This window comes from Manacus vitellinus, unplaced genomic scaffold, assembly GCF_001715985.3.
Source record: "Manacus vitellinus isolate BGI_N305 unplaced genomic scaffold, ASM171598v3 ctg7180002429988_pilon, whole genome shotgun sequence".
In the NCBI taxonomy this organism is placed as follows: domain Eukaryota; kingdom Metazoa; phylum Chordata; class Aves; order Passeriformes; family Pipridae; genus Manacus; species Manacus vitellinus.
In genome coordinates this window covers 40,480-102,250 of record NW_021938247.1, presented here as the reverse complement: position 1 = coordinate 102,250, position 61,771 = coordinate 40,480, and the positions used below count along the sequence as shown (strand labels likewise).

Below are 61,771 nucleotides of genomic sequence, written 5' to 3'. Positions count from 1 at the left end.
ATATATTTCTATATTTCTAATAATATTTCTATATTATTGTAACTATCATCTACTTAGATAAATCATTCACTCATGTTTGAGAAGGCGTGTCGAAAACAAGGATGCCTTTGCTAATAAACGCAGTGCTAGTCTTCCGTTCTGCTTGAGCCAGGGCCATAATCCAACGCCATCATTGCCAGAGTGCCCTGAATGCTTGTCTGACGTGAATCTCTGGGGCATGGAAACCCTCCTCTTCTTCTCTGAAGGGTGGTAGTCTGTGTACTGCACAAACCGGCTGTGGCAATCATAGCCCCGCCATGTTGATCTTCTCTGCTCTCTCTGCCTCTGTCGGGTTTGCTCCCGAGCAGCCTGGAGCAGGAGAGCCTGCTTGGAGCTGGCTTTGGAGGGCCCTGGAACTGCAGTATTCACTAAGACTTGGTCACAACGTGGAGGACTTGTTCTCTCCCTCTTTCTCTTCCTCAGTGAGCGGTCATAGTCTGTGTCCTGCACAAAACGGCTGCAAAGGTTGTAAGTTCCCCGCACAGATCTGCTTGGCTCCCTCTGCCTCAGCAAGGTTTGCTCCTGAGCAGCCCTGGGAGCGGGAGCCCACCGGCAGATCCTCTTGGAAGGCCTTGCAGCTGTGCTATCCCTAGGACCACGGTCACGACTTGGAGGACCAGTTCTTCTCTCTGAAGAGTCATCATAGTCTGTGGTGTCCACAGACCAGCTGCGCAGATCCCTGCCCCACAGAGGGGATCTGCTCCGGCACCGCTTCCGGCCAGTGTACTTCATGCCCTGCAAAGAGAGCTGTGGAGAGTTCCTGCCCTTTTCTCCTGAAAGGATCAGAGCAGTGGGGAACCCCTACAAGTTCTGGGACAGGACAGTTTGGGGCCTCCAAAAGGCTCTTTTGGAGGGCTACTAAGACCAAAAGGCCAGAGGCGCACCAAAGGGATGGATCCAGGTGGGATGCTTGGAGAGGGAGCAGCGTTGTGGCTGTGAAGAAAGGTGTGGTGTGTGAGGGGCAAAAGAGAAATGCTGAGATCCCAGAAAGAAATCCACTATTCCTCTGATGCCCTGACCCATGACCCCAAAGTTACCTTAGTCCTACCAGTCAGACCCTGTGGTCCAACAGAGCCCGCCTGCTTGCTGCTGGCCACACACTGACTGAGGAAGGAAGGGGCATGTGATGGTGCCAGGGAGGAAGAAGCCCTTTCTCCAATTCTCAGATCAGAGCATCTGGAGAAAAACAAAAGAGTGATCTCAGTTTAGAGCTGTTGTTGCAACCTCCTCTGGGGTTCAGTCATTTTCTCAGAGAGGTTTCTATGACAGAGAGAAGACTTAACCAAGGACACTAATGGGAAACTCAGCTAGGGTCTTCCCACCAAGTTTGCCTCTGTCCCAACAAAAACCTCATCTCTATACCTCCCACAGCCTCCATTTCATAAATTCACAGATTTGTTTGGGTTGCAAGGGACCTTTAACTTTATCTTGTTCCACCCCACTGTGGTGGGCAGGAACACCCTCCACTATTCCAAGGTTTCTCCAAGCCCTGTCCAACCTGGCCTTGAACACTTCCAGGGGTGGGGCACCCACAGATGCTGTGGCAACCTGTGCCAGTGTCTCAGCACCCTTACAGCAAAGAATTCCTTCCCAATATCTAATGTAAACCTGCCCTCTGTTAGCTGAAAACTGATAGCCTTCATCCTGTCACTACATTCCCTGACAAATGGTGCCTCCCCATCTTTCCTGGAGGTCCTCTTTAAGTCCTCTTATCTACAAGAGTCAACATCAGAGACCAGGCAAGTAGCAGATTACATCCGGGCCGCAGCCTGAAGCCCAGTAAAGGACAGACACGGAGTAGTTCAGATTTGACAGCACTGAATGATGCAGGTAGTAATTTCATTTGATGAGAAAAACACTCAGGAAGGTGAGAAGCACAACTGCAAATGAGGAAAAGGAAATGTATTCTGAACATATTTGAATCCTGGTTATTACCTGGCATAGAACAGCAGGTAGGCTTGCTGCCTGAGAACTGTGTCAATGGAACGCAGCTCCACAGATTCATCGTCCATCCGGTACCACAATCCATTGCTGGCCTGTAAAAAAAAGGCAAGGATCTCTCCATGGTTTCTCTCCAAAAACACAGGTAGAAAACTGCCAAACTGAGAGCATGTCAAAACAAATGCAGTCCAGCCACTAAGGAGGCCTTCTGCCCCAAAACTTTGACTGTCAGTAACACTGACAGGAAAGTTTATCTTCCCCAGCACACATTTTTCCCCATTGGGAAGGAAGTTGCTCTTTTACCTTTGTGTAGCAGAAATAGTGTCCTCCATGACAGCTGACACCACTGTGCACCAGGACAGCATATAAGGAGTAGAGGAGGGGTTCTCCATCTGCCTGAGACATGTATGGGCGAAGATCCAAGTACTCCGGATACTCTACAACCTATGGAGAGACCAAGAGGGCTCAGAAATGACCCTGGTCTGTGACATGAAATAGCCTACCAAGTGCGGGGGCCAGTCCAGGTGTATCAATACATCTCTGGGGCTCATGAGCACTTGGTTTTTCATAAAGCAACATATAATCGTTTGGGTGGCAGGAAACCGTTCTCAGTCAAAGCAGCCCTATCAGAGCACAGTGCTTGCCTGTCTTCCCACAGGAACTTTCCACTCCCCAGAAGGGACCACAAAAAACCCAACACAAGCAGCTTGTGACAAGCATCCTGCTTTAGGAAATCTGCTTCTTGAAGAGAAAGCTGCACACCAATAGTGTACAAACCTTGCTGATCTTCCCACCAGTGAAGCAGTCAAACCTCTTCAGACACACAGTGAGAACCTTGGGTGCACAGTGGACAGTGAACCTCTTAGTGGCGGCAACATTCTTCTCACACCTTGAAACCAAGCACAGAGCACAGCGCTGAAATGCACCCTATCTTCCACCAAGGCAGTCAGACAACCTTTCTTGTCTCGTGCATCCTTATGCTATTTTAAGGCAATTTGGTGCCATATTTAAAACAAACAAACAAACAAACAAACAAAGGAAAAACCCCAACCCCCCCCCCAAAAAAAACCCAGACAAACAAAACTGTGTCTCATCAGTGTGCAGTAAACTTCCACGAGAAGATGACTTCTGCTCAATGACTTGTAGCCCCCTCACACAGAGCCTAGTGTTAATATGTTGATAGTAATCATCTTACTTGCTACATTTAAAGCAGTTTTCACCATCCAGGCGCTCAGGTCTTACAAAGTCCTCCAGAGCTGCAGTGAGGGATGAGGCTGCCTGGAGAATTGAGAAACCGGTGCACTGAGCTACAGGAAATGCCCTCGCCCAAACATTTTCCAGGAGCTGACAAGAAAACCCCTGTAGCTGATGCTGAGGAGACCCGCCATGAATCTGCAAGCTGTATCCAGAAGGAGCCAGAAAGAGAGTGTGGTGCTGAACATTTCCCCTGTCCCAGAGGTTCTCAGGGGCAATCAAGAGCTCCCTCTCTGTACCACCTCCCATTGAGCTACTGATGTTATGTAGGGTCACCAGCAGCGAAAACAATCCAACCCATCAGCCTGGAAGCCAGACAGGTGTTGAAGGAGGGCAAAGGGAAGAAGGATGAGGATATGTCAAGGGTGCAGAGCGCATAATGGGTGCTTGTCCAGCTTCAAGCCAGCACCTACAGAGAGACCAGTGCCATGGCCTCTGCAGGAGGACAACATCCGTTCCCCTTCCCATCCACGACCAAGACCTCTGGTGTTCGCAGTATATGCTTTCGGGGCAAATGTGTTGACTCTGAAAAGCCTTGCGATGTCTTGAAGCACAACGGCAAAACCTCTTACTTTGATATCCAAAGGGACATCCAGGAAGGCCTCATAGGAATCAGAAATGGCTTTGCAGCTGAAGCAGATGACTGGAAGGAAAAATCAAAATGCCGAGCAATGGTGAGTTGAACGATGGTACTGCTCTGTGTTCATTGCACCTGTCCTGCTAGTCCCAGGACCAGCTGTTGGGCACAGGCAGACAGAAGGGCACAGGCAGTGCCAAGGAGAGCAGTAGTTGTAGAAACATACCTCTGGATCTCAGAAAGCCTCCAAATATTTGATGGACAATGGTAGTAGATTGAGATGATATGTCCAAGCTGGAAACAAGTAGTAAGACAGAGCATTACTTCCTCCAAGCCCCGGCTGTAGGTTTTCCTTGATGAGGCCACATCAAGGAGTCCAAAGGGCTCAGAACTTTGTAAAGGTAACTTGCTTGTGCTTACTCGTTGCTTGCACTCAGACAAGCTCTCTGCATGGCATTGACAGTACAGCATAAGAAGTCATGGGCATCTTCCTCCCTGCCAAGCTGAAAATGTTCTCCTATGACTAAGAAACAGGAAGTTAGTAGTTGTCTCATACAGGAAGGGAAGAAAACCTGTCAAAGAACCTGAAATCACATACATCTGAAACCCCGGAGAACAGCCAAAGGCAGGATGGCACTGACTGAGGAATGCAGGACCTTGTTAACATGCGCTTCCATGATGCACATCATGCAGAAGCCTTGTTGGCGACCTGAGGAGGGAGGGAGAGAAGGTCCTCTGGTGAGCAAAATATCCCTATGGTGGAATACTCCTCTTCTTCCACTCCCACTCCAGTGCAATATGCCACTCCTCCCAGTGTTTCAACAAGCACGGGACGTTTTAGTGCATAGAAAATGTTCTTCAGAGGAATGCTAAACTGAGGTTTTAACTTGCAGGAATAGAGACCCAGAACTAGAAAGATGTGCCTTCATGAAGAATAAGACAGCTGGATAGGACAGGTGGCTCCAGAGTGTACAAAGAACACAAGTTCTGGGGCTGGCAAAGGGCTGCTTTTCTCCTAAATCAAATTTCAGGTTCTGGGAATCCTTGGGATTTGATTAACAGATTTACAAGGAGATGTCCCTAAGAGTACTCACAGGCCTGGCTGTGCTCCCGGGAGAGCAGATAGTTGGCCAGCGGCGGGGTGTATGTCAGGCATTGCAGGACAGCATTAAGGAAGCATGTGTTGCCCACATTGCGGAGTCCTGCTCCAGCACTCTGTCTTTGCTGCCAGACCATGCAAATCTTCTCTGGGGGAAAGAGGATCCTTTGTGGCGGAGTCATTCCCTCGGCAATGACTGCAGGGAAATTCCATTTGAAAAGAGATGAAATGAGGCACAAAGGCATATTTAAACAGTGAGGTCTCTACAGGAGCACTCAGGACCATCTGCTTTAACTGCCAACCCAACAACATCGGGGGAAGCTTAAACTGTGCCATTTAAATTTACTGTTTTGGAAAAATCCATTCCCCTGTTTACGTTGCTGAGAGTCCAACAAACCCGCAATCTGATTTCTGGGCCACAGGCTACCTTCCTTTCTCAGTAGAGTTCTAGCCTGGATTATCAGTGAAGCCATCCCTTTTCCTGACTGTAACTTGTTGAAAACAAGTAAATACTGAGCACGGAAGGTAACCCAAAGGATGGCAGACCTCTCTACGAGCAATGGCAGCTTTCAAAGTCTTGTACCTAGTGTCAGAGGAGTGACAAAAGGTGTTTTCCTGGGTCTAATTGTAAACACGGGGGTCAGTTTGACTGCTCTCAGGAAACCTCCCAGAGATCACTCTAGGTTGTGAGCACATCATTCTGGGATTTGACCACCAGCCATGTCACTTGTCTGTGGCAGTTCACAAAGTCCAAACCTGCTGGTGAAGCTATTACTCACAGGAGTCGTTCCCTGCTGTGGCCATTGCCTCTCTCAGGAAGAGAGTGCAATGCTTTAGATGACCAAGGATGTCTTTCTCTCCAGAAAGAGAACAGCACCAATCCCGTCACCTAATTGCAAAGAAATTACTGTAGCTCACCGAAAGTATAAAAACTCTAAATAAACGCAGAACGGCATCCACCACCAAGTCTTTCAGTGGTGCCTGTAACTGCTGCTGAGCTGCAGCTCACGCCCTTATGATCAGTCGCGGGGCACCAACTCACAGCAGGTTCAAAGGCCCTTTTGAAATGCTCCAATGTATGTTACCTTCTCTGAAGAGGCCCTGCTGCTCTCCTGACACTGCTTCAGCAGCAGAGCCCTCTGGCTTTCCCACCTCCTAGGAGTGACCATCTTTCAGCCACTACTTTAACTGTATTGGTCACATAATCTGACCAGTGGATGTTTAGGATCGTACGGAGGCAGCGCTGATGGAAGCGTTCTAGGAGTCGCAGGTGGTGGCGGTAGATGACCCTTGATTCAGATACATATAAGAGAGTAGTCAGCACTATGGCTCTGTAAACACTGATCTTGGTACTTTTCTTCAAGTGTTTATTTTGCCAAACTCTTTTATGGAGTTTTCCAAAAGCACTGTATGCCTTTGCTAACCTATTGTCTATCTCCCTGTCAATCTTATCATCCAAGGAGATGAGGCTGCCCAGGTAATTAAACTGCTGGACTGATTTGAGCTCTGATTAGCCAATGGTGATATGGGGATGATGGAAGACTTCCTGAGTTGCCGGTTGATAGAGAACTTCTGTCTTCTTTAAGCTGACTTCCAGCCCAAAGAGCTCAGCAGTGTCTGCAAAGCAGGATGTTAAATGCTGCAGGGCTGCTTCTGTGTGGGCAGCAAGGGCGGCGTCATCAGCATAAAGCAGCTCCCGGACAAGATGGTTTAAGGTCTTGGTGTGGGCCTTCATTCACCTTAGGTTGAAAAGGCTTCCATCAATACGGTATCAAATGTAGATACCATCCTGATCCTCGAGGTCTGCCATGGCCCTTTGGAGCATCCTGTTGAAAAAGACTGTGAATAGGGTTGGTGTGAGAACGCAGCCTTGTTTCACACCGTTCTTTATTAGAAAGGGCTCAGAAAGTGCATTGCCATATCTGACTTTGTGCTGATCCTCATGGAGTGAGATAATCATTTTAAGGAACTTGGGGGGACAACCTAAATGTTCCAAAATCTGCCATAGGCCTTTTCTGCTCACAGTATCGAAAGCCTTGTTGAGGTCAACAAAGGTTACATAGAGACCTTTGTTCTGTTCCCTACACTTCTTTTGTGTTCTCTGAGAACAAACACCATGTCTGTGGTACTCCTATTGGCTCTGAAACCACACCGACTTTCAGGTAGAATTCCTTCTGTTATAGCGGGTATTAGTCTGTTCAAGAGTATTCTTACCAGGATTTTGCCAGCAATGAAGAGCAGAATAATACCATGGTAATTTGAGAAATCTAGTTCACCTAGTTCCCAACGGCATACCACAAATTCGTGAAATTTGGCATGGAGTGCAAGGCCCCCATGTTTCCAGACTTCAGGTGGAATTCCATCAACCCCAGCTGCCTTGCCGATTTTTGCCTGGTGTATGGCCTTGAGGGTTTCTCTTAAAGTGGGGGCAGTATCCAATTCGTATTTCACCGCTTGCTGTATGATGGACTGAATTGCTGAGTCTTGGACTACACGGTTGGTACTGAAAAGAGTCTGAAAGTGTTCAGAACATCGATTCAAAATGGAGGTTTTATCACTTAGAAGTGTTTCAGCATCAGCACTGAGTAGCGGGCTTTGGACCTGGTATGCAGGCCCATATGCTGTTTTCAAGGCCTCATAGAATCCTTTGTGATAACCCGTATCTGCGTATAATTGAATTTTTTCAGCTAGATCAATCCACCACTTGTTCTGGATGTCACGGAGTTTCTGCTGGAGCTTGCTGCATGCAAGACGAAAGGCTGATTTTCTTGCGTGAGAGGATGGCAGTGCAAGGTGTGCTTGGAGGGCGGTTCTCTTCAGAGAACAGAGCATAGCTGTTTACGTCCTAAAATGTCCCCATACGAGCAGGAGGCAGGAGCAGAGGCACTGTTCACGAGTGCCATTGTTGATTGTCTTCATCAGAGAGCTCCTGAAGTGCTGCTGGGAGGACGGTAATACAGGACCTAGACATCAGGTTAGGGCAGGGGCATAAAATGTCACCTGAGAGGTGTAATGCAGGAGTAAATGCAGATACTTTGTCTGGGTAAGGGATACAAGGAGCCTCCCCAAGGATGACAGGGATAAAACCAGCGGCTGCAAGACGTGATGAAAAAAGCCATCCAAGCAAAGTCATGCCCTAGCTGGATGCCCCAAGTAGAAAAGAAGAAACACCTCGGAGTGCAGCAGGAGCCATATGAACTGTGCTGAGCTGGGCAGGAGTAAAACCACCTGTCCTGAGAAGAACTGAGTAAAACTGGATGCCCCATTCCAGGCAGGGGCCAAACCAGCCAGTTCAAGTGGTGTTAAATAACAACCAGCTGCATCCTTGGAGCATGAGAAACACTATCTGCCTGCTGAGCAGAGGTTACACCAGGTGTCCAGAGGACTGCCTGTTGCTAAACACCTCTGAAACTGTCAGGATAAATAGGACCCTCTAACAAATTGGCTTTTTAGTGTTAGAAAGCAAGTGATTACTTTTATTTGCAGCCCTGGGTGTGCATGTGGCTGACAAAAATCCTGCCTCCATACTGACAGCAAGACACTGCTTTTCACCTATTTATACAGATTTGGCAAACAAAGAAATTAATGTTCATTGCTTCCAAATTACATCACTCACTCCCTTTCATTAATTAGTATTCTATGTGGTATTGGTTATTAATTTCTCACTTTCTACTGTAATAACTTCATATCTTTAATCTTTTTTGTATATTTTCCCTCCCCTAGGCATTTTCTGACACAAATGCTGAGCCTTTGTTAGTCTTCTTCTTTATCTGCTGGCTTCTGCAGAAGGTCCTTGTAGTCCATAAATCTTGTGTTCCAGATCTCCTCCTTCAACAGGACATCTTTCTCTGGCAGGCTTTCTCCACTGAAGCATAACAGGGTTAACTTCAACAAAACTTACAGTTTTAGTACTTTTCCCAGGCTGTGTTCTCACAAAGAAGCTTATGACAATTTTTACTCCATGCTGGCTAAAGTTGATTTAAGGCTGAACGCACCGCCTATGATGTGTGTTAAAAACAACTAATCAAAAAGTTAATCAGGAACACTAAAAAAATTAGAAAAGTTTTATGATTTCCAACAAGCCCAAAACAACATAGGCCAAGTGCAGCACGGACAAAACTGTCTCTATCCATTGATGCCAGGAAAAGGCAACAGCAGTAAAACTCAATAGCCACAGGTGCTATTAAGCTGGTATTTGTTTATTTCGGCGCCGGACATGCGGGGGATAGCTCCGCCTAACACGCGCGTGCCCTCGCCCATCATAGCTTCCGTTTTATACAATTAGGTCATACAGATTCATTGCACATTTTTACATCTTCATGAACTACCCGAGAGTGGACAGTGTTCTATGTAAATCTCGGGACACGCCTCCTGGAGCCTGCGCGCTTCTCTCTGGTGGTTGTCTCGGGTGGTCGTAAGGGATGAAGGCTCAAAGTCTTCCTCTCTCTGAACTTCTCACCTCACTCAGTCCCTCAGCATCTTCCCCTGGCAACGGTTCCTCATGGGCTGCCCGTCCACTCGGTGTCCCATTGGTTGTCTACGGGTTACCCTTTGCTACACTGCACACTTTCCCACTGGCTGCCCCTTCGCACCATCACACAGCTTTCCCATTGGCTGCCTCTGGGTAACTCCCCATTGGCTGCTCACCAGCACATGGCTGCTGTCTTAGCGACAGCACACGAACCTTAAAATTTCACTTATTGGACTGTGCAGCTTAAAATTTTCCCTTATCAATAGCAGCGTAACATTTTCTCAATAGCAACTTAACATTTTCCCTTATCACCATCCAGAGTGGGAGTCTGGCTAAAGTTGCGGCTGATCAAAACCTAACCAACCTGAGCGGCAGGAGTAAATGTGAAGCTGCTGAAAAGCCATCCAGGAACGTTTTCAGAGCTTGAGGACAAGACAGCAGCTGGGCGGGGGCCAGCAGCCAGCCAAGGTCCTCCCAGCGCAGCCTCTGAAGGGTTCCTTTGGCAGTCCCAGTTCAGGGTCAGCCCATGGTTGTACCCTGGGGGCAGATGAAATTAATTGGAAAGGAACCCATAAGAGTCCAGGTGCTTTGCTAAGAGCCTCACCGATAGAAGTGGCAGTGAAACCCTCAGCGTCTTGGGGGCCAGAAAAGCTGTGACCTGGCTCAGTTACAGCCCTGAGCAGGCTTTTACTCCTCAGGCCGTGTGGCTCAGGGAAGGTGTGGGAGCTCTGTCAGAGGATGACTAGCCCTTTGCCACCAGCACGGGGGGAGGTCCAGTGGCTTCCACCTGGCGGACGTGCCATGTGGGTTCCTGTGCCCAAGAACCATGTGGTTCCATGGGGTTCCATGTGGTTCCATGTGACCCCATGTCACAAAGGGGCAGAGATGTGGCACCCATCCGGTATCCTGAGGAGCGCGCCAACGAAAATCAGTTGGACAGAGTTGGCCTTCGGGATAACTCAGCTCCTTCCTTTGCTACTTGTGTGCCTGCCTTTTTTGGATGGTTTATTGTTTACTGACCATTTCTCCTCAACTTTCCTCCTCTTTCAAAGGTAATGCTTTGACTTTTGGCACAGATCCTAGAGCAGGGTATAGGGGATAAAAGTATAGGCTGATTTATACCTTCCGAGCTGTAGGCTGAGCTGTTACAACTTTTAGAGGCTGGCCAGGTATGACCTAGGCTAGAATTCCAGTTTGCTGATTCTTGGGTTTTTTTCCATAGCCTAGGATAGGTAAGCAGGGAGGTGACTGTAGTCTGAGGGGATGGGCTCAGCCCACCTTGATTGCTGTGGGAGGGAGGGAGGCAGAAAAAGGAGAGCAGCAAAGGCAGCAGTTAAAGTAGTGGCTGAAAGACGGTCACTCCTAGGAGGTGGGAAAGCCAGAGGGCTCTGTTGCTGAAGCAGTGTCAGGAGAGCAGCAGGGCCTCTTCAGAGAAGGTACCGTACATTGGAGCATTTCAAAAGGGCCTTTGAACCCGCTGTGAGTTGGTGCCCCGCGCCTGATCATAAGGGCGTGAGCTGCAGCTCAGCAGCAGTTACGAGCACCACTGAAAGACTTGGTGGGGGATGCCGTTCTGCGTTTCTTTAGAGTTTTGATACTTTCGGTGAGCTACAGTAATTTCTTTGCAACTAGGTGACGGGATTGGTGCTGTTCTCTTTCTGGAGAGAAAGACATCCTTGGTCATCTAAAGCATTGCACTCTCCTCCTGAGAGAGGCAATGGCCACAGCAGGGAACGACTCCTGTGAGTAATAGCTTCACCAGCAGGTTTGGACTTTGTGAACTGCCACAGGCAACTGACATGGCTGGTGGTCAAATCCCAGAATGATGTGCTCACAACCGAGAGTGATCTCTGGGATGTTTCCTGAGAGCAGTCCAACTGACCCCCGTGTTTACAATTAGACCCAGGAAAACACCTTTTGTCGCTCCTCTGACACTAGGTACAAGACTTTGAAAGCTGCCATTGCTCGTAGAGAGGTCTGCCATCCTTTGGGTTACCTTCCGTGCTCAGTATTTACTTGTTTTCAACAAGTTACAATCAGGAAAAGGGATGGCTTCACTGATAATCCAGTCTAGAACTCTACTGAGAAAGGAAGGTAGCCTGCGGCCCAGAAATCAGACGGTGGGTTTGTTGGACTCTCAGCAACGTAAACAGGGGAATGGATTTTTCCAAAACAGTAAATTTAAATGGCACTGTTTAAGCTTCCCCTGATGTTGTTGGGTTGGCAGTTGAAGCAGATGGTCCTGAGCGCTCCTGTAGAGACCTCACTGTTTAAATATGCCTTTGTGCCTCGTTTCATCTCTTTCCAAATGGAATTTCCCTGCAGTCATTGCCGAGGGAATGACTCCGCCACAAAGGATCCTCTTTCCCCCCGAGAAGATTTGCATGGTCTGGCAGCAAAGACAGAGTGCTGGAGCAGGACTCCGCAATGTGGGCAACACATGCTTCCTTAATGCTGTCCTGCAATGCCTGACATACACCCCGCCGCTGGCCAACTATCTGCTCTCCCGGCAGCACAGCCAGGCCTGTGAGTACTCTTAGGGACATCTCCCTGTGAATCTGTTAATCAAATCCCAAGGATTCCCAGAACCTGAAATTTGATTTAGGAGAAAAGCAGCCCTTTGTCAGACCCAGAACTTGTGTTCTTTGTACACTCAGGAGCCACCTGTCCTGTCCAGCTGTCTTATTCTTCATGAAGGCACATCTTTCTAGCTCTGGGTCTCTCTTCCTGCAAGTTAAAACCTCAGTTTAGCATTCCTCTGAAGAACATTTTCTATGCACTAAAACGTCCCGTGCTTGTTGAAACACTGGGAGGAGTGGCATATTGCACTGGAGTGGGAGTGGAAGAAGAGGAGTATTCCACCACTAGGGATATTTTGCTAACCAGAGGACCTTCTCTCCCTCCCTCCTCAGGTCGCCAACAAGGCTTCTGCATGATGTGCATCATGGAAGCGCATGTTAACAAGGTCCTGCATTCAGTCAGTGCCATCCTGCCTTTGGCTGTTCTCAGGGCTTTCAGATGTATGTGATTTCAGGTTCTTTGACAGGTTTTCTTCCCTTCCTGTAGGAGACAACTACTAACTTCCTGTTTCTTAGTCATAGGAGAACATTTTCAGCTTGGCAGGGAGGAAGATGCCCATGACTTCTTATGCTGTACTGTCAATGCCATGCAGAGAGCTTGTCTGAGTGCAAGCAACGAGTAAGCACAAGCAAGTTACCTTTACAAAGTTCTGAGCCCTTTGGACTCCTTGATGTGGCCTCATCAAGGAAAACCTCCAGCCGGGGCTTGGAGGAAGTAATGCTCTGTCTTACTACTTGTTTCCAGCTTGGACATATCATCTCAATCTACTACCATTGTCCATCAAATATTTGGAGGCTTTCTGAGATCCAGAGGTATGTTTCTACAACAGCTGCTCTCCTTGGCACTGCCTGTGCCCTTCTGTCTGCCTGTGCCCAACAGCTGGCCCTGGGACTAGCAGGACAGGTACAATGAGCACAAAGCAGGACCATCGTTCAGCTCACCATTGCTCGGCATTTTGATTTTTCCTTCCAGTCATCTGCTTCAGCTGCAAAGCCATTTCTGATTCCTATGAGGCCTTCCTGGATGTCCCCTTGGATATCAAAGTAAGAGGTTTTGCAGTTGTGCTTCAAGACATGGCAAGGCTTTTCAGAGTCAACACATTTGTCCTGAAAGCATAGACTGTGAACACCAGAGGTCTTGGTCGTGGATGGGAAGGGGAACGGATGTTGTCCTCCTGCAGAGGCCATGGCACTGGTCTCTCTGTAGGTGCTGGCTTGAAGCTGGACAAGCACCCATTATGCGCTCTGCACCCTTGACATATCCTCATCCTTCTTTCCTTTGCCCTCCTTCAACACCTGTCTGGCTTCCAGGCTGATGGGTTGGATTGTTTTCACTACTGATGACCCTACATAATAACAGCAGTAGCTCAATGGCAGGTGATAGAGAGAGGGAGCTCTTGATTGCCCCTGAGAACCTCTGGGACAGGGGAAATGTTCAGCACCACACTCTCTTTCTGGCTCCTTCTGGATACAGCTTGCAGATTCATGGCGGGTCTCCTCAGCATCAGCTACAGGGGTTTTCTTGTCAGCTCCTGGAAAATGTTTGGGCCAGGGCATTTGCTGTAGCTCAGTGCACCGATTTCTCAATTCTCCAGGCAGCCTCATCCCTCCCTGCAGCTCTGGAGGACTTTGTAACACCTGAGCACCTGGATGGTGAAAACTGCTTTCAATGTAGCAAGTAAGATGATTCCTAACAACATATTAACACTAGACTCTGTGGGAGGGGGCTACAAGTCATTGAGCAGAAGTCATCTTCTCGTGGAAGTTTACTGCACACTGATGAGACACAGTTTTGTTTGTCTGTTTTTTTGGGGGAGGGGGGTTGGGGTTTTTTCTTTGTTTGTTTGTTTGTTTGTTTGTTTGTTTGTTTGTTTTAAATATGGCAGCGAATTGCCTTAAAATAGCATAAGGATGCACGAGACAAGAAAGGTTGTCTGACTGCCTTGGTGGAAGATAGGGTGCATTTCAGCGCTGTGCTCTGTGCTTGGTTTCAAGGTGTGAGAAGAATGTTGCCGCCACTAAGAGGTTCACTGTCCACTGTGCACCCAAGGTTCTCACTGTGTGTCTGAAGAGGTTTGACTGCTTCACTGCTGGGAAGATCAGCAAGGTGTGTACACTATTGGTGTGCAGCTTTCTCTTCAAGAAGCAGATTTCCTAAAGCAGGATGCTTGTCACAAGCTGCTTGTGTTGGGTTTTTTGTGGTCCCTTCTGGGGAGTGGAAAGTTCCTGTGGGAAGACAGGCAAGCACTGTGCTCTGATAGGGCTGCTTTGACTGAGAAGGGTTTCCTGCCACCCAAACGATTTTATGTTGCTTTATGGAAAACCAAGTGCTCATGAGCCCCTGAGATGTATTGATACACCTGGACTGGCCCCTGCACTTGGTAGGCTATTTCATGTCACAGACCAGGGTCATTTCTGAGCCCTCTTGGTCTCTCCATAGGTTGTAGAGTATCCGGAGTACTTGGATCTTCGCCCATACATGTCTCAGGCAGATGGAGAACCACTCCTCTACTCCTTATATGCTGTCCTGGTGCACAGTGGTGTCAGCTGTCATGGAGGACACTATTTCTGCTACACAAAGGTAAAAGAGCAACTTCCTTCCCAATGGGGAAAAATGTGTGCTGGGGAAGATAAACTTTCCTGTCAGTGTTACTGACAGGCAAAGTTTTGGGGCAGAAGGCCTCCTTAGTGGCTGGACTGCATTTGTTTTGACATGCTCTCGGTTTGGCAGTTTCCTACCCGTGTTTTTGGAGAGAAACCATGGAGAGATCCTTGCCTTTTTTTTACAGGCCAGCAATGGATTGTGGTACCGGATGGACGATGAATCTGTGCAGCTGCGTTCCATTGACACAGTTCTCAGGCAGCAAGCCTACCTGCTGTTCTATGCCAGGTAATAACCAGGATTCAAATATGTTCAGAATACATTTCCTTTTCCTCATTTGCACTTGTGCTTCTCACCTTCCTGAGTGTTTTTCTCATCAAATGAAATTACTACCTGCATCATTCAGTGCTGTCAAATCTGAACTACTCCGTGTCTGTCCTTTACTGGGCTTCAGGCTGCGGCCCGGATGGAATCTGCTACTTGCCTGGTCTCTGATGTTGACTCTTGTAGATAAGAGGACTTAAAGAGGACCTCCAGGAAAGATGGGGAGGCACCATTTGTCAGGGAATGTAGTGACAGGATGAAGGCTATCAGTTTCCAGCTAACAGAGGGCAGGTTTACACTAGATATTGGGAAGGAATTCTTTGCTGTAAGGGTGCTGAGACACTGGCACAGGTTGCCACAGCATTCTTTGCTGTAAGGGTGCTGAGACACTGGCACAGGTTGCCACAGCATCTGTGGGTGCCCCACCCCTGGAAGTGTTCAAGGCCAGGTTGGACAGGGCTTGGAGAAACCTTGGAATAGTGGAGGGTGTTCCTGCCCACCACAGCGGGGTGGAACAAGATAAAGTTAAAGGTCCCTTGCAACCCAAACAAGTCTGTGAATTTATGAAATGGAGGCTGTGGGAGGTATAGAGATGAGGTTTTTGTTGGGACAGAGGCAAACTTGGTGGGAAGACCCTAGCTGAGTTTCCCATTAGTGTCCTTGGTTAAGTCTTCTCTCTGTCATAGAAACCTCTCTGAGAAAATGACTGAACCCCAGAGGAGGTTGCAACAACAGCTCTAAACTGAGATCACTCTTTTGTTTTTCTCCAGATGCTCTGATCTGAGAATTGGAGAAAGGACTTCTTCCTCACTGGCACCATCACATGCCCCTTCCTTCCTCAGTCAGTGTGTGGCCAGCAGCAAGCAGGCGGGCTCTGTTGGACCACAGGGTCTGACTGGTAGGACTAAGGTAACTTTGGGGTCGTGGGTCAGGGCATCAGAGGAATAGTGGATTTCTTTCTGGGATCTCAGCATTTCTCTTTTGTCCCTCACACACCGCACCTTTCTTCACAGCCACAACGCTGCTCCCTCTCAAAGCATCCCACCTGGATCCATCCCTTTTGTGCGCCTCTGGCCTTTTGGTCTTAGTAGCCCTCCAAAAGAGCCTTTTGGAGGCCCCAAACTGTCCTGTCCCAGAACTTGTAGGGGTTCCCCACTGCTCTGATCCTTTCAGGAGAAAAGGGCAGGAACTCTCCACAGCTCTCTTTGCAGGGCATGAAGTACACTGGCCGGAAGCGGTGCCGGAGCAGATCCCCTCTGTGGGGCAGGGATCTGCGCAGCTGGTCTGTGGACACCACAGACTATGATGACTCTTCAGAGAGAAGAACTGGTCCTCCAAGTCGTGACCGTGGTCCTAGGGATAGCACAGCTGCAAGGCCTTCCAAGAGGATCTGCCGGTGGGCTCCCGCTCCCAGGGCTGCTCAGGAGCAAACCTTGCTGAGGCAGAGGGAGCCAAGCAGATCTGTGCGGGGAACTTACAACCTTCGCAGCCGGTTTGTGCAGGACACAGACTATGACCGCTCACTGAGGAAGAGAAAGAGGGAGAGAACAAGTCCTCCACGTTGTGACCAAGTCTTAGTGAATACTGCAGTTCCAGGGCCCTCCAAAGCCAGCTCCAAGCAGGCTCTCATGCTCCAGGCTGCTCGGGAGCAAACCCGACAGAGGCAGAGAGAGCAGAGAAGATCAACATGGCGGGGCTATGATTGCCACAGCCAGGTTTGTGCAGTACACAGACTACCACCCTTCAGAGAAGAAGAGGAGGGTTTCCATGCCCCAGAGATTCACGTCAGACAAGCATTCAGGGCACTCTGGCAATGATGGCGTTGGATTATGGCCCTGGCTCAAGCAGAACGGAAGACTAGCACTGCGTTTATTAGCAAAGGCATCCTTGTTTTCGACACGCCTTCTCAAACATGAGTGAATGATTTATCTAAGTAGATGATAGTTACAATAATATAGAAATATTATTAGAAATATAGAAATATATATAGAAATATAGAATATAGAGAGAGAGAAATATGGAAATATATATAGAAATATACAGAGAAATATAGAAATATATAGAGAAATATAATATAGAAATATATAGAGAAGTAATATTTTTTAATACATTATTACATGTTTTATATATTCAGCAATAGATAGTAATGTTATAATAAATATTATTAAAATAATAAAATAGTAAATACTAAAATAGTTTAATCAGAGTTATCTATTCCACGTTGTAGATAATTATAGCTAGAAACATAGTGCAGTATTTGGAAGCAGTGTTGAAGCAATTATATTAAAGCTAACAAAACAAATATTAAGTAGAGATTGTGCAGTACACAGACTACCGCCCTTCAGAGAAGAAGAGGAGGGTTTCCATGCCCCAGAGATTCACGTCAGACAAGCATTCAGGGCACTCTGGCAATGATGGCGTTGGATTATGGCCCTGGCTCAAGCAGAACGGAAGACTAGCACTGCGTTTATTAGCAAAGGCATCCTTGTTTTCGACACGCCTTCTCAGACCTGAGTGAATGATTTATCTTAGATGATAGTTATAATAGTATAGAAATATTATTAGAAATATAGAAGTATAGATGGAAATATAGAATATATATAGAGAGAAGTATATATAGAAATATAGAAATATATATAGAAATATAGAATATATATATGTAGAGATATATATAGAAATAAAGAAATATATATATAAATATATATAGAAATATATATAGAAGTAATATTTTATAATACATTATTACATGTTATATATATTCAGCAATAGATAGTAATGTTATAATAAATGTTATTAAAATAATAAAATAATAAATACTAAAATACTTTAGTCAGAATTATTTATTCCACGTTGTAGACAATTATAGCTACAAACATCTCAGCCTCGGCCATATCAATCAACATAACTGGTCTACTCTGGCCTCAAATCGGGAGGCCTGGAGACACACCATCTATAACGCTGCTGTTTCCTTTGAGAACGCACGCAGAATCACTCTCGAGGAGAAAAGACAAGGGAGAAAGAATCACGTCTTGCAGAATATACCACCTAGGGAGTCTTTCTGCTGTGCCTTTTGCAATCGGATATGTCTATCTCGCATTGGCCTCATAAGCCACCAGCCTGCTTGTAACAAATGTGGATAGAGCCTTCTTAAATCTTCGTTCGCGAAGCCTAGCCACGATGATGTGTTTAAGACGGGTGTTCCATAATTTAGTGTTCTCACTGAAACCATGCAAATCGTGCGCCACTCGCTCACTTCCCACTCCTCCTTCCCTTCCCACTCCCCCTCCATCCTGAGGCAGGCTGGACAGGAGAATTGCAGGCACAAAAGGTAAAGATCGCAGGCTGAGATAAGAACAATTTACTGGAAACGGCAATGAAAAAAGAAAACAGTACAGCAACAGAACAGTAACAGAAACAATACTAATAACAGAGTGTACAAGGGAGGCAAATGACTCACACATGATTGCTCACCAGTTGGTGCCCAACTTTGCCCCCACGCACACAACCTGGAAGAGACCCCTTCCCCCATCCTTGACAAAATGAGGAATAACCTCTATGTCCTGGCTGTGCCCCCTCCTGGATACTGCAAAAATTAACACTGTCCTGACCAGAAGCAGGACAATCACCTTCAGGATCTGCAGCACAGCTTTCGGGTCTGCACCGGAGGCACTGGATCCCTCCATGCCAGGGAGGGGAGACATCAGAGATGAGCAGACTTTGGAAATCCCTCACCTCTCACTCCGGCCCATTTTTGCGCTTTTTATGGGATGGAAGAATACATACCCAAGAATACATACCCCTCCCAGTGTCCTTCTCACTGGAAATCCCCTGAGCTTTGATTCCTTTGCTGACATGCTGCTTCCTCTGGGAAAAGCAGCCAGAAAACCCAAGGCCATTGCTTTGAGTGAAGGTCTTTCTTAGAACACTTTTCCTGAAGTGCACCCAGGAAGGCTGGGCTGCAGCAGTGCGTGGCCCCCATGGCTTTGCTTCATCTCATCCAGAACACCTGGAAGCCCTTCTCTCACCATCCAGCCGCTCCCCTGCCCTGTCTTCCCCACCCCACAGGGATGCTGCAGAGGAGTTAACAAACTTCACAGTTCAATCCTGATATCCCACTGCTGACTGGGATGGGGTGAGACCAGGGGCAGTTTTGGCCCCCATCAGCACCAGCTCTTGGGACAGCCAGGCTCTCTCCTGACATGGGGGCTCATCTCTGCAGCTTTGCTGTCCTCCACAGGGCGTTTGCTGAAAAAAACCGTCTTCTAGAAAAGATATAGACACGAGCCCAGGGGTCAGCAGCACCACACGAGAGCTTGGCAAGATGCCCTGAGGACAGCCAGGCCAGGCAGAGAGAGTTGGAAGGACCACAGGGGCTCTCTGAAGCAGCCACATTGTACAACATAGACAATGAGGCTAAATGAACACTGGGATGAAAGATGATAGTGCTCTTACAAGGGAAATTTACAGCTGCTGTACAGGCCTGGGGCTCTTGCCGGAAAGCTTCAGTCTCTGGGCTCCCGGTGCCCAAAGGCATTGCAGATAACTCCTTCACAAGCAATGGCAGGGAGCAGGGTGGAAAAGTCAAGGATGAGGCAGATCAGAAAGACTGGGGCAGCACAGAGAGATCTACAAGGGAGAGAGGCAGCATCTGAAAGGGACTCCTTGCTGACCTATGAGCTGGTGCCGTGGGCTCTACAACTGCTGCCTGCAGTCAGCTTGGAAGCTCTGGCAGTTTTAACAGGAGGTTTGTCTGCAAACAAGATGGAGAGACATTACGATGATGGATGCGGGTATATTCCTGACCTAGGCTCTCCAGAGGGAGATTTGCTGTCTCCTCATGGGCCATAGAGGCTTTTAATATGGGATGAACCTCACTTTGTCTCCCCAAGCTCATGTCCAACCTGTTCCATGGCCTCTGACTGCGATCTGCTGCCCACCTAGCTTCATCCCCCCTCACAACCCTGGGGACTCCCTGGAGATGAATGGCTGCTGTGCCAGCACCTACTGTTCCAGGAAGGGAGTGCAAGGTGAAGATGCTACACTCGCAGGTGCAAAGAAGGTTCGTTTTGCCATGGGATCCCAGGAGGTCACCATGCACATCGTCAATGGGGTCTGAAAAAAGAAAACTTACAGATGTTGAGGCAGCTGAGCTCATCAAGCACATGTAGAAAAGCTCCTGATTTCAGTATGGCTGGCTCTTTTGAAATGCCCCAGGAAGGAAGATTTGGTTTCAGGCCTCATCAGCCTCATTGGCCAGTCTAGAGAGAACTGCCTGGGCTTGAATCAGAAGTTTGTGGATAAGAGATTTAGCTTCATTTAGCTAGAAATCTCTCTCCAGTGAGCCAGCTGCTTGCCATTCTGTTAGTCCCTGACCACAAGCAGCACTGAATCTGTGATCTCTCCCCCTCCAGTTTCTCAGAGTCGCTGGGTAACCCTGAAAGCACTGCTTCAGTATCAGGTTCTGCAAGAGGCCTTCAGAAAAGCAGCTAGGGGATTAGGTGAGGGGAAGAACCAGAAGGTCGCACACATTCTTCCCTGGATTCGTGAAAGACAATAAGAAAGGAATACAAGACCCCCAAAAGCAAGTCCACTTGATGGGAGCGGCAGGTGAGCATCTCTGGTTCAGTAGTGATACGATGCACTCAACTGCAGCTTGCAGACAAGAATCCTGAAACATTCCTGTAGCCAAGATTGTCACCTGATCCCAAGGTCCCCTGTCCTCTGCCCCATGCATTTCCACGGGACCAAAGCCCCTATGCACAGCAAAAGGAAAGTATGTGAATGTACACACATGGTAACTTGCTCCTGGCTTTTTCAGCCTATGGAGGAAGACAACTTCCCTCATTAGAAAATGAAGCAGGTCTGACCTGGACTTTCTCAAAACACTCTAAAGCCAGAGGCCGGTTTCTCCCATAAGCGACAGCAAAGCCCTCCTCCTGCCCATGTTGTTTGGGAAATGGCACAAGAACCAGGAGAATCACAGAGAGATTCACACCTTCAGAGACACCAGTGAGTGCAGCCCCTCCTGACATCATCTGGGCAGAAGCCTCCAGCCCTTGGGATGACTTTGCCTCCTAACAGAGGTGCCAGAGCATCTGATCTGGATTTACCAGGCCTGCCTTAGTACCATGCCACAATAATTGTTGCAGCATCCCAGCCTTTCCTTGCTCGAGCCAGCCTGTTTATAGGTTGTTTGGATCTCCACCTCCACATTGCAGGGGGATTGAACACCACTGATCACATCCACTTCTACCTCTGACCTGAAGGGAGAGGAAGATTTCCCCGTTTGCTGTTGTGGCAAGTGGCGCCTCTCTGCAAGAGATTTCATCTCCTGCTCGGGGCCCCTCTGCACTGGCCAGGCTCACTCCATGCTGCTGGACCTCTCCCAGCCCCTCTAAGCAGGGCTCCGGTCAAGTCTTTGTAACAACTCCCCATTCCTCAAAATAGCTTGGCACTCCTGCAGCAGTTTGGGTGGGGAATGCCAAACTCACACCAACGAATGGCTCTGTCCAATCCCCTGAGGAGTAGCAGGTACCACCCAGTGCGGAGGTCGGCGCTTGAATAAAGACCTCCACAACTTTTCTGGGTGCAGCTGGTAAGGCGATTTTATTATAAAAGTAGCGGGGCAACTGAACTGCTTAAAGGGAGGAACAAAAGGGCACAAAAAGCACTGCGCAAAATGGCTCCAGCCTTAAATGAGGTGCAGAAAGCATACCTTCCTCCCCCATAGACACAGTTTCCCCTCAGATCAGGGGGATCACACCGAATCTCTGGTGGGAGCTGTTTTATTAAGCTTGTCAGACCTTGAACATCAGGGGAGCTGTGTACAGCTCGTGGCAGCAGGTGCTGGGGCCTTGGTCAGTGTCACCCGGAAGGGGAAAGGAGGAAAGGGGACCAGCACGGATCCCTGCTGCCCTGCATATCCCCTGAGCCAAGGGACACTTATGGACAGTTGTTCTGCACCTCCCCCTGTCCCCTTTTGGTCAGGGCTATCACCTGACACTGCGGTGACAGACGGGTTCATGAGGATAGCCTTGGCAGAATGATGATGGCACTGAGTCATAGTTACAATTAAAGCTTCATTTTTTTTAACGTCATGTTATGATCACTATAGCCCAGAATACCATGATTGGAGTAGCACAAGATTTCTATAAGCAGCACCAGCATAGCAAGATTTTGTAAGCCCTTTAGCACCGAATTGTAGAGCACAGCTCAGCTTATGATGCCTGATCACCTGGACCTGATCACTCTGCAGGCCAGGGCACATCCTAATCCTTGGTTTGTCATGTCAATATAACAATCTTAATCTAGCCTTGAAACACGTTAACAGAACATGAGTGGCCCTTTCAGGGGAGAAGAGTCTGTTTGGTATTAAGATGGGGCTCTGTGTGCTGCTGTGCTGCCCTGTGCTGCTGTGAGGCCATCACAACCTGGCAGGCAGGGGCCTGTGACCTGCAAGGCCTGTGAGGAGCAAAGGAGTCGGCCTGGTGCCTGGAAATGTGAAGGCTGATAGGGAGGGGGAGAAGGGGTCTTCCCGGCGCACTGGACCTTCAGGGACTGACGATGAGGGCAAAGGGGACTCATGTAGGACCCGCTTGGTCACAGAGCACAGCTGTTTACGTCCTAAAATGCCCCCATATGAGCAGGAGGCAGGAGCAGAGGCACTGTTCACGATTGCCATTGTTGACTGTCTTCATCAGAGAGCTCCTGAAGTGCTTCTGGGAGGACGGTAATACAGGACCTAGACATCAGGTTAGGGCAGGGGCATAAAACGTCACCTGAGAGGTGTAATGCAGGAGTAAATGCAGATACTTTGTCTGGGTAAGGGATACAAGGAGCCTCCCCAAGGATGACAGGGATAAAACCAGCGACTGCAAGACGTGATGAAAAAAGCCATCCAAGCAAAGTCATGCCCTAGCTGGATGCCCCAAGTAGAAAAGAAGAAACACCTCGGAGTGCAGCAGGAGCCATATGAACTGTGCTGAGCTGGGCAGGAGTAAAACCACCTGTCCTGAGAAGAACTGAGTAAAACTGGATGCCCCATTCCAGGCAGGGGCCAAACCAGCCAGTTCAAGTGGTGTTAAATAACAACCAGCTGCATCCTTGGAGCATGAGAAACACTATCTGCCTGCTGAGCAGAGGTTACACCAGGTGTCCAGAGGACTGCCTGTTGCTAAACACCTCTGAAACTGTCAGGATAAATAGGACCCTCTAACAAATTGGCTTTTTAGTGTTAGAAAGCAAGTGATTACTTTTATTTGCAGCCCTGGGTGTGCATGTGGCTGACAAAAATCCTGCCTCCATACTGACAGCAAGACACTGCTTTTCACCTATTTATACAGATTTGGCAAACAAAGAAATTAATGTTCATTGCTTCCAAATTACATCACTCACTCCCTTTCATTAATTAGTATTCTATGTGGTATTGGTTATTAATTTCTCACTTTCTACTGTAATAACTTCATATCTTTAATCTTTTTTGTATATTTTCCCTCCCCTAGGCATTTTCTGACACAAATGCTGAGCCTTTGTTAGTCTTCTTCTTTATCTGCTGGCTTCTGCAGAAGGTCCTTGTAGTCCATAAATCTTGTGTTCCAGATCTCCTCCTTCAACAGGACATCTTTCTCTGGCAGGCTTTCTCCACTGAAGCATAACAGGGTTAACTTCAACAAAACTTACAGTTTTAGTACTTTTCCCAGGCTGTGTTCTCACAAAGGAGCTTATGACAATTTTTACTCCATGCTGGCTAAAGTTGATTTAAGGCTGAACGCACCGCCTATGATGTGTGTTAAAAACAACTAATCAAAAAGTTAATCAGGAACACTAAAAAAATTAGAAAAGTTTTATGATTTCCAACAAGCCCAAAACAACATAGGCCAAGTGCAGCACGGAAAAACTGTCTCTATCCATTGATGCCAGGAAAAGGCAACAGCAGTAAAACTCAATAGCCACAGGTGCTATTAAGCTGGTATTTGTTTATTTCGGCGCCGGACGTGCGGGGGATAGCTCCGCCTAACACGCGTGTGCCCTCGCCCATCATAGCTTCCGTTTTATACAATTAGGTCATACAGATTCATTGCACATTTTTACATCTTCATGAACTACCCGAGAGTGGACAGTGTTCTATGTAAATCTCGGGACACGCCTCCTGGAGCCTGCGCGCTTCTCTCTGGTGGTTGTCTCGGGTGGTCGTAAGGGATGAAGGCTCAAAGTCTTCCTCTCTCTGAACTTCTCACCTCACTCAGTCCCTCAGCATCTTCCCCTGGCAACGGTTCCTCATGGGCTGCCCGTCCACTCGGTGTCCCATTGGTTGTCTACGGGTTACCCTTTGCTACACTGCACACTTTCCCACTGGCTGCCCCTTCGCACCATCACACAGCTTTCCCATTGGCTGCCTCTGGGTAACTCCCCATTGGCTGCTCACCAGCACATGGCTGCTATCTTAGCGACAGCACACGAACCTTAAAATTTCACTTATTGGACTGTGCAGCTTAAAATTTTCCCTTATCAATAGCAGCGTAACATTTTCTCAATAGCAACTTAACATTTTCCCTTATCACCATCCAGAGTGGGAGTCTGGCTAAAGTTGCGGCTGATCAAAACCTAACCAACCCGAGCGGCAGGAGTAAATGTGAAGCTGCTAAAAAGCCATCCAGGAACGTTTTCAGAGCTTGAGGACAAGACAGCAGCTGGGTGGGGGCCAGCAGCCAGCCAAGGTCCTCCCAGCGCAGCCTCTGAAGGGTTCCTTTGGCAGTCCCAGTTCAGGGTCAGCCCACGGTTGTACCCTGGGGGCAGATGAAATTAATTGGAAATGAACCCATAAGAGTCCAGGTGCTTTGCTAAGAGTCTCACTGATAGAAGTGGAAGTGAAACCCTCAGCGTCTTGGGGGCCAGGAAAGCTGTGACCTGGCTCAGTTACAGCCCTGAGCAGGCTTTTACTCATCAGGCCGTGTGGCTCAGGGAAGGCGTGGGAGCTCTGTCAGAGGATGACTAGCCCTTTGCCACCAGCATGGGGGGAGGTCCAGTGGCTTCCACCTGGCGGACGTGCCATGTGGGTTCCTGTGCTCAAGAACCATGTGGTTCCATGAGGTTCCATGTGGTTCCATGGGACCCCATGTCACAAAGGGGCAGAGATGTGGCACCCATCCGGTATCCTGAGGAGCGCGCCAACGAAAATCAGTTGGACAGAGTTGGCCTTCGGGATAACTCAGCTCCTTCCTTTGCTACTTGTGTGCCTACCTTTTTTGGGTGGTTTATTGTTTACTGACCATTTCTCCTCAACTTTCATCCTCTTTCAAAGGTAATGCTTTGACTTTTGGCACAGATCATAGAGCAGGGTATATGGGATAAAAGTATAGGCTGATTTATACCTTCCTAGCTGTAGGCTGAGCTATAAACGACTTTTATAGGCTGGCCAGGTATGACCTAGGTTAGAATTCCAGTTTGCTGATTCTTGGTTTTTTCCATAGCCTAGGATAGGTAAGCAGGGAGGTGACTGTAGTCTGAGGGGATGGGCTCAGCCCACCTTGATTGCTGTGGGAGGGAGGGAGGCAGAAAAAGGAGAGCAGCAAAGGTAGCAGTTAAAGTAGTGGCTGAAAGATGGTCACTCCTAGGAGGTGGGAAAGCCAGAGGGCTCTGCTGCTGAAGCAGTGTCAGGAGAGCAGCAGGGCCTCTTCAGAGAAGGTAACATACATTGGAGCATTTCAAAAGGGCCTTTGAACCTGCTGTGAGTTGGTGCCCCGCGACTGATCATAAGGGCGTGAGCTGCAGCTCAGCAGCAGTTACAGGCACCACTGAAAGACTTGGTGGTGGATGCCGTTCTGCGTTTATTTAGAGTTTTTATACTTTCGGTGAGCTACAGTAATTTCTTTGCAATTAGGTGACGGGATTGGTGCTGTTCTCTTTCTGGAGAGAAAGACATCCTTGGTCATCTAAAGCATTGCACTCTCTTCCTGAGAGAGGCAATGGCCACAGCAGGGAACGACTCCTGTGAGTAATAGCTTCACCAGCAGGTTTGGACTTTGTGAACTGCCACAGACAAGTGACATGGCTGGTGGTCAAATCCCAGAATGATGTGCTCACAACCTAGAGTGATCTCTGGGATGTTTCCTGAGAGCAGTCAAACTGACCCCCGTGTTTACAATTAGACCCAGGAAAACACCTTTTGTCACTCCTCTGACACTAGGTACAAGACTTTGAAAGCTGCCATTGCTCGTAGAGAGGTCTGCCATCCTTTGGGTTACCTTCCGTGCTCAGTATTTACTTGTTTTCAACAAGTTACAGTCAGGAAAAGGGATGGCTTCACTGATAATCCAGGCTAGAACTCTACTGAGAAAGGAAGGTAGCCTGCGGCCCAGAAATCAGATTGCGGGTTTGTTGGACTCTCAGCAACGTAAACAGGGGAATGGATTTTTCCAAAACAGTAAATTTAAATGGCACAGTTTAAGCTTCCCCTGATGTTGTTGGGTTGGCAGTTAAAGCAGATGGTCCTGAGTGCTCCTGTAGAGACCTCACTGTTTAAATATGCCTTTGTGCCTCATTTCATCTCTTTTCAAATGGAATTTCCCTGCAGTCATTGCCGAGGGAATGACTCCGCCACAAAGGATCCTCTTTCCCCCAGAGAAGATTTGCATGGTCTGGCAGCAAAGACAGAGTGCTGGAGCAGGACTCCGCAATGTGGGCAACACATGCTTCCTTAATGCTGTCCTGCAATGCCTGACATACACCCCGCCGCTGGCCAACTATCTGCTCTCCCGGGAGCACAGCCAGGCCTGTGAGTACTCTTAGGGACATCTCCTTGTAAATCTGTTAATCAAATCCTAAGGATTCCCAGAACCTGAAATTTGATTTAGGAGAAAAGCAGCCCTTTGCCAGCCCCAGAACTTGTGTTCTTTGTACACTCTGGAGCCACCTGTCCTATCCAGCTGTCTTATTCTTCATGAAGGCACATCTTTCTAGCTCTGGGTCTCTATTCCTGCAAGTTAAAACCTCAGTTTAGCATTCCTCTGAAGAACATTTTCTATGCACTAAAACGTCCCGTGCTTGTTGAAACACTGGGAGGAGTGGCATATTGCACTGGAGTGGGAGTGGAAGAAGAGGAGTATTCCACCATAGGGATATTTTGCTCACCAGAGGACCTTCTCTCCCTCCCTCCTCAGGTCGCCAACAAGGCTTCTGCATGATGTGCATCATGGAAGCGCATGTTAACAAGGTCCTGCATTCCTCAGTCAGTGCCATCCTGCCTTTGGCTGTTCTCCGGGGTTTCAGATGTATGTGATTTCAGGTTCTTTGACAGGTTTTCTTCCCTTCCTGTATGAGACAACTACTAACTTCCTGTTTCTTAGTCATAGGAGAACATTTTCAGCTTGGCAGGGAGGAAGATGCCCATGACTTCTTATGCTGTACTGTCAATGCCATGCAGAGAGCTTGTCTGAGTGCAAGCAACGAGTAAGCACAAGCAAGTTACCTTTACAAAGTTCTGAGCCCTTTGGACTCCTTGATGTGGCCTCATCAAGGAAAACCTCCAGCTGGGGCTTGGAGGAAGTAATGCTCTGTCTTACTACTTGTTTCCAGCTTGGACATATCATCTCAATCTACTACCATTGTCCATCAAATATTTGGAGGCTTTCTGAGATCCAGAGGTATGTTTCTACAACTACTGCTCTCCTTGGCACTGCCTGTGCCCTTCTGTCTGCCTGTGCCCAACAGCTGGTCCTGGGACTAGCAGGACAGGTACAATGAACACAGAGCAGTACCATCGTTCAACTCACCATTGCTCGGCATTTTGATTTTTCCTTCCAGTCATCTGCTTCAGCTGCAAAGCCATTTCTGATTCCTATGAGGCCTTCCTGGATGTCCCTTTGGATATCAAAGTAAGAGGTTTTGCCGTTGTGCTTCAAGACATCGCAAGGCTTTTCAGAGTCAACACATTTGCCCCGAAAGCATATACTGCGAACACCAGAGGTCTTGGTCGTGGATGGAAAGGGGAACGGATGTTGTCCTCCTGCAGAGGCCATGGCACTGGTCTCTCTGTAGGTGCTGGCTTGAAGCTGGACAAGCACCCATTATGCGCTCTGCACCCTTGACATATCCTCATCCTTCTTCCCTTTGCCCTCCTTCAACACCTGTCTGGCTTCCAGGCTGATGGGTTGGATTGTTTTCGCTGCTGGTGACCCTACATAACATCAGTAGCTCAATGGGAGGTGGTACAGAGAGGGAGCTCTTGATTGCCCCTGAGAACCTCTGGGACAGGGGAAATGTTCAGCACCACACTCTCTTTCTGGCTCCTTCTGGATACAGCTTGCAGATTCATGGCGGGTCTCCTCAGCATCAGCTACAGGGGTTTTCTTGTCAGCTCCTGGAAAATGTTTGGGCGAGGGCATTTCCTGTAGCTCAGTGCACCGGTTTCTCAATTCTCCAGGCAGCCTCATCCCTCACTGCAGCTCTGGAGGACTTTGTAAGACCTGAGCGCCTGGATGGTGAAAACTGCTTTAAATGTAGCAAGTAAGATGATTACTATCAACATATTAACACTAGGCTCTGTGTGAGGGGGCTACAAGTCATTGAGCAGAAGTCATCTTCTCGTGGAAGTTTACTGCACACTGATGAGACACAGTTTTGTTTGTCTGGGTTTTTTTTGGGGGGGGGGTTGGGGTTTTTCCTTTGTTTGTTTGTTTGTTTGTTTGTTTTAAATATGGCACCAAATTGCCTTAAAATAGCATAAGGATGCACGAGACAAGAAAGGTTGTCTGACTGCCTTGGTGGAAGATAGGGTGCATTTCAGCGCTGTGCTCTGTGCTTGGTTTCAAGGTGTGAGAAGAATGTTGCCGCCACTAAGAGGTTCACTGTCCACTGTGCACCCAAGGTTCTCACTGTGTGTCTGAAGAGGTTTGACTGCTTCACTGGTGGGAAGATCAGCAAGGTTTGTACACTATTGGTGTGCAGCTTTCTCTTCAAGAAGCAGATTTCCTAAAGCAGGATGCTTGTCACAAGCTGCTTGTGTTGGGTTTTTTGTGGTCCCTTCTGGGGAGTGGAAAGTTCCTGTGGGAAGACAGGCAAGCACTGTGCTCTGATAGGGCTGCTTTGACTGAGAACGGTTTCCTGCCACCCAAACGATTATATGCTGCTTTATGGAAAACCAAGTGCTCATGAGCCCCAGAGATGTATTGATACACCTGGACTGGCCCCCGCACTTGGTAGGCTATTTCATGTCACAGACCAGGGTCATTTCTGAGCCCTCTTGGTCTCTCCATAGGTTGTAGAGTATCCGGAGTACTTGGATCTTTGCCCATACATGTCTCAGGCAGACGGAGAACCCCTCCTCTACTCCTTATATGCTGTCCTGGTGCACAGTGGTGTCAGCTGTCATGGAGGACACTATTTCTGCTACACAAAGGTAAAAGAGCGACTTCCTTCCCAATGGGGAAAAATGTGTGCTGGGGAAGATAAACTTTCCTGTCAGTGTTACTGACAGCCAAAGTTTTGGGGCAGAAGGCCTCCTTAGTGGCTGGACTGCATTTGTTTTGACATGCTCTCGGTTTGGCAGTTTTCTACCTGTGTTTTTGGAGAGAAACCATGGAGAGATCCTTGCCTTTTTTTTACAGGCCAGCAATGGATTGTGGTACCGGATGGACGATGAATCTGTGGAGCTGCGTTCCATTGACACAGTTCTCAGGCAGCAAGCCTACCTGCTGTTCTATGCCAGGTAATAACCAGGATTCAAATATGTTCAGAATACATTTCCTTTTCCTCATTTGCAGTTGTGCTTCTCACCTTCCTGAGTGTTTTTCTCATCAAATGAAATTACTACCTGCATCATTCAGTGCTGTCAAATCTGAACTACTCCGTGTCTGTCCTTTACTGGGCTTCAGGCTGCGGCCCGGATGTAATCTGCTACTTGCCTGGTCTCTGATGTTGACTCTTGTAGATAAGAGGACTTAAAGAGGACCTCCAGGAAAGATGGGGAGGCACCATTTGCCAGGGAATGTAGTGACAGGATGAAGGCTATCAGTTTTCAGCTAACAGAGGGCAGGTTTACATTAGATATTGGGAAGGAATTCTTTGCTGTAAGGGTGCTGAGACACTGGCACAGGTTGCCACAGCATCTGTGGGTGCCCCACCCCTGGAAGTGTTCAAGGCCAGGTTGGACAGGGCTTGGAGAAACCTTGGAATAGTGGAGGGTGTTCCTGCCCACCACAGCGGGGTGGAACAAGATAAAGATAAAGGTCCCTTGCAACCCAAACAAATCTGTGAATTTATGAAATGGAGGCTGTGGGAGGTATAGAGATGAGGTTTTTGTTGGGACAGAGGCAAACTTGGTGGGAAGACCCTAGCTGAGTTTCCCATTAGTGTCCTTGGTTAAGTCTTCTCTCTGTCATAGAAACCTCTCTGAGAAAATGACTGAACCCCAGAGGAGGTTGCAACAACAGCTCTAAACTGAGATCACTCTTTTGTTTTTCTCCAGATGCTCTGATCTGAGAATTGGAGAAAGGGCTTCTTCCTCCCTGGCACCATCACATACCCCTTCCTTCCTCAGTCAGTGTGTGGCCAGCAGCAAGCAGGCGGGCTCTGTTGGACCACAGGGTCTGACTGGTAGGACTAAGGTAACTTTGGGGTCATGGGTCAGGGCATCAGAGGAATAGTGGATTTCTTTCTGGGATCTCAGCATTTCTCTTTTACCCCTCACACACCGCACCTTTCTTCACAGCCACAACGCTGCTCCCTCTCCAAGCATCCCACCTGGATCCATCCCTTTTGTGCGCCTCTGGCCTTTTGGTCTTAGTAGCCCTCCAAAAGAGCCTTTTGGAGGCCCCAAACTGTCCCGTCCCAGAACTTGTAGGGGTTCCCCACTGCTCTGATCCTTTCAGGAGAAAAGGGCAGGAACTCTCCACAGCTCTCTTTGCAGGGCATGAAGTACACTGGCCGGAAGCGATGCCGGAGCAGATCCCCTCTGTGGGGCAGGGATCTGCGCAGCTGGTCTGTGGACACCACAGACTATGATGACTCTTCAGAGAGAAGAACTGGTCCTCCAAGTCGTGACTGTGGTCCTAGGGATAGCACAGCTGCAAGGCCTTCCAAGAGGATCTGCCAGTGGGCTCCCGCTCCCAGGGCTGCTCAGGAGCAAACCTTGCTGAGGCAGAGGGAGCCAAGCAGATCTGTGCGGGGAACTTACAACCTTCGCAGCCGGTTTGTGCAGGACACAGACTATGACCGCTCACTGAGGAAGAGAAAGAGGGAGAGAACAAGTCCTCCACGTTGTGACCAAGTCTTAGTGAATACTGCAGTTCCAGGGCCCTCCAAAGCCAGCTCCAAGCAGGCTCTCATGCTCCAGGCTGCTCGGGAGCAAACCCGACAGAGGCAGAGAGAGCAGAGAAGATCAACATGGCGGGGCTATGATTGCCACAGCCGGTTTGTGCAGTACACAGACTACCACCCTTCAGAGAAGAAGAGGAGGGTTTCCATGCCCTAGAGATTCACGTCAGACAAGCATTCAGGGCACTCTGGCAATGATGGCGTTGGATTATGGCCCTGGCTCAAGCAGAACGGAAGACTAGCACTGCGTTTATTAGCAAAGGCATCCTTGTTTTCGACACGCCTTCTCAAACATGAGTGAATGATTTATCTAAGTAGATGATAGTTACAATAATATAGAAATATTATTAGAAATATAGAAATATATACAGAAATATAGAATATAGAGAGAGAAATATAGAAATATATATAGAAATATATTATAGAAATATATAGAGAAGTAATATTTTTTAATACATTATTACATGTTATATATATTCAGCAATAGATAGTAATGTTATAATAAATATTATTAAAATAATAAAATAGTAGATACTAAAATACTTGAATCAGTTATCTATTCCACGTTGTAGATAATTATAGCTAGAAACATAGTGCAGTATTTGGAAGCAGTGTTGAAGCAATTATATTAAAGCTAACAAAACAAATATTAAGTAGAGATTGTGCAGTACACAGACTACCGCCCTTCAGAGACGAAGAGGAGGGTTTCCATGCCCCAGAGATTCACATCAGACAAGCATTCAGGGCACTCTGGCAATGATGGCGTTGGATTATGGCCCTGGCTCAAGCAGAACGGAAGACTAGCACTGCATTTATTAGCGAAGGCATCCTTGTTTTCGACACGCCTTCTCAGACCTGAGTGAATGATTTATCTAAGTAGATGATAGTTATAATAGTATAGAAATATTATTAGAAATATAGAAATATATATGGAAATATAGAATATATAGAGAGAAAATATATATAGAAATATAGAAATATATATAGAAATATAGAATATATATATGTAGAGATATATATAGAAATAAAGAAATATATATATAAATATATATAGAAATATATATAGAAGTAATATTTTATAATACATTATTACATGTTATATATATTCAGCAATAGATAGTAATGTTATAATAAATATTATTAAAATAAAAAAAATAAATACTAAAATACTGTAATCAGAATTATTTATTCCACATTGTAGACAATTATAGCTACAAACATCTCAGCCTCGGCCATATCAATCAACATAACTGGTCTACTCTGGCCTCAAATCGGGAGGCCTGGAGACACACCATCTATAACGCTGCTGTTTCCTTTGAGAACGCACGCAGAATCACTCTCGAGGAGAAAAGACAAGGGAGAAAGAATCACGTCTTGCAGAATATACCACCTAGGGAGTCTTTCTGCTGTGCCTTTTGCAATCGGATATGTCTATCTCGCATTGGCCTCATAAGCCACCAGCCTGCTTGTAACAAATGTGGATAGAGCCTTCTTAAATCTTCGTTTGCGAAGCCTAGCCACGATGATGTGTTTAAGACGGGTGTTCCATAATTTAGTGTTCTCACTGAAACCATGCAAATCGTGCGCCACTCGCTCACTTCCCACTCCTCCTTCCCTTCCCACTCCCCCTCCATCCTGAGGCAGGCTGGACAGGAGAATTGCAGGCACAAAAGGTAAAGATCGCAGGCTGAGATAAGAACAATTTACTGGAAACGGCAATGAAAAAAGAAAACAGTACAGCAACAGAACAGTAACAGAAACAATACTAATAACAGAGTGTACAAGGGAGGCAAATGACTCACACATGATTGCTCACCAGTTGGTGCCCAACTTTGCCCCCACGCACACAACCTGGAAGAGACCCCTTCCCCCATCCTTGACAAAATGAGGAATAACCTCTATGTCCTGGCTGTGCCCCCTCCTGGATACTGCAAAAATTAACACTGTCCTGACCAGAAGCAGGACAATCACCTTCAGGATCTGCAGCACAGCTTTCGGGTCTGCACCGGAGGCACTGGATCCCTCCATGCCAGGGAGGGGAGACATCAGAGATGAGCAGACTTTGGAAATCCCTCACCTCTCACTCCGGCCCATTTTTGCGCTTTTTATGGGATGGAAGAATACATACCCAAGAATACATACCCCTCCCAGTGTCCTTCTCACTGGAAATCCCCTGAGCTTTGATTCCTTTGCTGACATGCTGCTTCCTCTGGGAAAAGCAGCCAGAAAACCCAAGGCCATTGCTTTGAGTGAAGGTCTTTCTTAGAACACTTTTCCTGAAGTGCACCCAGGAAGGCTGGGCTGCAGCAGCGCGTGGCCCCCATGGCTTTGCTTCATCTCATCCAGAACACCTGGAAGCCCTTCTCTCACCATCCAGCCGCTCCCCTGCCGTCTTCCCCACCCCACAGGGATGCTGCAGAGGAGTTAACAAACTTCACAGTTCAATCCTGATATCCCACTGCTGACTGGGATGGGGTGAGACCAGGGGCAGTTTTGGCCCCCATCAGCACCAGCTCTTGGGACAGCCAGGCTCTCTCCTGACATGGGGGCTCATCTCTGCAGCTTTGCTGTCCTCCACAGGGCGTTTGCTGAAAAAAACCGTCTTCTAGAAAAGATATAGACACGAGCCCGGGGGTCAGCAGCACCACACGAGAGCTTGGCAAGATGCCCTGAGGACAGCCAGGCCAGGCAGTGAGAGGTGGAAGGACCACAGGGGCTCTCTGAAGCAGCCACATTGTACAACATAGACAATGAGGCTAAATGAACACTGGGATGAAAGATGATAGTGCTCTTACAAGGGAAATTTACAGCTGCTGTACAGGCCTGGGGCTCTTGCCGGAAAGCTTCAGTCTCTGGGCTCCCGGTGCCCAAAGGTATTGCAGATAACTCCTTCACAAGCAATGGCAGGGAGCAGGGTGGAAAAGTAAAGGATGAGGCAGATCAGAAAGACTGGGGCAGCACAGAGAGATCTACAAGGGAGAGAGGCAGCATCTGAAAGGCACTCCTTGCTGACCTATGAGCTGGTGCCGTGGGCTCTACAACTGCTGCCTGCAGTCAGCTTGGAAGCTCTGGTAGTTTTAACAGGAGGTTTGTCTGCAAACAAGATGGAGAGACATTACGATGATGGATGCGGGTATATTCCTGACCTGGGCTCTCCAGAGGGAGATTTGCTGTCTCCTCATGGGCCATAGAGGCTTTTAATATGGGATGAACCTCACTTTGTCTCCCCAAGTTCATGTCCAACCTGTTCCATGGCCTCTGACTGCGATCTGCTGCCCACCTAGCTTCATCCCCCCTCACAACCCTGGGGACTCCCTGGAGATGAATGGCTGCTGTGCCAGCACCTACTGCTCCAGGAAGGGAGTGCAAGGTGAAGATGCTACACTCGCAGGTGCAAAGAAGGTTCGTTTTGCCATGGGATCCCAGGAGGTCACCATGCACATCGTCAATGGGGTCTGAAAAAAGAAAACTTACAGATGTTGAGCCAGCTGAGCTCATCAAGCACATGTAGAAAAGCTCCTGATTTCAGTATGGCTGGCTCTTTTGAAATGCCCCAGGAAGGAAGATTTGGTTTCAGGCCTCATCAGCCTCATTGGCCAGTCTAGAGAGAACTGCCTGGACTTGAATCAGAAGTTTGTGGATAAGAGATTTAGCTTCATTTAGCTAGAAATCTCTCTCCAGTGAGCCAGCTGCTTGCCATTCTGTTAGTCCCTGACCACAAGCAGCACTGAATCTGTGATCTCTCCCCCTCCAGTTTCTCAGAGTCGCTGGGTAACCCTGAAAGCACTGCTTCAGTATCAGGTTCTGCAAGAGGCCTTCAAAAAAGCAGCTAGGGGATTAGGTGAGGGGAAGAACCAGAAGGTCGCACACATTCTTCCCTGGATTCGTGAAAGACAATAAGAAAGGAATACAAGACCCCCAAAAGCAAGTCCACTTGATGGGAGCGGCAGGGGAGCATCTCTGGTTCAGTAGTGATACGATGCACTCAACTGCAGCTTGCAGACAAGAATCCTGAAACATTCCTGTAGCCAAGATTGTCACCTGATCCCAAGGTCCCCTGTCCTCTGCCCCATGCATTTCCACGGGACCAAAGCCCCTATGCACAGCAAAAGGAAAGTATGTGAATGTACACACATGGTAACTTGCTCCTGGCTTTTTCAGCCTATGGAGGAAGACAACTTCCCTCATTAGAAAATGAAGCAGGTCTGACCTGGACTTTCTCAAAACACTCTAAAGCCAGAGGCCGGTTTCTCCCATAAGCGACAGCAAAGCCCTCCTCCTGCCCATGTTGTTTGGGAAATGGCACAAGAACCAGGAGAATCACAGAGAGATTCACACCTTCAGAGACACCAGTGAGTGCAGCCCCTCCTGACATCATCTGGGCAGAAGCCTCCAGCCCTTGGGATGACTTTGCCTCCTAACAGAGGTGCCAGAGCATCTGATCTGGATTTACCAGGCCTGCCTTAGTACCATGCCACAATAATTGTTGCAGCATCCCAGCCTTTCCTTGCTCGAGCCAGCCTGTTTATAGGTTGTTTGGATCTCCACCTCCACATTGCAGGGGGATTGAACACCACTGATCACATCCACTTCTACCTCTGACCTGAAGGGAGAGGAAGATTTCCCCGTTTGCTGTTGTGGCAAGTGGCGCCTCTCTGCAAGAGATTTCATCTCCTGCTCGGGGCCCCTCTGCACTGGCCAGGCTCACTCCATGCTGCTGGACCTCTCCCAGCCCCTCTAAGCAGGGCTCCGGTCAAGTCTTTGTAACAACTCCCCATTCCTCAAAATAGCTTGGCACTCCTGCAGCAGTTTGGGTGGGGAATGCCAAACTCACACCAACGAATGGCTCTGTCCAATCCCCTGAGGAGTAGCAGGTACCACCCAGTGCGGAGGTCGGCGCTTGAATAAAGACCTCCACAACTTTTCTGGGTGCAGCTGGTAAGGCGATTTTATTATAAAAGTAGCGGGGCAACTGAACTGCTTAAAGGGAGGAACAAAAGGGCACAAAAAGCACTGCGCAAAATGGCTCCAGCCTTAAATGAGGTGCAGAAAGCATACCTTCCTCCCCCATAGACACAGTTTCCCCTCAGATCAGGGGGATCACACCAAATCTCTGGTGGGAGCTGTTTTATTAAGCTTGTCAGACCTTGAACATCAGGGGAGCTGTGTACAGCTCGTGGCAGCAGGTGCTGGGGCCTTGGTCAGTGTCACCCGGAAGGGGAAAGGAGGAAAGGGGACCAGCACGGATCCCTGCTGCCCTGCATATCCCCTGAGCCAAGGGACACTTATGGACAGTTGTTCTGCACCTCCCCCTGTCCCCTTTTGGTCAGGGCTATCACCTGACACTGCGGTGACAGACGGGTTCATGAGGATAGCCTTGGCAGAATGATGATGGCACTGAGTCATAGTTACAATTAAAGCTTCATTTTTTTTAACGTCATGTTATGATCACTATAGCCCAGAATACCATGATTGGAGTAGCACAAGATTTCTATAAGCAGCACCAGCATAGCAAGATTTTGTAAGCCCTTTAGCACCGAATTGTAGAGCACAGCTCAGCTTATGATGCCTGATCACCTGGACCTGATCACTCTGCAGGCCAGGGCACATCCTAATCCTTGGTTTGTCATGTCAATATAACAATCTTAATCTAGCCTTGAAACACGTTAACAGAACATGAGTGGCCCTTTCAGGGGAGAAGAGTCTGTTTGGTATTAAGATGGGGCTCTGTGTGCTGCTGTGCTGCCCTGTGCTGCTGTGAGGCCATCACAACCTGGCAGGCAGGTGCCTGTGACCTGCAAGGCCTGTGAGGAGCAAAGGAGTCGGCCTGGTGCCTGGAAATGTGAAGGCTGATAGGGAGGGGGAGAAGGGGTCTTCCCGGCGCACTGGACCTTCAGGGACTGACGATGAGGGCAAAGGGGACTCATGTAGGACCCGCTTGGTCACAGAGCACAGCTGTTTACGTCCTAAAATGCCCCCATATGAGCAGGAGGCAGGAGCAGAGGCACTGTTCACGATTGCCATTGTTGACTGTCTTCATCAGAGAGCTCCTGAAGTGCTTCTGGGAGGACGGTAATACAGGACCTAGACATCAGGTTAGGGCAGGGGCATAAAACGTCACCTGAGAGGTGTAATGCAGGAGTAAATGCAGATACTTTGTCTGGGTAAGGGATACAAGGAGCCTCCCCAAGGATGACAGGGATAAAACCAGCGACTGCAAGACGTGATGAAAAAAGCCATCCAAGCAAAGTCATGCCCTAGCTGGATGCCCCAAGTAGAAAAGAAGAAACACCTCGGAGTGCAGCAGGAGCCATATGAACTGTGCTGAGCTGGGCAGGAGTAAAACCACCTGTCCTGAGAAGAACTGAGTAAAACTGGATGCCCCATTCCAGGCAGGGGCCAAACCAGCCAGTTCAAGTGGTGTTAAATGACAACCAGCTGCATCCTTGGAGCATGAGAAACACTATCTGCCTGCTGAGCAGAGGTTACACCAGGTGTCCAGAGGACTGCCTGTTGCTAAACACCTCTGAAACTGTCAGGATAAATAGGACCCTCTAACAAATTGGCTTTTTAGTGTTAGAAAGCAAGTGATTACTTTTATTTGCAACCCTGGGTGTGCATGTGGCTGACAAAAATCCTGCCTCCATACTGACAGCAAGACACTGCTTTTCACCTATTTATACAGATTTGGCAAACAAAGAAATTAATGTTCATTGCTTCCAAATTACATCACTCACTCCCTTTCATTAAGTAGTATTCTATGCGGTATTGGTTATTAATTTCTCACTTTCTACTGTAATAACTTCATATCTTTAATCTTTTTTGTATATTTTCCCTCCCCTAGGCATTTTCTGACACAAATGCTGAGCCTTTGTTAGTCTTCTTCTTTATCTGCTGGCTTCTGCAGAAGGTCCTTGTAGTCCATAAATCTTGTGTTCCAGATCTCCTCCTTCAACAGGACGTCTTTCTCTGGCAGGCTTTCTCCACTGAAGCATAACAGGGTTAACTTCAACAAAACTTACAGTTTTAGTACTTTTCCCAGGCTGTGTTCTCACAAAGGAGCTTATGACAATTTTTACTCCATGCTGGCTAAAGTTGATTTAAGGCTGAACGCACCGCCTATGATGTGTGTTAAAAACAACTAATCAAAAAGTTAATCAGGAACACTAAAAAAATTAGAAAAGTTTTATGATTTCCAACAAGCCCAAAACAACATAGGCCAAGTGCAGCACGGACAAAACTGTCTCTATCCATTGATGCCAGGAAAAGGCAACAGCAGTAAAACTCAATAGCCACAGGTGCTATTAAGCTGGTATTTGTTTATTTCGGCGCCGGACGTGCGGGGGATAGCTCCGCCTAACACGCGCGTGCCCTCGCCCATCATAGCTTCCGTTTTATACAATTAGGTCATACAGATTCATTGCACATTTTTACATCTTCATGAACTACCCGAGAGTGGACAGTGTTCTATGTAAATCTCGGGACACGCCTCCTGGAGCCTGCGCGCTTCTCTCTGGTGGTTGTCTCGGGTGGTCGTAAGGGATGAAGGCTCAAAGTCTTCCTCTCTCTGAACTTCTCACCTCACTCAGTCCCTCAGCATCTTCCCCTGGCAACGGTTCCTCATGGGCTGCCCGTCCACTCGGTGTCCCATTGGTTGTCTACGGGTTACCCTTTGCTACACTGCACACTTTCCCACTGGCTGCCCCTTCGCACCATCACACAGCTTTCCCATTGGCTGCCTCTGGGTAACTCCCCATTGGCTGCTCACCAGCACATGGCTGCTGTCTTAGCGACAGCACACGAACCTTAAAATTTCACTTATTGGACTGTGCAGCTTAAAATTTTCCCTTATCAATAGCAGCGTAACATTTTCTCAATAGCAACTTAACATTTTCCCTTATCACCATCCAGAGTGGGAGTCTGGCTAAAGTTGCGGCTGATCAAAACCTAACCAACCCGAGCGGCAGGAGTAAATGTGAAGCTGCTAAAAAGCCATCCAGGAACGTTTTCAGAGCTTGAGGACAAGACAGCAGCTGGGTGGGGGCCAGCAGCCAGCCAAGGTCCTCCCAGCGCAGCCTCTGAAGGGTTCCTTTGGCAGTCCCAGTTCAGGGTCAGCCCACGGTTGTACCCTGGGGGCAGATGAAATTAATTGGAAATGAACCCATAAGAGTCCAGGTGCTTTGCTAAGAGTCTCACTGATAGAAGTGGAAGTGAAACCCTCAGCGTCTTGGGGGCCAGGAAAGCTGTGACCTGGCTCAGTTACAACCCTGAGCAGGCTTTTACTCATCAGGCCGTGTGGCTCAGGGAAGGTGTGGGAGCTCTGTCAGAGGATGACTAGCCCTTTGCCACCAGCATGGGGGGAGGTCCAGTGGCTTGCACCTGGCGGACGTGCCATGTGGGCTCCTGTGCCCAAGAACCATGTGGTTCCATGTGGTTCCATGTGGTTCCATGGGACCCCATGTCACAAAGGGGCAGAGATGTGGCACCCATCCGGTATCCTGAGGAGCGCGCCAACGAAAATCAGTTGGACAGAGTTGGCCTTCGGGATAACTCAGCTCCTTCCTTTGCTACTTGTGTGCCTGCCTTTTTTGGGTGGTTTATTGTTTACTGACCATTTCTCCTCAACTTTCATCCTCTTTCAAAGGTAATGCTTTGACTTTTGGCACAGATCATAGAGCAGGGTATATGGGATAAAAGTATAGGCTGATTTATACCTTCCTAGCTGTAGGTTGAGCTATAAACGACTTTTATAGGCTGGCCAGGTATGACCTAGGTTAGAATTCCAGTTTGCTGATTCTTGGTTTTTTCCATAGCCTAGGATAGGTAAACAGGGAGGTGACTGTAGTCTGAGGGGATGGGCTCAGCCCACCTTGATTGCTGTGGGAGGGAGGGAGGCAGAAAAAGGAGAGCAGCAAAGGCAGCAGTTAAAGTAGTGGCTGAAAGATGGTCACTCCTAGGAGGTGGGAAAGCCAGAGGGCTCTGCTGCTGAAGCAGTGTCAGGAGAGCAGCAGGGCCTCTTCAGAGAAGGTAACATACATTGGAGCATTTCAAAAGGGCCTTTGAACCTGCTGTGAGTTGGTGCCCCGCGACTGATCATAAGGGTGTGAGCTGCAGCTCAGCAGCAGTTACAGGCACCACTGAAAGACTTGGTGGTGGATGCCGTTCTGCGTTTATTTAGAGTTTTTATACTTTCGGTGAGCTACAGTAATTTCTTTGCAATTAGGTGACGGGATTGGTGCTGTTCTCTTTCTGGAGAGAAAGACATCCTTGGTCATCTAAAGCATTGCACTCTCTTCCTGAGAGAGGCAATGGCCACAGCAGGGAACGACTCCTGTGAGTAATAGCTTCACCAGCAGGTTTGGACTTTGTGAACTGCCACAGACAAGTGACGTGGCTGGTGGTCAAATCCCAGAATGATGTGCTCACAACCTAGAGTGATCTCTGGGATGTTTCCTGAGAGCAGTCAAACTGACCCCCGTGTTTACAATTAGACCCAGGAAAACACCTTTTGTCACTCCTCTGACACTAGGTACAAGACTTTGAAAGCTGCCATTGCTCGTAGAGAGGTCTGCCATCCTTTGGGTTACCTTCCGTGCTCAGTATTTACTTGTTTTCAACAAGTTACAATCAGGAAAAGGGATGGTTTCACTGATAATCCACTCTAGAACTCTACTGAGAAAGGAAGGTAGCCTGCGGCCCAGAAATCAGATTGCGGGTTTGTTGGACTCTCAGCAACGTAAACAGGGGAATGGATTTTTCCAAAACAGTAAATTTAAATGGCACAGTTTAAGCTTCCCCCGATGTTGTTGGGTTGGCAGTTAAAGCAGATGGTCCTGAGTGCTCCTGTAGAGACCTCACTGTTTAAATATGCCTTTGTGCCTCGTTTCATCTCTTTCCAAATGGAATTTCCCTGCAGTCATTGCCGAGGGAATGACTCCGCCACAAAGGATCCTCTTTCCCCCCGAGAAGATTTGCATGGTCTGGCAGCAAAGACAGAGTGCTGGAGCAGGACTCCGCAATGTGGGCAACACATGCTTCCTTAATGCTGTCCTGCAATGCCTGACATACACCCCGCCGCTGGCCAACTATCTGCTCTCCCGCGAGCACAGCCAGGCCTGTGAGTACTCTTAGGGACATCTCCCTGTGAATCTGTTAATCAAATCCCAAGGATTCCCAGAACCTGAAATTTGATTTAGGAGAAAAGCAGCCCTTTGTCAGACCCAGAACTTGTGTTCTTTGTACACTCAGGAGCCACCTGTCCTGTCCAGCTGTCTTATTCTTCATGAAGGCACATCTTTCTAGCTCTGGGTCTCTCTTCCTGCAAGTTAAAACCTCAGTTTAGCATTCCTCTGAAGAACATTTTCTATGCACTAAAACGTGCCGTGCTTGTTGAAACACTGGGAGGAGTGGCATATTGCACTGGAGTGGGAGTGGAAGAAGAGGAGTATTCCACCACGAGGGATATTTTGCTAACCAGAGGACCTTCTCTCCCTCCCTCCTCAGGTCGCCAACAAGGCTTCTGCATGATGTGCATCATGGAAGCGCATGTTAACAAGGTCCTGCGTTCAGTCAGTGCCATCCTGCCTTTGGCTGTTCTCAGGGTTTTCAGATGTATGTGATTTCAGGTTCTTTGACAGGTTTTCTTCCCTTCCTGTAGGAGACAACTACTAACTTCCTGTTTCTTAGTCATAGGAGAACATTTTCAGCTTGGCAGGGAGGAGGATGCCCATGACTTCTTATGCTGTACTGTCAATGCCATGCAGAGAGCTTGTCTGAGTGCAAGCAACGAGTAAGCACAAGCAAGTTACCTTTACAAAGTTCTGAGCCCTTTGGACTCCTTGATGTGGCCTCATCAAGGAAAACCTCCAGCCGGGGCTTGGAGGAAGTAATGCTCTGTCTTACTACTTGTTTCCAGCTTGGACATATCATCTCAATCTACTACCATTGTCCATCAAATATTTGGAGGCTTTCTGAGATCCAGAGGTATGTTTCTACAACAGCTGCTCTCCTTGGCACTGCCTGTGCCCTTCTGTCTGCCTGTGCCCAACAGCTGGCCCTGGGACTAGCAGGACAGGTACAAGGAGCACAAAGCAGGACCATCGTTCAGCTCACCATTGCTCGGCATTTTGATTTTTCCTTCCAGTCATCTGCTTCAGCTGCAAAGCCATTTCTGATTCCTATGAGGCCTTCCTGGATGTCCCCTTGGATATCAAAGTAAGAGGTTTTGCAGTTGTGCTTCAAGACATGGCAAGGCTTTTCAGAGTCCACACATTTGTCCTGAAAGCATAGACTGTGAACACCAGAGGTCTTGGTCGTGGATGGGAAGGGGAACGGATGTTGTCCTCCTGCAGAGGCCATGGCACTGGTCTCTCTGTAGGTGCTGGCTTGAAGCTGGACAAGCACCCATTATGCGCTCTGCACCCTTGACATATCCTCATCCTTCTTTCCTTTGCCCTCCTTCAACACCTGTCTGGCTTCCAGGCTGATGGGTTGGATTGTTTTCACTACTGATGACCCTACATAATAACATCAGTGGCTCAATGGCAGGTGATAGAGAGAGGGAGCTCTTGATTGCCCCTGAGAACCTCTGGGACAGGGGAAATGTTCAGCACCACACTCTCTTTCTGGCTCCTTCTGGATACAGCTTGCAGATTCATGGCGGGTCTCCTCAGCATCAGCTACAGGGGTTTTCTTGTCAGCTCCTGGAAAATGTTTGGGCCAGGGCATTTGCTGTAGCTCAGTGCACCGATTTCTCAATTCTCCAGGCAGCCTCATCCCTCCCTGCAGCTCTGGAGGACTTTGTAACACCTGAGCACCTGGATGGTGAAAACTGCTTTCAATGTAGCAAGTAAGATGATTCCTAACAACATATTAACACTAGACTCTGTGGGAGGGGGCTACAAGTCATTGAGCAGAAGTCATCTTCTCGTGGAAGTTTACTGCACACTGATGAGACACAGTTTTGTTTGTCTGGTTTTTTGGGGGAGGGGGGTTGGGGTTTTTTCTTTGTTTGTTTGTTTGTTTTAAATATGGCAGCGAATTGCCTTAAAATAGCATAAGGATGCACGAGACAAGAAAGGTTGTCTGACTGCCTTGGTGGAAGATAGGGTGCATTTCAGCGCTGTGCTCTGTGCTTGGTTTCAAGGTGTGAGAAGAATGTTGCCGCCACTAAGAGGTTCACTGTCCACTGTGCACCCAAGGTTCTCACTGTGTGTCTGAAGAGGTTTGACTACTTCACTGCTGGGAAGATCAGCAAGGTGTGTACACTATTGGTGTGCAGCTTTCTCTTCAAGAAGCAGATTTCCTAAAGCAGGATGCTTGTCACAAGCTGCTTGTGTTGGGTTTTTTGTGGTCCCTTCTGGGGAGTGGAAAGTTCCTGTGGGAAGACAGGCAAGCACTGTGCTCTGATAGGGCTGCTTTGACTGAGAAGGGTTTCCTGCCACCCAAACGATTTTATGTTGCTTTATGGAAAACCAAGTGCCCATGAGCCCCCGAGATGTATTGATACACCTGGACTGGCCCCTGCACTTGGTAGGTTATTTCATGTCCCAGACCAGGGTCATTTCTGAGCCCTCTTGGTCTCTCCATAGCTTGTAGAGTATCCGGAGTACTTGGATCTTCGCCCATACATGTCTCAGGCAGATGGAGAACCACTCCTCTACTCCTTATATGCTGTCCTGGTGCACAGTGGTGTCAGCTGTCATGGAGGACACTATTTCTGCTACACAAAGGTAAAAGAGCAACTTCCTTCCCAATGGGGAAAAATGTGTGCTGGGGAAGATAAACTTTCCTGTCAGTGTTACTGACAGCCAAAGTTTTGGGGCAGAAGGCCTCCTTAGTGGCTGGACTGCATTTGTTTTGACATGCTCTCGGTTTGGCAGTTTCCTACCCGTGTTTTTGGAGAGAAACCATGGAGAGATCCTTGCCTTTTTTTTACAGGCCAGCAATGGATTGTGGTACCGGATGGACGATGAATCTGTGCAGCTGCGTTCCATTGACACAGTTCTCAGGCAGCAAGCCTACCTGCTGTTCTATGCCAGGTAATAACCAGGATTCAAATATGTTCAGAATACATTTCCTTTTCCTCCTTTGCACTTGTGCTTCTCACCTTCCTGAGTGTTTTTCTCATCAAATGAAATTACTACCTGCATCATTCAGTGCTGTCAAATCTGAACTACTCCGTGTCTGTCCTTTACTGGGCTTCAGGCTGCGGCCCGGATGGAATCTGCTACTTGCCTGGTCTCTGATGTTGACTCTTGTAGATAAGAGGACTTAAAGAGGACCTCCAGGAAAGATGGGGAGGCACCATTTGTCAGGGAATGTAGTGACAGGATGAAGGCTATCAGTTTCCAGCTAACAGAGGGCAGGTTTACACTAGATATTGGGAAGGAATTCTTTGCTGTAAGGGTGCTGAGACACTGGCACAGGTTGCCACAGCATCTGTGGGGGCCCCATCCCTGGAAGTGTTCAAGGCCAGGTTGGACAGGGCTTGGAGAAACCTTGGAATAGTGGAGGGTGTTCCTGCCCACCACAGCGGGGTGGAACAAGATAAAGTTAAAGGTCCCTTGCAACCCAAACAAGTCTGTGAATTTATGAAATGGAGGCTGTGGGAGGTATAGAGATGAGGTTTTTGTTGGGACAGAGGCAAACTTGGTGGGAAGACCCACGCTGAGTTTCCCATTAGTGTCCTTGGTTAAGTCTTCTCTCTGTCATAGAAGCCTCTCTGAGAAAATGACTGAACCCCAGAGGAGGTTGCAACAACAGCTCTAAACTGAGATCACTCTTTTGTTTTTCTCCAGATGCTCTGATCTGAGAATTGGAGAAAGGGCTTCTTCCTCACTGGCACCATCACATGCCCCTTCCTTCCTCAGTCAGTGTGTGGCCAGCAGCAAGCAGGCGGGCTCTGTTGGACCACAGGGTCTGACTGGTAGGACTAAGGTAACTTTGGGGTCACGGGTCAGGGCATCAGAGGAATAGTGGATTTCTTTCTGGGATCTCAGCATTTCTCTTTTGACCCTCACACACCGCACCTTTCTTCACAACCACAACGCTGCTCCCTCTCCAAGCATCCCACCTGGATCCATCCCTTTGGTGCGCCTCTGGCCTTTTGGTCTTAGTAGCCCTCCAAAAGAGCCTTTTGGAGGCCCCAAACTGTCCTGTCCCAGAACTTGTAGGGGTTCCCCACTGCTCTGATCCTTTCAGGAGAAAAGGGCAGGAACTCTGCACAGCTCTCTTTGCAGGGCATGAAGGACACTGGCAGGGAGCGGTCCCGGAGCAGATTCCCTCTGTGGGGCAGGGATCTGCGCAGCTGCTCTGGGGACACCACAGACTATGACGACGCTTCAGAGAGAAGAACTGGTCCTCCAAGTCGTGACCGTGGTCCTAGGGATAGCACAGCTGCAAGGCCTTCCAAGAGGATCTGCCGGTGGGCTCCCGCTGCCAGGGCTGCTCAGGAGCAAACCTTGCTGAGGCAGAGGGAGCCAAGCAGATCTGTGCGGGGAACTTACAACCTTGGCAGCCGGTTTGTGCAGTACACAGACTATGACCGCTCACTGCGGAAGAGAAAGAGGGAGAGAACAAGTCCTCCACGTTGTGACCAAGTCTTAGTGAATCCTGCAGTTCCAGGGCCCTCCAAAGCCAGCTCCAAGCAGGCTCTCATGCTCCGGGCTGCTCGGGAGCAAACCCGACAGAGACAGAGAGAGCAAAGATCAACAGGGCGGGGCTATGATTGCCACAGCCAGGTTGTGCAGCACACAGACTACCGCCCTTCAGAGAAGAAGAGGAGGGTTTCCACGCCCCAGAGATTCACGTCAGACAAGCATTCAGGGCACTCTGGCAATGATGGCGTTGGATTATGGCCCTGGCTCAAGCAGAACAAAAGACTAGCACTGCGTTTATTAGCCAAGGCATCCTTGTTTTCGACACGCCTTCTCAGACCTGAGTGAATGATTTAGCTAAGTAGATGATAGTTACAATAATATAGAAATATCATTAGAAATATAGAAATATATATAGAAATATAGAACATATATAGAGAAATATATATAGAAATATAGAATATATATATAGAAATATATATAGAAATATAGAATATATATAGAGAAATATATATAGAAATATAGAAATATATAGAGAAATATAGAAATATATAGAGAAATATAATATAGAAATATAGAAATATATATAGAAATACCGAATATATATACATAGAAATATATATAGAAATATAGAAATATATTTAGAAATATAATATAGAAGTAATATTTTATAATACATTATTACATGTTATATATCTTCAGCAATAGATAGTAATAGTATAATAAATATTATTAAAATAATAAAATAGTAAATACTAAAATACTTTAAGCAGAGTTATTTATTCCACATTGTAGATAATTATAGCTGGAAACATAGTGCAGTATTTGGAAGCAGTGTTGAAGCAATTATATTAAAGCTAAGAAAACAAATATTAAGTAGAGATTGTGCAGCACACAGACTACCGCCCTTCAGAGAAGAAGAGGAGGGTTTCCACGCCCCAGAGATTCACGTCAGACAAGCATTCAGGGCACTCTGGCAATGATGGCGTTGGATTATGGCCCTGGCTCAAGCAGAACGGAAGACTAGCACTGCGTTTATTAGCCAAGGCATCCTTGTTTTCGACACGCCTTCTCAGACCTGAGTGAATGATTTAGCTAAGTAGATGATAGTTACAATAATATAGAAATATTATTAGAAATATAGACATATATATGGAAATATAGAATATATATATAGAGAAGTATATATAGAAATATAGAAATATATTTAGAAATATAATATAGAAATATAGAGAGAAGTAATACTTTATAATACATTATTACATGTTATATATATTCAGTAATAGATAGTAATGTTATAAGAAATATTATTAAAATAATAAAATAAGAAATACTAAAATACTGTAATCCGAATTATTTATTCCACGTTGTAGACAATTATAGCTGCAAACATCTCAGCCTCGGCCATATCAATCAACATAACTGGTCTACTCTGGCCTCCAATCGGGAGGCCTGGAGACACACCATCTATAACGCTCCTGTTTCCTTTGAGAACGCACGCAGAATCCCTCTCGAGGAGAAAAGACAAGGGAGAAAGAATCATGTCTTGCAGAATATACCACCTAGGGAGTCTTTCTGCTGTGCCTTTTGCAATCGGATATGTCTATCTCGCATTGGCCTCCTAAGCCACCAGCGTGCTTGTAACAAATGTGGATGGAGCCTTCTTAAATCTTGGTTCGAGAAGCCCAGCCACGATGATGTGTTTAAGACGGGTGTTCCATAATTTAGTGTTCTCACTGAAACCATGCAAATCGTGCGCCACTCGCTCACTTCCCACTCCTCCTTTCCTTCCCACTCCCCCTCCATCCGGAGGCAGGCTGGACGGGAGAATTGGAGGCACAAAAGGTAAAGATGGCAGGCTGAGAGAAGAACAACTTACTGGAAACGGCAATGAAATAAGAAAACAGTACAGCAACAGAACAGTAACAGAAACAATACTAATAACCGAGTGTACAAGGGAGGCAAATGACTCACACATGATTGCTCACCAGTTGGTGCCCAACTTTGCCACCACGCACACAACCTGGAAGAGACCCCTTCCCCCATCCTTGACAAAATGAGGAATAACCTCTATGTCCTGGCTGTGCCCCCTCCTGGATACTGCCCAAATTAACACTGCCCTGACCAGAAGCAGGACAATCACCTTCAGGATCTGCAGCACAGCTTTCGGCTCTGCACCGGAGGCACTGGATCCCTCCAGGCCAGGGAGGGGAGACATCAGAGATGAGCAGACTTTGGAAATCCCTCACCTCTCACTCCGGCCCATTTTTTCTCATTTTATGGGATGGAAGAATACATACCCAACTCCTCCCAGTGTCCTTCTCACTGGAAATCCCCTGAGCTTTGATTCCTTTGCTGACATGCTGCTTCCTCTGGGAAAAGCAGCCAGAAAACCCAAGGCCATTGCTTTGAGTGAAGGTCTTTCTTAGAACACTTTTCCTGAAGTGCACCCAGGAAGGCTGGGCTGCAGCAGCACATGGCCCCCATGGCTTTGCTACATCTCCTCCAGAACACCTGGAAGCCCTTCTCTCACCATCCAGCGGCTCCCCTGCCCTGTCTTCCCCACCCCACAGGGATGCTGCCGAGGAGTTAACAAACTTCACAGTTCAATCCTGATATCCCACTGCTGACTGGGATGGGGGGAGACCAGGGCCAGTTTTGGCCCCCATCAGCACCAGCTCTTGGGACAGCCAGGCTCTCTCCTGACATGTGGGCTCATCTCTGCAGCTTTGCTGTCCTCCACAGGGCGTTTGCTGAAAAAAATCATCTTCTAGAAAAGATATATGACACCAGCCCAGGGGTCAGCAGCACCACATGAGAGCTTGGCAAGATGCCCTGAGGACAGCCAGGCCAGGCAGAGAGAGGTGGAAGGACCACAGGGGCTCTCTGAAGCAGCCCCATTGTACAACATAGACAAGGGGGCTAAATAAACACTGGGCTGAAAGATGAGAGTGCTCTTCCAAGGGAAATTTACAGCTGCTGGACAGGCCTGGGGCTCTTGCTGGAAAGCTTCAGTCTCTGGGCTCCCGGTGCCCAAAGGCATTGCAGATAACTCCTTCTCAAGCAATGGCAGGGAGCAGGGTGGAGAAGTCAAGGATGAGGCAGATCAGAAAGACTGGGGCAGCACAAAGACATCTACAAGGGAGAGAGACAGCATCTGAAAGGCACTCCTTGCTGACCTATGAGCTGGTGCCGTGGGCTCTACAACTGCTGCCTGCAGTCAGCTTGGAAGCTCCGGCAGTTTTAACAGGAGGTTTGTCTGCAAACAAGATGCAGAGACGTTACGATGATGGATGCGGGTATATTCCTGACCTAGGCTCTCCAGAGGGAGATTCGCTGTCTCCTCATGGGCCATAGAGGCTTTTAGTATGGGATGAACTTCACTTGGTCTCCCCAAGCTCATGTCCAACCTGTTCCATGGCCTCTGACTGCGATCTGCTGTCCACCTAGCTTCATCCCCCCTCACAACCCTGGGGACTCCTTGGAGATGAATGGCTGCTGTGCCAGCACCTACTGCTCCAGGAAGGGAGTGCAAGGTGAAGATGCTACACTGGCAGGTGCAAAGAAGGTTCATTTTGCCATGGGATCCCAGGAGGTCACCATGCACATCGTCAATGGGGTCTGAAAAAAGAAAACTTACAGATGTTGAGGCAGCTGAGCTCATCAAGCACATGTAGAAAAGCTCCTGATTTCAGTATGGCTGGCTCTTTTGAAATGCCCCAGGAAGGAAGATTTGGTCTCAGGCATCATCAGCCCCATTGGCCAGTCTAGACAGAACTGCCTGGACTTGAATCAGAAGTTTGTGGATAAGAGATTTAGCTTCATTTAGCTAGAGATGGGATATCTCTCTCCAGTGAGCCAGCTGCTTGCCATTCCGTTAGTCCCTGACCACAGGCAGCACTGAATCTGTGATCTCTCCCCCTCCAGTTTCTCAGAGTCCCTGGGTAACCCTGAAAGCACTGCTTCAGTATCAGCTTCTGCAAGAGGCCTTCCAAAAAGCAGCTAGGGGATTAGGTGAGGGGAAGAACCAGAAAATCGCACACATTCTTCCCTGGATTCGTGAAAGACAATAAGAAAGAAATACAAGACCCCCAAAAGCAAGTCCACTTGATGGGAGCGGCAGGGGAGCATCTCTGGTTCAGTAGTGATACGACGCACTCAACTGCAGCTTGCAGACAAGAATCCTGAAACCTTCCAGTAGCCAAGATTGCCACCTGATCCCAAGGTCCCCTGTCCTCTGCCCCATGCATTTCCACGGGACCAAAGCCCCTATTCACAGCAAAAGGAAAGTATGTGAATGTACACACATGGTAACTTGCTCCTGGCCTTTTCAGCCTATGGAGGAAGACAACTTCCCTCATTAGAAAATGAAGCAGGTCTGACCTGGACTTTCTCAAAACACTCTAAAGCCAGAGGCAGGTTTCTCCCACAAGCGACAGCAAAGCCCTCCTCCTGCCCATGTTGTTTGGGAAATGGCACAAGAACCAGGAGAATCACAGAGAGATTCACCCCTTCAGAGACACCAGTGAGTGCAGCCCCTCCTGACATCATCCGCGCAGAAGCCTCCAGCCCTTGGGATGACTTTGCCTCCTAACAGAGGTGCCAGAGCATCTGATCTGGATTTCCCAGGCCTGCCTTAGTACCAGGCCACAATAATTGTCACAGCATCCCAGCCTTTCCTTGCTCGAGCCAGTCTGTTTATAGGTTGTTTGGATCTCCACCTCCACATTGCAGGGGGCTTGAACACCACTGATCACATCCACTTGTACCTCTGACCTGAAGGGAGAGGAAGATTTCCCCGTTTGCTGTTGTGGCAAGTGGCGCCTCTCTGCAAGAGATTTCATCTCCTGCTCGGGGCCCCTCTGCACTGACCAGGCTCACTCCATGCTGCTGGACCTCTCCCAGCCCCTCTAAGCAGGGCTCCGCTCAAGTCTTCGTAACAACTCCCCATTCCTCGGAATAGCTTGGCACTCCTGTAGCAGTTTGGGTGGGGAATGCCAAACTCACACCAACGAATGGCTCTGTCCAATCACCTGAGGAGCAGCAGGTACCACCCAGTGCGGAGGTCAGCGCTTGAATAAAGACCTCCCCAACTTTTCTGGGTGCAGCTGGTAAGGTGATTTTGTTATAAAAGTAGCGGGGCAACTGAACTGCTTAAAGGGAGGAACAAAAGGGCACAGAAAGCACTGTGCAAAATGGCTCCAGCCTTAAATAACGTGGGTAAGGAAGGCACTGGAACAGAAGATGGGGTTTAGGCGGAGCATGCAAATTACAACCAATCATAGGAGATAGGGGCTGAACATAACCCTATACGGTACTGCGTCAAGTATCAACCAATGAAAGGACAGAACATACGCACAGTACAATACAATACAACAACTTCTATGCAAAATCTACAATTTCCTTATTAATTACACATTTTTAGACTGCCACAACCCAGCCTGCCCCATGCAGAGCCCTGGGGGTGGCTCCTGCTACACCCAATGTCAGAAGAACACCACAGGAGACCCTGGGGAGGGAAGAAGGGAAGGAAAGAAGGAAATCTCAGTGCTATGGATCTGGAGCAGCTGGGGGAACTCCAGTGCCTCCCAAGACGCCCTGTCAGACACATGAGGAACTGCAGAGTCTGGGGGGACTTTCATGGACTCTGGTGTTACTGGGAGCCTCCCCTGGCTGCACGTGAGGAGCTCTTGGGTGAGAGGGGGTGTTGGGAAGGGGGGGGTCGGTGAGTCAGAGGGGATAAAAGGGGTGGTGGGACCCCAAGACTGAATGGGAGAGGAGTGGGACCCCCCAAAAGTGGAGAGGGAGGGAGGTTGAGAATTGGGGGCTGATGGGAAAGGGGTGGGTGAGGTCAGAAGAGGGGGAAAAAGGGGAGGGTGGGACCCCCAAACTGAGCATGAGGGAGGTGGGGATTGGGGGAATGATGTGTATGGGGTGGGAGAGGGGGAAAAAGTGGGGGTTGAGACCCCAAACTAAACATGAGGGGGCTGGGGCTTGAGGGGATCATGGAAAAGTGGGAGAACCAGGGAGAGGGGTGGAAAAGGGGGGTGGTCTGGAGGGATGGACAGTCCCATGAGGGTCTTTGGGCACTGGGGGTTGGGAAAGGGGGATGGTCCCCCTGAGCTCCCAACTTCCTCTGGGGTGCTGGGGGCTGCTGGATCCAATCTCAGCCTTGCATTGTGCCAACAGTTGAAATTTAGAGCAATTCTAGAGGGGGGACTGAACCATGTTTGTCCCCCAGGCTTTAATGATGGCAAATCAGATCTATTGATAGAAAATGAATTATTTATTTTTGCAAATGATGACACAGAACAGAATTATTTAGTGAACAGTAGAAACACTAAAACTACCAGGAGTACAGGATAAGGTAGGACAGGGCACTACACTAAAGCAATTGTTGAAGCAATTCTACTAAAGGTGGCAAACAAGCAATAATTCTTAATTAGAGATGGATGGAACTCCCCCAGAGCAGCGCTGGTGGGGAGATCTCTGCTCTCAACCTCCAGCAGTGACCTTGGGGGGGTCCCCAGCCAAGGCAGGAATCTCCACACACCCCCAAGAAGGGTTCTGTTGGAAGAAGCTGCCCCTGGCAAAGGGGACTGACCCTTTGTGGTAGAAACCCATGGACTGACAGTCCTTGGACTCCAGGGCTTCCCTCACCATCAGGGGCTTCATTTGGGGTCAAACCAGTCTGGGGTCCAACATCTCCTGCCTTGTCCCGGCCCCCTCTCAGCTCAGCACTGACCCCTTTGCAAATGGGGCATTGTCTTGGGGCCATTGCAGGGGGGATGTCCTGCCCCAGTGTCCCAGTGTTCCTTTAATTGCCAGAGGCCCTGCAGTGTCCCAGTGGCCCCTTGATTCCATGACCTTCTGAAACACCTCAGGCTTCCTTTGGTTCCATGAGGCCCCCCTGTCACAAAGGCCCCTGGATTCCATGAATTCCGCAGTGTCACAAGGTTCCTTTTTTTCCATAGGGCCCTGCAGTGTCCCAGTTGTGCCTTGACTCCAGGAGTACCCAAATTCTCCCCGGGTTCCTTTGGTTTCAGGAGGTCCCGCAGTGTCCCAGCGGCCCCTTCATTCCAGGCAGGCCCAGGGAGACGAAGGCAAAGACGGAGCCCCGCCCCCGTCAGCATCTTGGGGGGCGGGGGGGCAGGACCTGGGAAACGGCTGGGAAGGGACTGGGATGGACTGGGATGGACTGGGATGGAATGGGATGGACTGGGATGGACTGGGATGGACTGGGACAGACTGGGACGGACTGGAATGGACTGGGATGGACTGGGATGGACAGGGATGAATGGGACTGTCTGGGATGGACTGGGATGGACTGGGATGGAATGGGATGCTCTGGGACAGACTGGAATGGACTGAGATGGGCTGGGACAGACTGGAATGGATCGGGACACCAGGATACACCGGGACCAGGACTGGGACCCAGCAGGACCCCCCGGGAGCAGGATCTGAGCACACTGGGACCCTCCAGGACCAGAAATGGGGCAACAGGGATCATACTGGGAGCAACTGGGACCACACTGAGGGCTACTGGGAGCAACTGGAGGCCACATAGGATATAGTGGGAGTGCCTTGGAGTCACTGGGATCATACTGGTGGAAACTGGAATGTTACTGGGGCATCTGGGAGTGACTGGGAAGGACTATGAGCATGGTGAGGGCTCTACTGGGATATACTGGGAGTGTCTGCAACCATGGTGGGGGTGACTGGGACCATACTGGGAGTGACTGGGACTACATGAAGGGGAATTAGGACCACACTGGGGGCAACTGGAAGGAACTGAGTGACTGGATCTACAATAGAAGCAACTGGGATTGACTGGGACTGTCAGGAGGGAGGACTGGGATCATACTTGGAAGTGACTGGATCTGTGCTAGGGGTAACTGGGAGGAACTGGGACCATACTGGGATCACAGTGGGAGAAGCTTGGCCCATGCTGGGAGCAACTGAGACCACACTGAGGGTGACTGGGGTCATACTGGGATCATATCAAGAGTGAGTGGGATCATGCTGGAGGTGATTGGGATCATCCTGGGAGCAACTGGAAGTGCGCTGGGGATGACTGGAAGTGGCTGTGAGCAACTGGGATCATGCTGGAAGCTTCTGGGGGCAACTGGGAATGAGTGGGACCACATGGAGGAAACTGAGAGCAACTGGGAGAGACCAGGAGTGACTGGGATCATCCTGGGACTGACTGGGCGCTGAATCCGAAAAATCGGTCCGAGAAACTGCTCAGAGACTTTTTTCTCTTTAAGCAGTAAGGTATTTGTTTCTTCAACGTTGGGAGCAAGCCAGCTCGCGCTGGACAAACTTGCTCCAAGGCTTCACACAAAATCAGCATTTTTATACAATCTTTAACTGTGATTAAATGCATATTCAAGTGATTCCAACATCTCTCTCTGCAGATTAAGAATAGGCGGAGTATAGGTGGAGCTCAGGCGGGGCTTGGGGCGGTGCTTCTCTTGGCCCTCAATCCTGAGGGGACTTCCACTCTTCCTCCATGGCTCTGGGGGCTTCAACTCCTCTTCCTCAGCTTGACCTTCCTTCTCTTCCATTGTTCTTGACCCGCTCCCTGAAGCTTGGAAAAAGCCCTGGCTCCCGGCCTATTCCTCCTATTCCAATGTCTCCCTGATCCTGCTGTCTCTCTAATTTATCCCCTCTAGGCCTAGGACATGTTCCTGTACTATTCTCTGAAGCTTTGCTCCAGTCAGTAGAACAGAACGAGCACAGATGGTCTTGGATGTTGGTAGCTTGTTAGCAGGCCCAAATTTCTTCGTGAACTCTTTTGGGCCTGGCCTCCTGTTTCACCAGGGACACAGCCCGGGCCCGGGTTGTTCCCATTCCCATTGCAGGGGTTTGCATTCCTGTTCCAGGTGTTCCCATCCCATTCTAGTTGTTCCCATCCCAATCCAGGTGTCCCCATTCCCATTCCAGGAGTTCCCATTCCCATTCCAGGAGTTCCCATTCCCATTCCACGTGTTCCAATTCCCTTTCCAGGTGTTCCAATTCCCTTTCCAGGTGTTCCATCCCATTTTAGGTGTCCCCATTCCCATTCCTATTGTCCCTCCTCCCATTCCTGGTGTTCCCATCCCACTTCTGTTTTCCCCATTCCCAGTTCTTGGTGTTCCCATTCCCATTCCAGGTGTCTCCATTCCCCTTCCTTTTGTCCCCATTCCCATTCCAGGTGTTCCCATCCCACCTCTGTTTTCCCCATTCCCATTCCAGGTGTGCCCATTCCCATTCCAGGTGTCCCCAGTCTGCTCCCAATGTTCCCATTCCCATTCCAGGTGTTCCCATTCCCATTCCAGTTGTTCCCATTCCCATTCCTGGTGTCCCCATTCCCATTCCAGGTGTTCCCATTCCCATTCCTGATGTCCCCAACCTGCTCCCAATGTTCCCATTCCCATTCCCAGTGTTCCCATCCCATTTCAGGTGTCTCCATTCCCATTCCAGGTGTTCCCATTCCCATTCCTGGTGTCCCCATTCCCATTCCAGGTGTTCCCATTCCCATTCCAGGTGTTCCCATCCCCATTCCACGTGTCCCCATTCCCATTCCTGCTGCCCCCATTCCCATTCCTGGTGTCCCCAGTCTGCTCCCAATGTCCCCATTCCCATTCCAAGTGTTCCCATTTCCATTCCTGGTGTTACCATCCCATTGCTATTGTCCCCATCCCATTCCTGATGTCCCCATTCCCATTCCAGGCATTCTCATTCCCATTCCAGGTGTTCCCATTCCCATTCCATGTGTTCCAATTCCCTTTCCAGGTGTGCCATCCCGTTCTAGGTGTCCCCATTCCCATTCCTATTGTCCCTCCTCCCATTCCTGATGTTCCCATCCCACTTCTGTTTTCCCCATTCCCAGTTCTTGGTGTTCCCATTCCCATTCCAGGTGTCTCCATTCCCTTTCCTATTGTCCCCATTCCCATTCCAGGTGTTCCCATCCCACCTCTGTTTTCCCCATTCCCATTCCTGGTGTCCCCATTCCCATTCCAGGTGTTCCCATTCCCATTCCAGGTGTTCCCATTACCATTCCAGGTGTCCCCATTCCAATTCCTGGTGTCCTCAATCTGCTCCAAATGTTCCCATTCCCATTCCACGTGTTCCCATTCCCAATCCACGAATTCCCATTCTCATTCCAGGTGTTCCCATCCCAGTTCCTGCAGTCTCCATTCCAATTCCAGGTGTCCCCATTCCCATTCCTGGTGTCCCTAACCTGCTCCCAGTGTCTCCATCCCTCTCCCCGGTGTCCCCATTCCCAATCCAGGTGCCCCCATTCCCACTTCCTGATGTCTCCAGTCCCATTCCCAGTCTGCTCCCAATGTTCCCATTCTCATTCCAGGTGTCCCCATTCCCATTCCCCCTGTCCCCATTCCCATTCCTGGTTCCCAGGGAGGAACTACCGGATGCCGGAGGAGGAGCCAGAATTTATTGCCCAAAGCAGGAGATTTTCACACCAAAATTAACCCCCGGTGATGTCACCACTGTCCCCATGATGTCACCGCTCTCTCTGTGATGTCACCACTGTCCCCGTGATGTCACCGCTGTCCATGTGATGTCACCAATGTCCCTGTGATGTCATTGATGTCCCTGTGATGTCACCGCTGTCCATGTGATGTCACCAATGTCCCTGTGATGTCACCGCTGTGCCTGTGATGTCACCAATGTCCCTGTGATGTCATTGATGTCCCTGTGATGTCATCGCTGTCCATGTGATGTCACCAATGTCCCTGTGATGTCTCCGCTGTCCATGTGATGTCACCAATGTCCCTGTGATGTCACCGCTGTCCCCGTGATGTCACCACTGTCATTTCCCCTGCTGGTTTACCTTAAAACCAGCACACCAGGTCGGTGCCCAACGGGGGTCCCTGTGGATCATCCAACGCGGGTCCTCCCATGGCTGATGGAGTTGGAGCAGCGGCCGAAGCTCTTCCCGCAGTCGGGGCACTCGGGGCTTCTCTTACCGGTGGGTCCGTTGGTGGGAGGTCAAGGAAGAGCTCTGCCTGAAGCTCTTCCCACACTCCCCACAGTGGAAGGGCCTCTCCCTGATGTGGAGGCGACGGTGGGTGTAGAGGGTGGAGCTGTCCCACATTCCCTACACGTGTAGGGCTGTTCCCCAGTGTGGATGTGCTGGTGGCTGAGCAGCTTGGTGCTTGTGCTGAAGCTCTTCCCACATTCTGAGCACTTGTAGGGCCATTCCCTGGTGTGGATGCAACGGTGTTTGCAAAGGCTGGAGCTGTCCCTGAAGCTCGTCCCAGACTCCGCACACGTGTAGAGCCTTCCCCACTGTGGATCATCTGGTGTCGGAGCAGGTGGGAGCTCCGTTTGAAGCTCTTCCCACATTCCTCACACATGTAGGGCCTTTCCCCACTGTGGATCATCTGGTGTCGGAGCAGGTGGGAGCACTGAGTGAAACTCTTCCCACATTCCCCACACGTGTAGGGCTGTTCCCCACTGTGGATGCGACGGTGCATGCGGAGGTTGGAACTCTGATTGAAGCTCTTCCCACACTCCGCACACATGTAGGGCTGTTCCCCAGTGTGGATGCGACAGTGCTTGCGGAGGTTGGAGCTGTCTCTGAAGCTCTTCCCACACTCCTCACACGTGTAGGGCCGTTCCCCAGTTTGGATGTGCTGGTGCCTCAGGAGGTCGGATCTCTTGCTGAAGCTCTTCCCACATTCCAAACACCTGAAGGGCTTCTCTCTGCTGGGAGGCTGCTCAGGGACCACCAGCTCGCAGCTCCGCCTCAAGCTCCGGCCGCCTTCCCGGCACACGCTGGCTCTTTCCTCCTCACAGCCCCCTGGGCTGGCTTTGCAGCCCCTCCTGCGGGGGCATCTCCGGCCCTTTTCCTCCCCGCTGCCTTCCTGCGCCGGGGAGCCCTTCAAAACGGCCTCTCCCACCAGGCTCTGCCGGGGGGATTTGTCCTCCGCGCTCTCCGGCCTCACCTCGGGGCCTGGGGCAGGAAGCAACAAGGACACGCAGGGGATTTGCCTCCGGCCCACAGGGAAGCCCAAGGACATCCCCCCAACTCCGGCCCCAGCAGGACGGCCACAAAAGACAAAAGACCCACCCAAAGGGGCACTGACTTCCTCCTCACCTGCCTGGGGGGCCCAAGGCATCTTCCTCTTCCTCGCAGCCTCCTCCTCCATCCGCCCAAGCTTTGGGAAGCAGAAATCCTACTGGAGGGGGAAAACAAGGGGTGAGTGCGTTGTCTTGGAGGTTCCTCCTGCCCAAGTCCAGCTCTAGGACTCACTGGGCATCTTGTGTCCATAGAAATCTCCAAAACAACAAGATTTAGACCAGAAAAACAGTAAACACAGAGATTTGGGAAAAAAAAACAAACAACAAAGTCCCCCCAAATTTGCAAAAGATCAAGGGACAGCAAAAAAATACTCCCATATATGAACATTCAGCCCAAAAAACCCTCCCAGAAGTTCCCCCTCTCTGCTCTCTGCACCTTTACCTTCTGGGATCTCCCCTCTCTGGGCTGCTGGGGGTCCCGCTTAGGGATGCCGGGGCTTTTGGGGGTCCCAGGGGTCCCTTCTCCCCTCACTCTCTGCTTCAGGGGGCCAGGTTCCCAGACATTCCCCCTCTCCGCCTTCTCCACTTTCTTGGCCCGGGGATCCCAGGGGTCCCCACTGCCCAGGCTCCCCTTTCTCCGGGACCCCCCTTGCAGCCTCCCGGGGCTCCTCCCTCTCCCTGCTCCCCCCTCCAGCCTGCCGGGGGTCCCCCAGCTCCGCCATCGCCCCGCTCCGCTCTCCACACTCCGGGGCTCCCGCCCTTCCTCCCCCCACCCCCGGCTCTCCCGAGGGCTCCCCAAACCCGCTGCCTCGGCTCCCTCCGGCTCCCCCGGACCAGCCCCCCCCGCCCACACCGGCCTCACAATGGAGCCGCCGGGGCCTCACCCACCAACACCAACCCCCAACAAGGGGGGGACCCGCAGCCCCCCGACCACCCACGGGGCTCTGCCCACAACCCACCCCGACACCGCCCCAAAACACCCCCCGGGGACCCCCAGCAGCCCCCCGGCACACAGCCCCGCACAAGGGCCGCCTGTGCCCGAGCCAACAAAACGCCCCCACAGCCGGGGGGACACCAGAGGCTGCCCCGGGGCAACGAGAGCAGGGAGCGGATCGGGCCCCGCACACGTGGCCGGGCTCTTGGCTCAGCCGGCCGGGATCGGGAACAACAGCATGGCCCCGACCGCCGGGGAGGGGAGAAAAACAAGGGGTGAGCGCGTTGCCTTGGGAGTTTCTCCTGCCCAAGTCCATCCCTAGAATGCACAGGGCATCTTGTGCTCATAAAAACCCCCAAAACACTAACATTAAGCCCAAAAACCCCTCCCAGAAATCCCTCTCTTTGCTCTCTGGGGTTAGGGGGGTCCCCCTGTCTGGCCTGATGACACTTCTGCCTGCATTGGGGGTCCCCCTTTTCCGGGCTGCCGGGGGTCCCGCGGCTCCAGGGGGTTCCCACTCGCCGGGGTCCCCTTTAGTGTTGCCAGGGGGGTCCCAGGGCTCACTTCTCCCCAGCTCTCGCCTCCGGGGCCGGGCCAGCCCTCCTCGTCTCGCCTCCCACCCTCGCCAAACCTCTTGGCGCTCATCGGCTCCCACCCGCCCTCAAGGCCCCCCTGCTCCTCTCCACACTCCAAGGCCTTCGCCCCCTCTCCGGGACCCCCGATAAGTGGCCCGGCGTCCCTCTCTGCTCCTTCCCCCTCCAGCATTCCGGGGGTCCCCAGCTCGCGGGATTCCCGCCTCTCCGCCTTCTCCCACTCCGCGGCTACCGGGTTTCCCCCCCGGCTCTCCGGGGGCCCCCAAACCGTCTCGCCCCCCCGCCATTGCGCAGGCCACGCCAGGACCTTTGGGCTGCTCGTTTCTTATGGGCTCCGTCGGCTCCTCCCTCGGCTGGGCCGCCGCTTTTGGCGGGTTCCTCCTCCAGGATCCGCGCCCCTGCAGCCCTTCCCCCCCTGGCCCAGGCCCCTTGGACCCCCCTTGGGCCCCCCTTGGGCCCCCCTTGCCCAATAAGTCTGATTATACAGACAAGCAATTGGTTTTAATCCACAAAACCCAAATGTAGAACCCAGCACTCTGGGGCATGAACAAAGTGCTGTTCCTTGGACCCCCCCAAAGTCCAACGGAAAGGGAGAGGGGAAAAAAAACCTACTAGTGAGAGAGCTGTTGCAGTCTGGTCAAAAGTGGGGATTGCAGTCCAGTTGAGGGTGGTGGTCTCAGGCTGGTTGAGAGCGGTGAGCTGCAGTCCTCCTCTGGATCCCACGAGTGCTAAAAAGGTTCCGAAACTCCAGGTTTATATATTCTCCAGTTCAGGCAGGAATGCCCAGTCCTCCCCTCACAGCGGGCAATTCCATAAAAGGATGCTTAGTTCTTCCCTCAGTGTGGGGAATTCCATAAAAGGCTATGAGGATGTTCAGTCCATAAAAGGGTATGAGGGTGCTCAGGACATCCCCCCCACCTCGCAGGCCTCTCCTGACAACAGTTCCTGGGAAAATGGCATGGAAGGCCATAGAATACACACTTTTGGGCTACACCCATCCAGTGAGGAATCGGTCCCAGCTGTTCTAACTAGGACACTGTGTCCGTCATCGCTGCCATCATCATCATCATCGGCCTCGTGGCAGTCGGTGTCTGGAAGCTCCGATCCGGTAACTCCCGGGATGGGGGTCGGGAAGGGGCACGGATCCGCCCGGCAGCATTCCGGGGATCCTGTGCCATGGGTGCTGATCCCACTTTCTTTCCATAGGGAAGAGGGAGGGGAATGGATACGACCCCGCGCCCACCAGTGAGTCCCAGCAGCGTGTGTGGATCCAGATCCTCTGTGCAGGGATCCCAGGATGGATGCCGGGATTCCAGAGGGGAATGGGGGCCTAATGGCTGGAGTGGGATTGGAAGGGGATTCCAGCTCAGGGCAGGATTCCAGAGTGGGATCAGGTGGAATTGTGGACTGGGATCAGGGCTGGATTCTGGAGTGGGATTGGGGTGGGATGGATGGAGTGGGATTGGGGTGGGATGGACAGAGCAGGATCAGGTGGGATTCCGGAGCAGTTCCTACTCTCCCTGGGCTCCACAGCCGGCTCCATCCCCTGGGATGGGAACAGGGACATGGTGACTCCTTTCCCCACTCTCATCCCAGCAGGAATCACGGCCTGAGCAATCCTGGAGCTGGATCCGCCCCTTCCCTCTCCCTGCGGAAAGGCAGGAGCTGCTGGCAGAGCTCATCCCGCTGCTCCCACCCACCCCGGCCCCCCTGCGGCTCTTCCCAATGGATCAACTTCTTACTTTTTCCCGTGTGAAACCCAGGACCGCAATTATTCCGGAGGCTTTAATTTGGGTGTGAAAATCTCCTGCTTTGGGCAATAAATCCTGGCTCCCTCCTCCGGCATCCGGCAGTTCCTCTGTGGGAACCAGGAATAGGAATGGGGACAGGGGGGAATGGGATGGCGACACTGGGGACAGGGATGGGGACACTGGGAGCAGGTTGGGGACAGCAGGAATGGGAATGGGAACTCCAGGAATGGGAATGGGGACATTGGGAGCAGGTTGGAGTCACCAGGAATGGGAATTGGGACACGGGGAATGGGAATGGGGACATGGGAGACCAGGATAGGGATAGTGGGGACAGGAACGGGGACCCTGGGAGCAGGTTGGCACAGCAGGAAGTGGGAATGGGGAGAGGGATGGGAACCCCAGGAATTGGAATGGGGAGAGGGCTGGGAACCCCAGGAATGGGAATGGGGAGAGGGATGGGAACGTGTCTCTCCAGGAGTTGGTTCAATACAAAGGTCGGTCCCTGGCTCGAGGCCACGGGAAGCCCCTTCTTTGGGAATGTCTGGGAAGCAGGTGTCAGAGGTTTGAAAAGAGGTGTTGGAATTGTTTCCCAGTGTCCCCCCCATTGCCATCTGTGTCTCCCGGGATGGGGTGGGTTGGAGCGGAGCCGCAGGCGCTGGGCAGGGGCAG

The 61,771-nt window shown here is 49.7% G+C and overlaps 4 protein-coding genes and 1 long non-coding RNA gene across 6 annotated transcripts; 4 read left to right on the top strand and 1 right to left on the bottom strand.

The window, feature by feature from the left end:
- Positions 1-1,115: 1,115 nt before the first annotated feature.
- LOC108639202 (ubiquitin carboxyl-terminal hydrolase 42-like) lies at positions 1,116-5,836 on the bottom strand (the record flags this gene model as incomplete). Its single annotated transcript, XM_018070187.3, has 11 exons — positions 5,690-5,836; positions 4,906-5,106; positions 4,410-4,520; positions 4,232-4,334; positions 4,038-4,105; positions 3,807-3,877; positions 3,176-3,258; positions 2,758-2,869; positions 2,284-2,424; positions 1,975-2,075; positions 1,116-1,215 (listed from the first exon to the last, which is right to left on the bottom strand). Coding segments are annotated over exons 1-11 (1,116 nt in total), but the record flags the coding sequence as incomplete, so codon positions are not given.
- A 4,419-nt stretch (positions 5,837-10,255) lies between these two features.
- LOC115308156 (ubiquitin carboxyl-terminal hydrolase 42-like) lies at positions 10,256-40,476 on the top strand. Its single transcript, XM_029965980.1, has 13 exons — positions 10,256-10,433; positions 25,766-25,875; positions 26,459-26,659; positions 27,045-27,155; positions 27,231-27,333; positions 27,460-27,527; positions 27,688-27,758; positions 28,307-28,389; positions 28,696-28,807; positions 29,141-29,281; positions 29,490-29,590; positions 30,350-30,477; positions 40,421-40,476. Exons 2-13 carry the CDS (start codon positions 25,851-25,853, stop codon positions 40,474-40,476), a joined length of 1,200 nt encoding a protein of 399 aa, XP_029821840.1. The 5' UTR covers positions 10,256-10,433; positions 25,766-25,850.
- LOC108639204 (ubiquitin carboxyl-terminal hydrolase 42-like) lies at positions 13,331-20,002 on the top strand. Its single transcript, XM_029965990.1, has 5 exons — positions 13,331-13,638; positions 13,956-14,067; positions 14,401-14,541; positions 14,750-14,850; positions 19,828-20,002. The coding sequence occupies exons 1-5, from the start codon at positions 13,331-13,333 to the stop codon at positions 20,000-20,002; spliced, it is 837 nt and encodes a 278-aa protein (XP_029821850.1).
- LOC108643924 (ubiquitin carboxyl-terminal hydrolase 42-like) lies at positions 40,408-49,419 on the top strand. Its single transcript, XM_029965942.1, has 10 exons — positions 40,408-40,530; positions 41,114-41,314; positions 41,701-41,808; positions 41,884-41,986; positions 42,113-42,180; positions 42,341-42,449; positions 43,343-43,454; positions 43,788-43,928; positions 44,137-44,237; positions 49,245-49,419. The coding sequence occupies exons 1-10, from the start codon at positions 40,506-40,508 to the stop codon at positions 49,417-49,419; spliced, it is 1,143 nt and encodes a 380-aa protein (XP_029821802.1). The 5' UTR covers positions 40,408-40,505.
- A 10,968-nt stretch (positions 49,420-60,387) lies between these two features.
- LOC115308150 lies at positions 60,388-61,077 on the top strand. 2 transcript variants are annotated; one of them, XR_003916460.1, is made up of 3 exons: positions 60,388-60,459; positions 60,558-60,596; positions 60,951-61,077. It is a non-coding gene; the product is annotated as an uncharacterized LOC115308150 (long non-coding RNA). The 2 variants fall into 2 exon arrangements; XR_003916461.1 differs by having other exon boundaries at positions 60,948-61,077.
- Positions 61,078-61,771: the final 694 nt, after the last annotated feature.

What these genes read in the sequence shown, in the direction of transcription:
- LOC108639204 (XM_029965990.1), top strand. Translation starts at nt 13,331, where the DNA reads ATGGCAGGTGATAGAGAGAGGGAGCTCTTGATTGCCCCTGAGAACCTC. An exon ending in CTGCTGGGAAGATCAGCAAG is followed by an intron (nt 14,068 to 14,400) that starts GTGTGTACACTA and finishes GTCTCTCCATAG; the next exon opens with GTTGTAGAGTATCCGGAGTA. An exon ending in ACTATTTCTGCTACACAAAG is followed by an intron (nt 14,542 to 14,749) that starts GTAAAAGAGCAA and finishes TTTTTTTTACAG; the next exon opens with GCCAGCAATGGATTGTGGTA.
- LOC115308156 (XM_029965980.1), top strand. Translation starts at nt 25,851, where the DNA reads ATGGCCACAGCAGGGAACGACTCCT. An exon ending in CACAGCAGGGAACGACTCCT is followed by an intron (nt 25,876 to 26,458) that starts GTGAGTAATAGC and finishes ATTTCCCTGCAG; the next exon opens with TCATTGCCGAGGGAATGACT. An exon ending in CTGGTGGGAAGATCAGCAAG is followed by an intron (nt 28,808 to 29,140) that starts GTTTGTACACTA and finishes GTCTCTCCATAG; the next exon opens with GTTGTAGAGTATCCGGAGTA.
- LOC108643924 (XM_029965942.1), top strand. Translation starts at nt 40,506, where the DNA reads ATGGCCACAGCAGGGAACGACTCCT. An exon ending in CACAGCAGGGAACGACTCCT is followed by an intron (nt 40,531 to 41,113) that starts GTGAGTAATAGC and finishes ATTTCCCTGCAG; the next exon opens with TCATTGCCGAGGGAATGACT. An exon ending in CCGCGAGCACAGCCAGGCCT is followed by an intron (nt 41,315 to 41,700) that starts GTGAGTACTCTT and finishes CTCCCTCCTCAG; the next exon opens with GTCGCCAACAAGGCTTCTGC.